Source organism: Phacochoerus africanus, chromosome 5 (genome assembly GCF_016906955.1).
Source record: "Phacochoerus africanus isolate WHEZ1 chromosome 5, ROS_Pafr_v1, whole genome shotgun sequence".
In the NCBI taxonomy this organism is placed as follows: Eukaryota; Metazoa; Chordata; class Mammalia; order Artiodactyla; family Suidae; genus Phacochoerus; species Phacochoerus africanus.
In genome coordinates, this window is record NC_062548.1 from 78,885,213 (window position 1) to 78,957,301 (window position 72,089).

Sequence of the window (72,089 nt, forward strand, 5' to 3'; positions counted from 1 at the left end):
GAGAAAGTAAATTTTTTTAAAAATCTGAAATAAAGTGATAGTATCTTCAAAGATTAGGTGCAAAGGACTGTACACAGCTGGATTATCAAGTAAAGCTATATTTAAAATGAAACACCAACTGGATTTTTAAGTACTACCAATCTCTGAAGTTCTCTTAAAGAACCTTACATCCTGAGCACAATAAGTCAGAATATCCAAGTGAAGGACAAAGGATCAAAGATATACTTTCTTCTTATTGAAGGGTCTTCTTTCATTTTATTGCAGGGCCCTGGGGTAGCCTCTCAGCTTAGCCCACTGTTCACCAATCACTTGCTAATAACTGGAGCTGAAAGAGGGCTCTGCCCTAATGCCATTATGTTCAAGAGCCATGATTGATTGTGTTATAGTATGTTTTTGAAACCTAATTACTGTCTGAGTGAGTATCTGAACTCATTAATCTTTGGTCCTGTAAATAAGTAAAATTGACTAAATAACTGGATTTCTCTAATGATGGCTTAGGTTATCTTTGGACCTACTGCCTTGCCCTACCCTCTTCGGGGCAGCAAATTATTTTGCTTAATGGTAATTGCTCCCCAGTTTTGAAATCAATTTGTAAAAGTCGGCTTATAAAACAATTTTCCCTGTTGCCCTGTGATTGCTTGGTCCCTACTCTGTCTTTGTGGTATAATGAGCACATCCCGTGATGTGTTCACAAGCCATTGTGTTTGCTGATGACCCGCCTTTGTGAGGAGGGTCACATCACTTAATGAGATAAGAGGATGTGTGTGTGTGTGTGTGTGTGGTATGTGGGGGGAGGGATGGGTTGGAAGAATGGCTTTATTTTTACCTTACTACCTCTACCTTGATTTTTTTCCTCCCACCAAAACAGAAAAGAATTTCATAAAACATGGCCTGTTTCATACACTCTAAATAATATACTAAATAAGTAAAAGTGATTTCCTTCTCTTTTCTCTATTATCCAGCTCTAGCATAACCAGGGTGTGGGGCTTCTGTACATTCTTCCTTCTCTGATTTTTTTTTCATATTTTCCCTTTTGTTACCATTTTATTATCCATTAGACCAATTCCCCAGATAGCAGCTCTATGAAGAAGAGGATTAGGCAATGCTCACATGTACCTTGGACTCCTGCTACCAGTCAAGATGGAGTAACATAGACCAGATATGGTTTCCTTCTGAAACAATTAAAGATCGAGTCATGGGGCATCAGGCATCAAAAGACATAGATTCTTGTGAGATGAAAACAATTGACTTGAGCCCTACAATTACTATAGTTTATAGTGTTGGCAATGTTTCTAGGTTGTGGTTCAGGAAGAGGGGATTGTCTGAACAAAGAGATGAAGCTTAGACTCTGGAGAGGCTGAGATAGCTAGAAGTCACAACACAGAGTGCCAGAGAAAGAAATGCTATATAGAAAGAAAACTCTGGATATCTGTAGAGGGTCCTCTTTGAATACTTAGCCAAGTACTAAACAGCACATGTGAATGTAGAAATTACCCTAGAAGAAGAAAGAATCACTCAGAATTATTAGAGAGAATAGGACCTGACATTCGCACAAGACAAGGAATAGTACTTGTTTCCATCAGTCAAACTGGAAAATTTCATAATGCATTGGATTATGCCTAGCATAACCTAGCAAAACTGAAAAGAAAGCTAGTCATGGACAAAATTTTCCAAATAACTTAATATCCCAGAACAAAGTTCAACAATATTTATAGGAATTCATAAATGTCTAGCATCCAACAACATAAAATTCACAATGCTTAACATCCAATTAAAAATTACCAGGTCTGCAAAGAAACAGGAAGATATAACCCATCTGTGTTGAAAAATCAGTCAATTGAAATCAACCTAGAACTGACAATATTAGAATTAGCAGACAGGATATTAAAGATAGTTTTTAAACTATATTTCATATGTTCAAGAAACCAAAGAAAAGACTGAATGAGTTAACTAGAGACATGGAATATGTAAAAAAAAAAAAAAAGACCTAAATCAAACTTTTAAAGTTGACAATTACAGTGCCTGAGATGAAAAACATGTTTGATAGGATTAATAGCAAATCAGACATTGCATAAGAAAATTAATGAAATTGAAGACATAATAGGAGCTATCCTAAAGAAAACACAGAGAAATAAAGCTCAAGAAAAAAATGAGCAGAGAATCAGTGAACTGTGGAACAACTGCAATCAACCAACTATAAATTTTATTGGAGTTCTCAAAAGGGAAGAAGGGTGAGACATAACAATACTTGACGAGATAATGGCTAAAATATTTCCAAATTTGATGAAAACTGTAAATCCACAGATCCAAGAAATTAATGAACTCCAATCATAAAAATGTAAAAAACCCACATCAAACATATTATAATAAAATTGCTCAAAATCAGCAATAGATAAGACGGTTAAAACAGAAAAAAGAATACTCATAGAGGGACAAAGATCAAGATGATGGCATATTTCGCATTAGACACAATGTAAGAAGACAGTGGAGCAATATCTTTAAAGTTCTAAAATAACAAAAGCTAGGAGTTCCTGTCATGGCACAGTAGTTAACGAATCCGACTAGGAACCATGAGGTTGCGGGTTCGATGCCTGGCCTTGCTCAGTGGGTTAAGGATCTAGCGTTCCTGTGACCTGTGGTGTAGGTCGCAGACGTGGCTCAGATCCCGTGTTGCTGTGGCTGTGGTGTAGGCTGGTGGCTACAGCTCCGATTCGACCCCTAGCCTGGGAACGTCCATATGCCACAGGAGCGGCCCTAGAAAAGACAAAGAAACAAACGAAAAAAGCTAGATGTATACCAAGCGAAAATAGCTTTGAAAATGAAGGCAAAATGAAGGCTTTTTTCAGACACGCAAAAGCTGGAAAAAGACATCATTGGGAGAACTGTATTTCAAGAAATGTTAAAGAAAATCAGTTAAGCAGAAAGATGATAGCAGATAGGAATATAGATCTATACAATGTAATTAAAAGCATCAGAAACATTAGCTACATGGGTAAGTATGTAAGATCTTTTTTTTTTCTTATTAGCTAAATCTTTTCAAAAGACAATGAACTAGTTTAAAAAATAATAACACAATATAACATGGTATATAGCATAACATATGTACCAGTAAAACATGTAACAACAATAACACAAAAGTCAGGAGGGGAGAACTTGAAGAATAGGCACTGTGAATCCATTTGTAAATTGACGTTTTCTGTTTAGTAAAGGTTCCCAAACTGTTTATTTAGCATCTACTATGCATTAGACACTGCTCTAGTGGATACAGATTCAGTGGAGGAAAGAACAGATAAGATCCTTGATTTCATGAATTGTACGTTTCACTGAGCTGGCATTTAACAGACAAGCACACAAATAAACAGGATAATTCTAGACTGTAGTAGGGGCCACAGAGGAAATAAACAAGACGCCATAATAGAGAATAACAAGGTGGATAGGAATCACATAGACTGGATCAAGAAGCTTATAAAATGACAAAGAGACATTTGTCCTGAGACCTGAGAGATGAGAGGAAGCCAGCCCAATTGAGAATCAAGGGAGAGGAGTCCAGGTTGAGATAACTTCTCAGTCATGGCTCTGAAGGTAGGTAGGTAAGAACTCAGCCATTTCTAGAAATTATCCAAGGGCCAGTGTGGCTGAAATATAGTGAGAGAGGAGTAGAGAGGTGTAAGATGATACTGAGGCACAGATCAGATTATGCAGGGATTTGAAGCCATGGTCAGGGACTTGGGCTTGATTCGAAGGACAGTGGGAAAACACAAGGGAGTGAGATATATGGTGTACTTGAAACAACCAGAAAATTTGGTTACAACAAGGAGAGTGGAAGGTAAGGAGCAAGAATGGAAAGAAGGACGTTAGTCAGGAGACAGTTTCAGTAGTTGGGGGCAGGAGATGGTGGTATAAATAGACCATAGCAAGAAGAAGTAATTAGATTCAATATCTTTTGGAAGTAGAACTAACAGAGCTTTGAGGATTGAGTATGGAGGCCAGAGAAAGGAAGAAACTAGTAAGCAGTGGAGGTGGGATTTGACCCAGGTCTGTCTGAATCCAAGATTTTCTGTTTTCAATGCTGCCATTAGTATGTTGAATACCCATTGTGAAAGGCATATCTCATCAGTCATGAAAACATCCAAATAGAATAAAACCTAGTCTCTGCCATTAGGGACAAAGATAGCTGACGATAAAGAATTGTGCGATAGGGGAGTTTCCATCATGGCTCAGTGGTTAACAAACCCGACTAGCATCCATGAGGATGTGGGCTTGATCCCTGACCTTGCTCAGTGGGTTAAGGATCTGGTGTTGCTGTGAGCTGTGGTGTAGGTCGCAGACATGGCTCGGATCCAGCATTGCTGTGGCTCTGGCTAGGCTGGAGGCTACAGCTATGATTGGACCCCTAGCCTGGGAACCTCCATATGCTGTGGGTGTGGCCCTAAAAAGAAACAGAGAAAAAAGAAATAAATGCTGGGAAGAAAATGATACCAGCAAGTCCAATGGAAGAAGAAGAGGATGGGACAAAGAATGCAGACTCAGAGGAGCCTGTTTTCACAGAGGAGAGAGCATTGTGTGGTGGAGGGTGAGTGGCATGAGCAAAGACATGGATGTGGGGATTCACATAGAGTATTTAGGGAACAATAGCTAAATTATAATGGTTTAATAGAAAGAAAAAAAAAACCTATAAAGAGAACTGGCTTTAAATAGGTAGCCGTAGGTACACTTGGACAGCTTAGAATGATTGAATGGTAGTGCAAAACCTTTCAATGGCAAGCTTCAAAGAGACCAATTTATCATGGCTGTGGAGCTATTGATTAAGATTGGAGAACTGATATCATACATCACATGCACCATAGCAATCATGTTAAGTAAAATTAAGGATAGCAGAGTTTCATTGCCAAGCATGTAGACACAGCCTGAGACAAATCATGAAAGCAGAAATTGAAATTTGTCTCATTGTTTGAGATTTTTCTACCCCTTTGTATAAATGAAAGGTATTCTCTTTTTCCCTTCTTCTTTTCCTGATTTTCTTCTTTCAGTAAGAGTGTACTACAGGTTTTTCTCACTGGGGTGGTCACTTGTGATTTGTGACAGTTGGAAATTTCTTGAGTGTTATCAGAAGGTACAGATGTTGTAAGTGGCAGTGGCCCTACCCCTTGAGAGTTTTCTGAAATCTATACCAAATTCCAGAGGCACCAAAGATTAACCCAATTGGGTGACTCAGAAAAATGTTGCTATGGAAAGCAGCCTCAACTTTGCCAATCTTATGGAGTCAAGGAGAAAAGCCACAGAGAAATGACCTGCTAGAATTCTTTGCTTTGGTTGTGTACCAAAAGGTGGCCATTACCCCTCTTAGGTCTCAAGTTGAGAAATTCAAGATTTACTAGCTCAATGGCAAATTCTTCCAACTGAGCCTTCTGCAGTGAACTGTCCACCCTTCCCTGTGTTTCCAACTGTGCAGTAGGAAGAAATGAATTATTTCTGAAAAAAATAACAATAGAATTAAGTCTTATTTCTTTTTTCCAGATCACACCCCAAACGCTTTTCAAACGAGGGATAGTTGGTATCAATGAACTTCCTCTTCGTCTCTGCTTGGATCCCACTTCAGGTAGTTTCAACTTATCTAGGTTCTACACACTTTTTTTTAACCTATAAATTATGAAGCAAGTGTGTTACTTATTACACTCTGTGTACCCACCACATGGGCACGAACACACCAATACACACTTTTCAATTTCTGGACAACATACTCAATCTAATCAAATGATTCCTACTCTGTCAAAGTATTTATTTGGAAAGTTTATAGTTTGACAAGTAATAATATTTTTAAAACTTTATGACTGGCTATATAATAGCAGTTTAAGGTAACAAGACACCATTTTAACTCTCAAAAATAAGCAGCCAAAATATTGAGCAAATGAATGAAAGACTGTATCTCCAGAGGTTGGTTGTTTTGTGTACGTGTCGTTTCCCATACATGTTAATGTTAATACATGTTTTAAATTTCTATCTGGCCAGAGACATTAAGGCAAATTTCTGACATTTGACTCCTATCACCTTTCCAGGGGCAGTTTTAAAGGAGGTCAGTATTCATAATACAAACTGCTTCTCTTTGGGAGAAGGTTGGTTCCGTGGTAATTGCCAGTTCCCCTTCTAAGAACTTGATGTGTTCAAAATGAGGAAAAAGCCACTATTTGCACGCTGGTGGGGACCCCAACCTTCAATCCTCCACCGAAGTGACAGTTATCTGTTCCTGGCCTTTGGGGATTCCTTGGTTATTTTCATTTTTGCATATTTACTGACTCAGGTTCATCATTTAAGAGTTTCAGTTCCTCTCCATCCCCTTCCATTTTGCTTCCATCTAGGCTTCCAGGCTCAGTGAAAACCCCACAGCCTTTGCAAGGCCCCCTGACCACACCAGCCTGACCTAATGGCTTTCTCTTTGAGATCTCTCTTTTGGCTCTTGGCTATATTGAATTGTGTATGATCTTCTCAAGTCTATTCAATCTCCCAACTAGATGTAGAGAGAGGACTATCCAAAATGTTAAAGCAGAGGATCAGCTACTGCTAACTTCTCAGTTTCCAAATTTCTGATCTCGTGCTCTTCTGACTGTGTCCTACTGTCCCTTATTAATTTTGTCATGTCTGTTAACTTATTGAATAATTTATGCATCATTAAGTACATATTCATGGAGTGTCTACTGGATACCAGGCTCCATCCTGGGCACTGGAGATACAGCAGTGGCCTTGAGCGCATGACCTTGACCACTTACAAAGAACATGCATTTTCGTGGAGGACAGAGAAAATAAACAAGAAAGTAAACCAACAGTAATTTTAGAGAATAAGTGCTGTGTATGCTCTGAGGAGGATAAGGACAGTGGGTGCGTGAGAGAGGGTGAGAGGAGGATGCTAGGGTGGGCAGCAGAGGAGATGGCATTTGCACCGGGATTGGAATGATGAGTTGAGGGCTGTCTTGGGGGTGGGTTCTGGGAGCAGAGTGTTCCACACAGAGTTCAGAGCAAATACCAAGACCTAGGTCAGAATAAGCCTGGAGGTTTCAAAGAATTATCCCTATGGCTGGAAGGGAGTCAGCAAGAAGAAATGGGGCAGGAGTGGTGAGAGATGTCAAGGTGGGCTGGGCCCAGAACAGGCAGGACTTTGGTAAGCCAAGTGGAGAGTTTGCAGATGGTTGTCAGAGGAAGCAGGAAGCCCAGGAGGGCTGGATGTAGGAATTGACATTATGAGACACATTTGAAGCTGATGACTGAGGGGGAAGGTTTTTTCCCTTTGTCTTTCTTTTCCTTTTCCTTTTTGAGGGGTATCTCATACATGAGGTTCATACGTCTTAACGGTCCAGCTGCAGGAATGTTTGCTTATGTCTATACCTGTGGAACTACAGCCACAGTAAGATACAGAACAATCCCAGCACATCCCAAGGGCTCTCTCATGCCCTGTCCAGGCATTACCTCCCTCACCATTATGATAACATCAATCACCGCAGATTAGTTTTGCCTATTTTTGAACAAAATATAAGATAAGTCACCTAGTGTGCATTTGTGTGTGTGTGTCTGGGAAGTATTGTTATGTAATATTCTATGGAATGACTGTCTCACAATTTATCTTACAAATGATGAGCCTTTAGGATGGAGTTGATATGAATCAAGCTGCTGTGAACATCCTTGTACAAGCCTTTTGGTTGACACATATGCTCATCTAGGTTAGATACACACCCAGGTACAGAACTGCTGGGTCTTAGGATTTATATATTTAATACACACCATCAAACAGTTTTCCAAAGTGGTTGTACCAATTAATGCTCCGACTGAAGATGCATGAGAATTTTAATTTTCTCTCATTCTTGGTTTTATCAGCCGTTTTAATTCTAGCTGTTCTGGTGGGAGTATGGTGGGTGGGGGTCTCTGTGGTTTTTTGTGAAGGAGTGGGAGGGGTTGTTTCTGATGGTGCTTATCCGATTGTGTTGTTGATTATACAGTTTGGTTTTAAAAGTTTGGTGTTCAGGCGTCCTCATTTTCATTCCCTTTTCCAATACCACATTATTATTATTATTTTTTTTCCCCTTGCAATACCCTCAAGAGCAGTATAAAAGCCAAGCAGGCTGATAAGACCTCATCAGTTCACTGTCTTTCAGGAAAGTGAGATTTCATTTCTTATAGGGTGACTCTATTCCAAGACAGAAAGGAAAATAGAAAACAGGGCTTAGAACTTGAAAGAGGAAATTTGGGTCAGGCTCTGGCTTAATGCAGTTTCCATTCTTGGAGCCAAAAGCCCTTCTAGTCAATGCACAAAGGGCGTCGCTGGAGCAGGGACAGTTGGTTTCATTACATGCTCATTGTACCACTGCATCAGGGTGTCTAGGACTTTGCCCCAACGACGAAATTAAGGGTGTTATGCTTCATTTCCTGTTTTGGAAAACAGTCTTTGGCTTAAAAAAAAAAAAGGCTAATTGCATATTGTTTTTTAAAAATGCGTTGATAATTCATCACATCATAATTAAACTAATTCCAATACTATTATTTTCCAGCAGCTTTAATGACGTCTTCCCCTTGGCAGAGAACCCGTGAGACCCCCAAATATTGCCATTTGTTACAAGATGGAGAAACTCTGATGACAAATGACTCTATTCAGCTGCCTTTCGCTTAATAAGATTTATGCATTAATTGAGTTAGACTTTGTTCCCTTGAGTTCGGCAGACTTCTGAAGTTTTCCGATTTTCTACTGTGCCTCTCCTGCTCCCCACCCCCCATCTTCTCCACGGAGAATTCCCGGCGTCTGAGTTAGAATAGGTGGAAACATTCTCCGCTTCCAGCGGAGGCTCCCCAGCTTGGTTGGAATGCTTGTCTGGTTGTAATAGAGCCTGCTTTTCGGCCAGCAACTCTTAAAATAGCTCCCTGGCTTATGAAGCAGAAAATAGAAGTTTGGGCAGACCCGTGTTGCCTTTCAGGATGTTTCTGACTGCTTGCTTTGGGGGGCACTGTTGCTCCAGCTTGAGAACCTCAGCGTGGCCCCCGTGAGTGATGGCTCTCCATTGCACAATTTTGTATCTACAGTCCTTGTCAAGTAATCATTACGAATGTTTCGTGAGGAAGGAGTTGGCTCAGAGCAGAGGTTTGGCCTCTCTCTCGGCAGAAGTGAGGGGCTGAAGGGAGGGCATTGGTCTGCCCCCCTCCCCCCCCCCCCGTGGTAAAATTTTCCCCTTTGACAGTGTAATTAAGTGCTAATTAACCAAATGAGTGTAAATGTTGAAGGCTGAGATAAATATCTACATGTCCTTAATCTATTTTTCCCCTCGAAAATTTGATAAAGGAAATTTGGATTTAATGGGGGATATATGTCAAATTTTTCTTTCTTTCTTTCTTTCTTTCTTTCTTTTTTTTTTTTAAGGTTGCAAATCTGTTTAGAGGGAACTCAGATCTACTGGTTTGGATTTCTCCAGGAAAAGTTCCCAAGGTATCAAGAGAGAAGCGGGACCATAAAATGCGGATACACTATTGCAATAATTATGTTAAGAAGGCTTAGTGGAGCTACCTTTTGGAAACATCTGGTTTGTTTCTTCTCTTTCCACATCCTGCAGATGCTGCGGAGGCCATGAAACATACCAACATTAGCTCACCAAGTCTTTCGGCTGAAGAAAGCAGAGAGTAGCCTCTTAACTTTTGAAAAAATCTAGTTAGGAAAGAATTCTGCTTTCAGAGCAGGCAGAGATTAGGCCAATAATTGAGAGGGGCCCAGGGCCTTCTAAAAGTGTCAATAGTGATCTGTTTTTGCCAAAGGGAGGCTTTGTGGAGGGGCGGCCAGAGTAATAAATGGGAATCTTTGTAATTCAAGTACGTTCTCATTACCTTCCTTGGTTAGTGATTAAAAATCGGGCTGAGGAAGGGCTGGGGAATCCACTCCCTCTGCCAGCCCGCCTTGGAGCTAAAGGTTCTTAAGCCCATGCCACTTGGCTTCTCCTCCTGGCCTCTGGAGTTCCATGTGAAACTCAGTGGCAGGTAGACTGCTCGAGTGGCCAAGGCGGGCGCCCTGGGAAGGGGGATGCATAATTGAGGGACCATCTGTGGCATGGGGCTGATGACAGCTGCGTGATGTCCTGACACTGCTGTGTCAACACCCTGGGCAGGCAGGAAAAGACAGGGGCAGGCACATGTATGCTGAGCCTCTGGGAGAACAGACGCAGGCATCCCTGAGGGGGAGGGCCTGGGGAGTTTTGAGTTTATTAAATAGGAGTTGGTTGCCTATGAGATTAACACCCTGAAATAAATGCAAAGTTAAGAAATATTTTGGCCTCCAGCCCACTTGGCAGGAGGATTAGGAACCTGGAATGGTCAGAAGGACAAAGCCTTAAAGGGCCAATGTCACATTTCGTTTCTGGCCAGCTGTGATCTCTAAATTTCCCTATCGTTTACATCACTCTTTTGGGTTACGGCATCACGTGATGTGTTCAGAAGACCCACCCACCCCATTAAAATGTGTAACAGATGTTTTTCCAGCCACCAGCCTGGCAGACAAGAAGGATGCATTCATCTAAACCCATCTATGAGAACCTAGTATTTCTCAGGTTCGACTCTGAATTGTTGAACTCCAGGTACTGACATCCAGTCCTATTTGCCCTGTTTCCACTGGGGCAAAAAGGAGACATCTCTGGGATGGCTCAGAAAAGAATTTCTTGCATGTTCTTCTAGGGTTTCTGGCTTCCTTCAGGTCACCGAAGGGGGTTTCTACAACTTGAGCCAAAGCCTTCCGTTTATCAGCATTTTCACATATGTTTCCACCAGGCACCTAGCTCCTGGCAGACTATTTACCCGACCGCTAGGTCAGGAGAGGTCTCTGGGTGAAATCATGTAAGAGCTCTGCCTCCTCCTCGTGGAATGATTTGAGATTCTCTCTAACTGCGCCCCCTCCTCCAAAGGGTTATGCCTTCCTTCTTCTGTTCTGCAGCTGGTGAGTTTCTGCTTTTTAAGTCTTCAACTCTATTTCCCTCTGCTCAGTGGACAGATTAAACCCAATATAATCAGTTTTTAAACCTCTTTAGGAACTTTTGACACTAAAGTAAATGCGTTTCTTAAGGAAAGAGGTTTAGCGTCATGGTCATTATCGTCATAATAATTTTTAACATTTATACCACATTTTAGGGTGAATGGCATGCTTTCCTCTCTATTATTTCTGCTGAGCCTTAAAGTAATGCTGATACAAGCAAGGTGTAAATTACGATGCTGAGGTTACAAGTGAAGAAATCAATGCTTACAGAAAGTAGAGCACTTCATTCAAGGTCATGCAGCCATGACCTGGCCTTCAACCCATTTTAAGTTCTAAGCTCAATGACTTAGAGCTTAGAACTCAGAGCATAGTGAGCCCTTATTAATAGTTTAACATGGTAGGAACTTAAAAAGATAGTCCATAGAATGGGAATGTTTTTGTAGGGCAGAGCAAGTGTGCCAAGAATGCGAGAAAGTAGGGGATTCAGACAGAAATAGAGATGTGAAGTGTAGAGCTACTTTTTCCTGAAGTGTGTGTTGCAAGATTTCAATAGCTATATTGTCAGGAAAGGAGTTCCATAGCCAAAGAAGCCTGATAAATATTAAATTAAGCGAAGTCATGAAAATTCCTTGATGACAGCAGTCTTGGAGTCTTTGACACATATCACGAATTGCCAAGGCAGGGATCAGATGTGCTATGAGCATTTGCAGAGATGTTTGACATAGGCCCCCCCCTTTTTTTTTTTTTTTTTTACTGTTATTTCCCCAACATAATTTGTTTTTTCCACTGTACAGCATGGGGACCTGAGTTACCCATACATGTATACATACTTTTTTCTCCCATTATCATGCTCCGTTGTAAGAACCTAGACATCGTTTCAGTGCTACACAGCAGGATCTCATTGTTAATCCATTCCAAAAGCAATAGTTTGCATCCCTTAACTCCAAGCTCCCCTTCTTGACTGAAGCATCTCATGAGAACATCCGCATGAGATGGTCAGAAACAAGCTGGTCAGAAACACCATCATGTACTTACCTAAGAAGAAGGTGAGTCGGCCAAAGGGGGTATGGTTGAGAGCTGTTCATATGTCAGAAAAAGATCTAGACATTATGTGTATTCTGCTATCTAATCACTGAATCAAAGACTTTGATCACCCAATTTGGTAGGTTTTATGTTAAGGCCCTAAAAGGGATAAAACTGGCATGTCAGTATTCCAGATGCAAGATTTTTTTGGAAGAGAAACCAGCAAGACTGAGGGAGGTGACAGTTGAGTGAGGAGACCACATAGGAAGAAGGTGGGAGGGCGGGTTCTCATCTTGAATGTCACTAACTAGTCTTAGGTGTGTGAGTTTGGTCAAGTCGCTATGCCATCTGGATTCTGGTTCCCTCAACTGTAAGACAAGCAGAATAGACTAAGTGGTTTCTTTTCAAAATTTAATAATTCTATAAGTAAAAGTTGTATGTTTAAGAGGGAGATACTGGCTATGTAAGGTGGAGATGGACTGGGGGGTCATTTTCTTTCAGAATGCTATGAGATGCTTGTTTAGCATTGCCAGAGGGGAAAGGTGAGAAGCCAAGCAAAATCAGAAGCAATTTGCCTTGAGGAACCCGCAACAAGGGTCACACCACGTTATTCCCACTATTCAAGTCGAATGACCTCAGGATTCCAATCTGAAAGCCAGAGAAGAATCACTAGTTAGCACCATTGTTGGACTTGAATGGAATACAGAAATTACCTTACCAGTGAGAGAGCAGGCTTTGGAGAAAATAGGAGGAATGAAGGTTAATCAGAAAAACTTTGAGAAGGAAGACAAAATAATCAAAAAGGCTCTGTATCAGGCTTGGCAGAGGAGTCAAAGAAATGGAGAATCATCATGAAACTAAGTTCTGGGGGAGCTCTTAGGAATGTGGAGGGAGAGAGACTGGAAGGAGAACAGAAGAAGCATAAAAATATCTGAATACATGTTTTTCCTGTGAATAGATTTTGACACCCATGAAAGAGGAGCTGATATTATGTACTTCTCCACTTGAGCCCCCAAAGCTAAGAAAATCAAATTCCACACTATTTCTTTCAAAGAGGCACTGGCAGGGGCATGAGATATACTGGATTAAGAGTTCATAGTCTGACGGATGAATGTACACATGACAGAGGACTGTAAAATTCCATTGTGTGTGTGTGTGTGTGTGTGTGTGTGTGTGTGTGTAATACTACACAGCCATAAAAAATAATGAAATAATGTCATTTGTAGCAACCTGGATGGACCCCGAGATTGTCATGATAAGTGAAGTCAGCCAGACAAAGATAAATACCATATGATATCACTTATGTGTGGAATCTAAAATAAAAAGATACAAATTAACTCATTAACAAAACAGAGACTCACAGACATAGAAAATAAACTTATGGTTAGCAAAGGGGAAGCAGGAAGGAGGGATAAATTAGAAGTTTGGTATTATATATAAAATGTATATCCAACAAGGATTTATTGCATAGCACAGGAAACTATATTCAATATTTTGTAATGACCTATATGGGAAAAGAACCTGAAAAAGGATATATAAATAAATAGTTATAGATAACTGAATTGCTGTGCTGTACATCTTGAACTAACATGACATTGTAAGTCAACTATATTTCAATTAAAAATTTTTAAAAAAGAGTTCACAGTCTGAGAGCAACTCAACAGCTCTTGAGTCTCAGAGTGTGACGCTGGATGTGAATTTGCCGTCTATGCACCACTGAGTCCCTGGGTGATCTGAAAGTCATTTCTCCCTTCTGAGAAGTTTATATTCATTGGGAAGCAGAGAGCAGAGGAATAGAAAAATTGGATGTGAAGGCCAGTACTTTCAGGAGAATAAAGTTAAAGCCACTGATTCCTTGAAATCAGTGCTGAGCATCCTGGAAATTTTGACTGCTAAATTTCTCTGTTCTACAGATGGCCATCATCCCATGCTGATGAGATATAGCAAGCAAGGTGACACAAGTCTGCCTGAATGATGAGTCTTTGTGGTGACTGGATATAGGGAGAGAAGGAAATAAGACATGACATTTATGGCAACCTTCCAGTGTTGGGCCAGACTCTGCCTGGGCAGCTCTGCTTATGGAGGCAGGGATGGGGTCTCCGCCATGACCCAGCAGGTCAGTCCAATGCAGAGCAGGTCTTTGTTGTGCTCTTCTCTAATCTCACTAAACTCTGCAACATCTAAATCAAGCAAGCATTAGGTAGACACATGTTAGAAGGCTCCTGAAACTCATTCCTTGGTTGTAGAAGTTCTAGGATCCTTCAGCAAATTTGATGCTTGGGAATTCTCTGCAGCAGCACTGTCAACACTGGGCAGCAAAATACACACCATGGTATTTAGTTCCCTAATAGAGGGATCACAAGCAAAGAAAAAGCCCATGTGTTCTCTGCCATACTCACTCATTGCAACCTGAGAGATCTTTCCCTAAACCTAGCACTGGCCTGGACCATAATGAGAAAACAAATGACACAGACATGGTCATGTCTATCTTTGAAGTGTTCACAAGGGGGATACTTTTATTTACCTAAGAGACAGCATCTTGTTAGGAAATATCTTGGCTGATAACACACCCGTTTTGACTTGTGCAAAAATCATCTTATCTCAGGTTGTTTCTAAAAGTTTTAGCCAAAAGTTAGCCGAAAAGTGAAAAAGTCAGCTGGTCAACTGGACATTTCTAAATATCTGGATCCTTAGCAACATGCCTAACAAATATCTGTTTAATTGATTAGCACATCTGTCTTGGAGGAAATAACGGTTTCTTGTCTCTGTAGATGTTTGCGTCCCAGTGAGTAAAATGAATGGGAACAACCCGTCCCAACTCATCTCACACGAGCTGGCTGGAAGGTCAGGTCTGACTTGCTCTGGAATTGCAAAGTCATCCTCAGGCAAAGATGGGCTTTTCCTTCCTTGCTCTGGTGTTTAGTGGCTCAGGAAATATATGTCGATGCCAAAGTGGGCAAGGCCGGGCAATTCAGATCTACTTTCCTGGTCAAGGAGCAATGCAACATTGACTTTCTCATAGCGCCTCACTCCTCACCAGGTGCAAATAATTTTTTTTTCCCTTCCCCCACGACAGTCGCTTCTTCTTGCCCTCTATCAGACTCGCTCCTCCAGGACAGAATTCATATCCTGTTGCCTTCTTCTCTGGTACCAGTCTGGGCACTGCCCACAGTAGGAGGTGCTTTACGGATATTGACTGAGTGAACAATGTTCTCTCAGGAAAACACAGGTACATTTCTGTCTTAAGTCAGACCAACCTGCTCCAGGTCCTTTGCTTTGTTTTTGAGATCCCTTAGTTTCCTCTTTTTATCTCTGACCACCTTTTCTGCCCCATGAGGTTCTTCTTCATGCAAGGTGGACTGAAGAGACACAGTGTGCCAGCTTCTCTCTTCCTCTCTGCCTCTGCTACAGACTGAAGTGTTGTGTCCCCTCAGAATTCATGTATTGAAACCTAATCCCCAATGCTGTGGAGTTTGGAGGCGGCACTTTGGGAGGTGATTAGGTTTGAGAGCAGAGCCCTCATGAGTAAGATTAGTGCCCTTATAACACAAGATGGAACATGAGCCGTAAAAAAGAGTGAAATCTTACCATTTGCAGCAACATGGATAGACCTAGAGATTATTATACTAAGTGAAGTCAGTCAAAGACAAATATCATATGATATCATACGTGGAAACTAAAAAAATGATGCAAATGTACGAAACAGAGAGACTCACAGACACAGAAACTTATGGTGAGCAAAAAGGAAAGGTGGGGGAGACATCAATTAGAAATTTGGGATGAGCAGATACACACCACTGTATATAAACTAGATAACCAATAAAGACCTATTGCAGAGCACAGGGAACTATCTTCAACATCTTGCAACAACCTGTAAGGGAAAAGAATCTGAAAAAAATCCATGTGAAAAAGGAAAATATATACATATAACTGAATCACTTTGCTGTACATCTGAAACATTGCACATCAACTATCATTCCCTTAAAAAATTAAAGGTGTGCATATTAATAAAAAGAGACCCTAGAGACCTCCTGTATCTCCTTCCTCATGTGAGGAACAGAAAAAAGAAGGCTGCTCTCACCAGACATCACATCTGCTGGCGCCTTGATCTTGGATTTCCCAGACTCCAGAACTGTGAGAAGTAAATGTCTATTGATTTTTGTGTGTTTTGTTTTTGGCTGTACCTGGAAATTCCTGGGCCGGGGGTCCCATCCAAGCCACAGCAGTGGCCCTAGCCACTGCAGTGAGAGTGCCGGATCCTTAACCCACTGCACCACAAGGAAACTCCAAATTTCTATTCTTTAGAAGCCCCTGGGTCTATGATATTCTGTTATAGCAGGCCGAATGGATAAGACAACCTCTGAAAATAAGCCTTCTCTCCTCACGAAGCTTTGCCCTCTGATTACTATAAGAAATCACATACAAAAGAAGAAAAAAAAACCTAAAATCACAGTGTTTTGATAGTTTCTGTTCTGTACTTCCAATGCCTCTAAGTGGCCAGCGAAAGACCTTGCTGTGTTTATTGCTATAACTTGAATATAACTAACATACCACATGGCCCTGTCTAGGTATAATAGAGAGTCAAAGAGAGCAGCACATCAGGGGAAAAAAAGTAGAAAGACGTTTAAATCTTCTTAATCTCAAAGCACAGGGGTTGGCAAAGTATGGCTCCCAGGCCAAATCAGTTTTGCACGTATATTTTTTTTCTGTTTTAAACATAAAATTTTATTGAAACGGCCACATTTGTTTGCGTTTTATCCATGTCTGCTTTCAAGTGACAGTGGCAAAGCTGCGTAGTTGTGACAGACATTGTGTGGCTTTAAAAGTTGGAAATATATACCATCTGGTCCTTTCCAGGAAGTTTGCTGACCCTCAACTTTAAAGAGACCAGATTGGGGGAAAGCATTCTTAATGTCCAGGAAAACACTTTTTTCCCCCTATTTCTGCTGTACTTTTTGATCTTCACAGAGACAGCAGCTGGCCTCTCCAAGGAGACAATGACCCTTTCTGTTCTCTCAACTTCTGATTAAAAATCCTGCCTTGAAATACAGCCTGAGTAACTCCCAACGCTTCCATTCTCACCTACCTTCTTTTATTTATTTTTCATTTATTTATTTTTAAATATTTTAAAACCTTTTTTTTTTTTTGTCTTTTCTGAGACCGCACCTGCGACATATGGAAGTTCCTGGGTTAGGGGTCTAATTGGAGCTGCAGCAGCCGGCCTACACCAGAGCCACAGCAACACCAGATCCGAGCCGGGTCTGCGACCTACACCACAGCTCATGGCAACGCCAGATCCTTAACCCACTGAGCGAGGCCAGGGATCAAACCTGCAACCTCATGGTTCCTAGTTGGATTCATTTACCACTGAGCCACAACGGGAACACCTCACTTACCTTCTTTTTAAATTACATCTTTCTCTTCAGCTAGTAATTCTAATTTGTCCCCCTAAATAAAAACTCTGCTTTGATTCTGCACATTCCACTTTTCAGCACTTTCTACTGTTTATCCCAAACAACCGAAGAGATGGTTCAGGGGTCATGCTACAGGAGGGTGTGTAAAGTGAAGGCTGATAGGCTGATCAAAATCTTACGATTTGTTCCTGTTACCTAACAAATCATTTTGGTGATAGCCATGGCCCTGACTGAACCTCACCAACAAGTCACTTTTCTGCAATCCTGGCCTTTTCCTTTGAATTTTTCTTTCCTTTCTTTTTAGGGCAGCACCCGTGGCATATGAAAGTTCCCAGGGTAGGGACTGAATCAGAGCTGCAGCTGCCGGCCACAGCCACAGCAACACCAGATCCAAGCCGAATCTGCAAACTACCCTGCAATTTGCAGCAACACTAGATCCTTAATCCACTGAGCAAGGTCAGGGATTGAACCCGTATCTTCATGGATACCAGTCGGGTCCTTAACCCGCTGAGCCACAGCAAGAACTCCTCTGAGTCTTGAACTCTGCATGGTGTCCTCTCTCCCTGAGTGTAGCCTTACAGAGTTGACTGCCCACCTCCCTCCCATGGATCTCAGCTCGAAAATCAGCCCCTCTTGGGCTTCCTGTGAGGGTCCATCCATCTCCCAGGGCCTCTGTCCCTTCCATTTAGAATTCTCTAGGACAGTTCTTTATTTTTCTCACAGCACTCACATTTGCCGTATGTGATATATACGTGTGTTTGTGCGTGTTTATGTGTGTGAGGTTTTTTTGTTTTTGTCTTTGGTAATTGTCCTGGTTTTAAAAATGAACTTTATTCTTGGCAAGGAAAGTTAAAATACAAAATTGTGTAAATAAAAAAAAATCACCTATAATCCCATAGGCAGGGATAACCAGCATTAATATTGGGGTATGTACTTTTATAATTACTGTTCTATTAATGCGTAGGTGACTCTTATACATACATGCACGTATACATATGCACACATGCATAGTTAAATCAAATTCATTTCGAATGTATTCTTCCTTTTATGTTTCTTTTCATTTAGTTTTATATTCTGTGTCCTGGCTTTTGGGTTTGTACTACTGTGCCCTGTCTTGTAATTGAATCATTATTTTCATGAGGGGACACCAGGCTTTTCTCCTCAGTTCACAAATTCCTTGAGTGCAGGGATAGCTTCTCTTCTATCTTCCTCCCCTCTCCTCACCTCCATTCTCTCTCCTACCACCACCAGCGCCATGGAGCAGCACAGAAGGCGTGTTTGATAAACATTTTCCGAGTAGGATTGACTATATTGATGTGCGACGCACCCACAGGAGGAAACCTGAGTGCCTGATCTTCTCTTTTTCTTGCCACACAGAGAAAGTCACAGCTTGAAACAAGCCGTGAATTGTTCTTTGGCGGGCGCGCAGCAATACACCTGCTGAGTTACGAGCCCGATGAATCATTTGCCTGGTTATCTTGCTAGTCATGCTGAACTGAATGCCACTTTTCAAACCAAACAGGTCCAAATCAAGGCTCTTCCCTTGCTTTGGTCATGGGTTGGTGGCTTTTCTGCAAATGGTCTCCTTCTCTCTTTCAAAAAAATCTGTGCTAATAGACTTACAAAAACAGTATTCAAAGAATCCTTTGCCACCACACTTGCTTTTCCAACAGAATTTATTCTATAGGGCCAGTGGGATTAGATTTGGTCCCTTGTTTCATTTATACATAAAACCAAGTAAAGATATCAGCTGTGGGACAAATTAATAACAAGGCATAACCCTGCCAGGTATTTCCCTTGGGGAACAACACCAACAACAAAACCAGCCCCCTCTGCCCCCCAACTCCTTCTTATCTATTTCATTACATGCTTTGGCAATTCTCAATGACCTGCTTGTCAAACCAACCTAATGGTTTTGTCTGTGTTCTTCAAGTTTATTCCTTTGCAAAAATTAATGTCCCTTTGCCTTAACATCCAAATTTCCCTCATCTATCCCAGGCTTCCCTACAGCTCCATGCACCTGCCCCCGCCTTAGATGAGGAATTGCAAGGATCACTGAAATTAATGAAAAACACCATCATAACAACATGCATCTAGAGGCCCAATCTGGCTCAAAGGCACTCTGTTTGGATGTATCACGTTGCATTAGGTGATGTAAGGGATTCATGTGGGTTAATCAAAATGTAACCTCAGCCTTACTCAAATCACCTGTTGGACTGCTGTTTGCCAGAGGTTGAGGCTTCCTGATGCGCCTGGGTCTGTAATGCATTTGGCTAATCATAATCCCTTCCATTTGGGAGAGTGCGTTGGACTTTTCAAAGCTCTTTCACCTCTATTATCTCATTTGATCCTTCCTCAGCCCTGGAAACTTTTCCTTTTTTATGGATAAGGAAACCCAGAAGAACTTGACTTGCTCATGTTCACACAACCAGTTTCTCCAGTATCTTTCTCTATTCTCTTCCCTCTTTGTCCTTCTCTCAGCTATTATAAATAACATACTCCTAAAGTTTAAGCATTTTTTAATGTTTCTACTTAACACCACTCGATGTATTTTCTTATAGTTCTCATGGTTGGGATTAATATATACATACTACTATTTATAAAATAGATAACAAGGACTGACTCTATAGCACAGGGAATGGTACTCAATATTTTGCAATAACTTCTAAGGGAAAAGATTCTTAAAAAGAAAAAATAGTGTATGTATGTATAACTGAATCACTGGACCATACACCTGAAATTAACACGTTGTAAATTAACTACAGTAAATTTTTTTTAAAAAAGAAAATACAACCATATTTATTGCTCATGATTTTATATTAAAAGTTGAGTTCTCATTGCAACTGCCATATTCTACTATCCATGGTTTAAAGACACCCAATGCTGAACATGAATCTAACTGTCACATAGTCTGTACCCTGGGCTCTTGGTCCCTACTTTCAGACGGTCATAAACTGGGACTCTCTGGGAGTGACTGACCTCAATTCTATTGGAATATTTTTCTTATATCTAGACTTTCTATAGCCTTCCTCAGACCCAACTATCCTTTTAGTAAGAAGTCTCTTAAAACCAACCCAAGTCCTTTCTTCTGCAACTTTCACCTTATTCTGCTATCAACATAGTCAGCAATCAGCTCTTATATTTTTTTATCCAGTATCATATTTTGATTCCCTGCCCTTTACTTCTCTACAAAATTTGAGGTTTTGTATCAGATCAAGATGATTTATGACCTAAAGAAGGTGGACAGCCTGGACTTTTTCTTTTTATTTTTTGATAAAGTATAGATTCTCTAACAAAAGACCTGAAAGTCTTTACAACAGCTTGTAGCCAGAGTAAAAGCAAACTATTGTCTCTTTGGGGTCATATTTCCTGAGTCTCAACTTTGGAGAATCCAGGGACACTTGCATGAACTCCCAGGACCAGGTTGTGAAATGGCATCAGCCACACGCAGACTTCTTCATGGTTGAACTAAGCTGCAGAGCTCTAAACTACATTTAACTCATACAGTCCCATTTGCTGGTCCGTTTTAATGCATCTTTCCCTTTTGTGATCCTCTAGTCTCCAATAAACTCTTGTTTAAATGCTTCTGCCTCATTTCAAGTGTGTTATGGGGAATTCAGGAAAAGGTTGTGTCCATACTTGGGACAGAATGTGAAAAAGAGGCAGAAGTGCCTTCTCTCCCCCATGGCTGATGTGTTGAGCTAATAGCCAAGGGAGAGTTGAATTTCCAATGTGAGAACCTGACATTGTCTCTGTGAGGATGCAGGTTTAATCCCTGACTTTGCTCGGTGGGTTAAGAATTCAGTGTTCTGTGGCTGTGATGTAGGCTGGCAGCTGCAGCTCCAATTTGACCCCTGGCCCTGGAACTTCCACGTGCCACAGGTGCAGCCCTAAAAAGAAAAAAAGTAATGAAGATTCCAAATGTAGTGGCAGATTCTGTGTTGTGGGCAATAGAGTAGAAAGTGGGTGAACCCTGCAGTCAGGCAGACCGAGAATCCAGTGCCTGCTGCTTGCTGCTGTGTGACTTTGGCCAAGTCATACAACTCTTCTGGGCCTCCACTTACAACACTGTAAAATGGAGGGGGGTGGTTAAAAAAAAAAAAGCCTTCATATGATCATTGTGAGGATTAAATGAGGCAATACATGAAAAGTGTAAGCATGTAAAAATGTTTGAATCCATTCTCATCTCTATTCTGGGAATTGGCAGAATATTAGGCAGAGAGCCCCTGTAAGCTTGCCCATAGACACCCACAGGCCTGGAAATGAGTAGTCTGTTCCTTATCCATTACCTTACCTGCAGCATAGCTTGGTGTCTACCTAATAGCCCAGAGGTGCATTCTTGCATATTCTAGAGTGGTGATGGATAAAGTACAGCCCCACAGCCCAAACCCAGCCAGTTGTCTGTTCTCAAATGGCCTGGGAACTAAGAAAGGTTTTTAATGATTGAGAAAATAAATCAGAAGAAGAACATTTTGGGACATGGAAAAGTTACATGAAATTCAAATTTCAGTGTCCATAAATGAAGTTTCATCACAGCACAGCTACACTCATTCATTCACATATTGTCTGTACTATTTTCTGCTCAGAAGGGCAGAGTTGAATAGCTGCAACGAGGATCCCAGGGCCTTCAAAGCCTAAAATATTGGCTCTCTGACTCTTTACAGAAATGTGTGCCAGACCCTGGTCTAGGTCACACTCTTCCTAATTCCGTGCTCCAAGAATGGTGATGCATCTGTATGGTATGAGCACTTAATTTTCCATTTTAGATCTTGTACGTTTTCCTGAGGAGGTTTTGGGTGGAGTAATGTCTGCTTATTTCCCAGAATGAGTTTCCATTGTCCCCAAGCTCATGTGGCTTATTTCCCTCTCTCCACGGGGGCATCACAGACACAAATAATGTTATTTTAATCAGCAAAACTGGACCTTAAGTTTCACTAACAGAGGAAAATTCCTTGTGAAGTTCAAACAAGCAGTTTATTTTAAACTTTTAAAACATCGAAAGTTTAACAACAGTGAAGGAAGGAGGAAAATTAAATAGTCCTGTTGCCTTCCAAGTTGAATTCAAGCCCTAAGGCTTAGGGATAGTACTTAGGATGTTCTCTGTAAGAATGAACCTTCTCTTCTAAACAATGCTAAGAAGGAACATCTTCAGGTCACCTGTTGGTGTGGGTGATGGAGAACCTGGCTCCATGGAAGTCTGTCTATCTTCTCTTACCCTCTGATGAGCTTCAGTTTAGTAACAGGTAAAGAATGAAGTTGTGCTACCCAAATCTGAGAAGTCAGACCTTCCCTCTGTCAGTCCTACAGCTACGTTTGTTCCAAAGTAGCCCATGCTGAATATTCTTTACCCACAGCCAAAGTGGAGCCTTCAGGGTACTAAAGTTACTTAAAGGATGTCTGAGCAGACAGGGCTTGGAATATAATCTGTGAATTTTGTAAATACTCCTTTGAGCCCCTCAGAGCTACTAATGGCATCTGACTAACTCATTCATGTATTAAGTATTTATCAATTAAATAATTATCAACACAAGATAGGTTGGAATCTATGGAAGATATAGGTTAAATAATCATTTTATTTATACAAAATTTTCATTTACTGTTTAATAATAACCTATGAAATAGGTATATTCTCTTCCTCCCATCTTTCCTTCCCCTCCCTTCCTTCCTTTTCCCCTTCCTCCCTTCTTCCGTCTCTCACTCATCCCTCTCTTTTTCTCTCTCTTAGATAGGATGATCACAAAACCTAAGTGACATGGATGATAGCAGCTACAGGCTTTCAATAACTTACAAGCTATAATTAAGGTGAACACAAGTTGCTCTTGAACCAAGCAGAGAAATATCAGGCCCAGACTGAGACACCCAGAATGACTTCCTGAAAAGATACATGGGCTGAGATCTGAAGCTTCATATGTTCTTCAAAGTGTGCAAATGACAGTCACCCTCAGTGAAGAGAGCCATGAGGCTGAAGGCCAGAGGTGAGTGAGCCCTGAGTGTCTGGACATCCACAAGGAGGTCCAAGTAGCTGGAGGACAAGGTGAGATGTAGGGCTGGTCCTGAGGGAAGGGGCTAGAGCACCATAGGGGCTCATAAAGGACTGTATATCATGCCAAGGAGCATGCACTTTTACTTGAAGGCAAGGGAATAACATAGTCAGGTTAGTATTTTAAAAAGATAGTTATGAACAAGTGTGAAAGATGAATTTGAATGGAACAGAATTTAACTGGTTATAAGAAGACCAGTTGCAGTAATCCAAGCAAGAGAAGCAAAGAAGCAAATCGGGATGGAGCTCCTTGTGGAGACTGGGCTTTTCTCTTCTGATCACAGAACTTTCTCTTTGCACTTTTCTGCTCTCCTGCATTCTTAGTTGCTGTCTATTTCTCTGACTGGCTTATGAGAAGAAAGATTATGCTCAGCTTTCTCTTAACAGTCTTGCAGAGAGTTGTACGCAGGGAAGAAGACATTCCATAGACTTGCCTAACAAATAAATGATTGAATTAATCATTCTAACTCAGACCCTGTACATTAATTCATAAACGATGAATAGGTATCGTCCTAGTGAGAGCAGTGCTCATTTAAATGAACTTGGAGCAATAGGTCACATGCCATCACATGCTGTTTAAGTCTCCTGCTCTGTAGAAATCCAACATTTGGGTCAGTAAAATAAAATAAAAACATTAGGTTTCTGCTGTTTTGTTTCCTTCAAACTTTCTGGAAATGTCTTTCCTTTCAGAGATTTGCTTATCTTGCACAAATTAAACTGGATAAGATATTCTTTCTTTTATAATGTTTCTTATTTTTTCCATTATAGCTAGTTTACAGTGTTATGTCAATTTTCTACTATACAGATAAAATATTCTTATACTAAAATAGGAGATTAATATCTAGGACTAGACTCAACTTTTATTGAAGTGATGGTTTTAATAACTCCCCCCTGAAGCATTAAATCAATCGGTAAATAAATTTTAGTGTTTTATAAGAAAAAACTTCCAAAGTTCAATGTTATTCATAAATAGAATGACTGATTCACTTTGCTGTACCCCTGAACGAAAATTGTAAGTCAGTTGTACTCTAATAAAATAAAAAAAAAGTAAATGAAGATCCCGCAAATCAAAATAAATAAATAAATGAATAAATAGATAAAGAGAATGACCCATCTAGAAAAGAGAATGTCTCTGGCTCCAGAGCTGTGGAGACAGATCTATTGGAATTTTCTTGTGTGGTACATAGGACGACTCTGCTTTGGAGAAGGCTGGATGAATTGAGCTTTAAGATTGCTTTCAACTTGTAGAATCTGGAGTTCTATTTATTGAAAATGTATTATTCAATGTATAAATTACTATATTTATTTGATAAATAGAAATTCCCACTGGATTTCAATGTTGCCCATATAATGTAAATCTTTTAAAAGAAAATATATTTACAAACACTAATGCGAAGATGAAGAGAAGCAAAGAGGTAGTGGATGTAATCTGGCCTTCGACCTAAATCTGTAGTGGATGCTCATAGGAGAGTCTGTATATCTTTTTTGTACCTTTGAGCCACAGTGAATTCATACTCTGGTCATTTGTGAAATGCATGAAAGATACCCTTTTCTATCTCTAGTAGTCCTTTTACAGGATTCCTGTGAAGTAGGAAGTATTCCCATGGAAGTAGGAAGTGGACTAAAGAAATAAATACCATTTCAATAGTTTAGCCTTCGAACTTCTTTAGTATGGACGGATTTGTTTGGTTCTGGGGTGGATGTAACTGACCTTGGGTTTAATATGTTAACTCTCACCTCAAAGCTACTTCAAAAGTTATAATCAGGATGCACCTGAAGTGACACAAGGATTTAGGCTGAAAGATGAGGAACTTGGGGTCTGGTCCTAGTCTATCATGAGTCACCTCCTTCAGTGACTCCCTTCATAATCCAGGATTTGCTCTCCTCATCGATCTCATGGAGTAGTTGACAAGACAATGTGAGAGGTCTGCCAGATCTCTCCACTAGTAATGTGAAAATAAATTATTCGGGGGAAAAGTTTTGACAAGCATGGAAAGTCTATGTGGGCTTCCCCAGGGGTGGGCTTACCCAGGGATGGACTTCTAGGATAAGCACTCATAGCTTTGCATTAATTCTGTTGGATACTCAGTGCATCATCTTTTTGCTTGCTTTTAAAATGTATATCCAGTGAAAGACACATAAGGTAATTAGCTCTCTTGGGAAATACAATGGCTCGGTGTACTAGTGTTATTTTGATGGGATGGGTTAGTGAGACCAAGATATTGGGTTTTAAAGTCATGGAAACATTGCATTTTTGTTGAATTCCTATGTTGAAAGGATAAACATTTCTTTCTTTTCAAGTGGTGTTTATGTTATTCTCCAGAAACATGATTGATAACACACAAGCGGGAAGCGATAGTATATTTGTGTGAGACCCACACAAAGCAATCCCACATGGAGAAATATCCTGTAACACAACCATTAAGGGTGGCTTGACCAACGTGCTGCTTTTCCTCCAAGGAAAAATATATCTTTTAATAACTGAATAATTCATCTATTTTGATTCTTCAGACTAGATTATGACCTGAAGTTACTGCACTACTACAGGAAATCTAGTTTGATTTTGTAATACAGTCAAATGAGTACTTTAGAGTGCCATGTCTGAGATCAATAAGGAAGCAGTAACTACATTTACTGTCATATGATGATATTGATGTAAAAACATAATGGTCAGAATTATAAAATCAATTTCATAATTTAATCAGAAATGTTTATTGATACTGTTAAAGTTGAATTCAATAGCTTCTGGTATGTAGTTAATTTCCTACCTGTCAGAAAAATGTATTGAAATGTTCTCTCTTGAAAATGATTGGAGTTAATTCAGTAGAAAAAAACAGCAAAGTTTCATGCTAATAGAGATTTCTTCTCTCTTCAGCCCTTCAGCCTCTTCTCTCTTCACCATTCCAGGTGGTGAATGCTGGAAGTTTTGTTTGTTTGTTTGTTTTTCATTATTATTATTATTAAAATATAGTTGATTTACAACATCAAGTTCTGTTGTACAACAAAGTTTGGTTATTGTAAATATGACAGAACAAGGAAATATCCACCAGCCACCCAAATCATTGGCATGGGCATTCCTTCAAATGTAATTGATTGGCTTCCTGGGATGAAGGCAGAGTTTTAACTTCACTGTAAGACTGCAGAAATAAATAAGCAACACCTGTATAAGGATATGAGCAGAGAGTAAAGGTTCAATATCCCCTCATGAAATAGTATCTACTTAAAAAATTAATGAAAAGAAAGAAAGTTCTAGAGACTGGAAATATTTGATGGTTTACTTGCCACTAGCTACTAGTTTTGATCTTTATTTACCTATTTATTTTATTTTTTATGTTTATTTTTTTTGCAGCACCTATCTCATGTTCCAATGTAGGGATTGAAGCCATACCATGGCAGTGATCCCAATCCAGCAGTAACAATGCTGGACCCTTAACCCGCTGAGCTACAGGGGAACTCTGATCTTTATTCACTTTAAGTCAAAAGTATCTTAATTGAAGCAAAAGCCACTGAAAGGAAGGTCTGTAAGTGTGACTTGTATGTTTGAAATAAAGCTCCTATGGAATATGAGAACCTGTCCAAATTATTTGATTTCAGTGAGACAAAGGCCAAATTCTGAAGGTTTAATTATCCATCTGTATGTCACGACAAATAACAAATTTTGAAAGCCCACAATATTCTTTAAAAGTTATCATTTTATTGTTCAAAAACCTAATAATAATTCCCTACTATGTAGTGAACAAAGGCAAGTTTCTTGATATGGGCACTCAAAGACTTTCACTATCTGGTCGAACTTTTTTCCGCTCATCTTCTTGCTCTTCTATTGCACTCTCCGCTCTGGTCAAACTTGCCTTTAAAGTCTCCTCAAATGGCCCATGCTGTCTTTGTCTGTAATTGTTCCGGATCATCTCTCAGCACTTAAAAAAAATTAATCCATGTCCTATTTCACCTTTTACTTGCATCTTCTTTTTGGTGTATGCATCTTGGCTTCACCAGGCAGACTATAAGCTCTCTGGGGATTGGTACCAGGTCCCGCATCCTCTAGAACGGTGGCTCAAAGAGTGTTTGGTCAACTGAAAAGTCATGAAATTGTTAAGATTAGAGTCCCCAGCAGCAGAATTTTGAAATACATCCAAATTCATGCTTTGGGTGTGATTTAATTCATTGCAATGAGTCAGAATGAAAAGTCATTCTTAATTAGGATCATAAAATTTCCACACAGGATGGAACTGTGGGTCTCATTGTACCAAGGAGAGAATGTAAACTCAGAAAATTCATAACGTTACTTAGCGTCAGTGTCACCGTCAGACCCCAGGTCTCTCATTCACTCCTCTTGTTACTATAACATGAGACTCCTGAGGAACTAGTTCTAATTATCCACTGATGGTAGGAGAAGGGAGAAAGATTGCGTAAAAAATAAACAGAATCCTTCGAGTATGAGATGGTGCTCCAGAAGTTTTAAGAACTGATAACAGAAGATACCAACAGGCTTTTTGTGGGGGGTTGCTAGTCACTAATTTTTGACTTTGGGGTATAAAATATTCTCATCAAAATAAGTAAAGCCAGCCATGTCAGCAGAGAACAAAGCTAAAGTACCTGAAAATAAATACACTGATTATATTTTGAAACAAAATTCACTAGATCTGTTTCTGACTCTAGGCTTGCATGGGATCTTCCTTTAGGGGTCCCCCCCTTTTCTCTCTAACTGGGCTGCTCCTGACATCACTGGGCCATCTTCTCCTTCCTGGAAGCTGGCTATTCTACTTATCTTGACTGTTGTTCTAATGTCAAATACATTAAAGGTTCAAGTCTAATTAAGTTTCTAAGTAGGCATAGTCTATATTTAGATATAAACAAATTAATACCTAAGGAAATATAAGGGCATTTTAATGCTAGTATGAGCCTGTCTATAAAACATATATGTTCCAGCAAAATTAACAATAAGACAAAACCAATTTTCCTATTAACTCTTATATAAGTTTCTATGGGGGATAAACACCCAATCATTTGGGTTAAGATGACCAAAGCAGGATATACCGGGCTACTGATGTACACATGTAATATAAGATATAAAGCCCTTTTATGACATAATATCCATCATTCATTGCATGCTTATCATATGTTGGCCTGCTACACTGTTTTCACATCTCATTTAATAATTGTAGTAACCTCACAATATCTGTCTTGTGATCTGCACTTAAATAATCTTAAGAACATCGTCCTTGAGGTCAGAGATACTTGGGTTCAACCCCCACTTCTCTTTACCAGCAGTGAGACTTTAAGCAAATTCCTTTACTCTGTTAAACCTCAAAATTTTCCAGCTATTAAAGTGAAAAAAGCATAACACACACACCTCATGGGATTGTCATTAAGTTTTAAAATAGAGACTGGATCCAGAGCATTAACAGAACTCCAAATACACTGTAGGTTCGCAATAACTGTTAGTAATTTGTGTGTACCCTTATTACAGATGAGGAAACCAAATCTTAAAGAAGTGAAATAACTTGTCCAAGACCTCACACCAACTAAGTGGAAGAACTGAAAATTTAAACTTGGGTCTCTTCAAGTTTCAGTGTCTGGGAGAATATTGCAGGGGCCCATGAAACAAGCAGGGAGTGAGGAGTGGACCAGGGCAGGGTAAATGAGGATCAAAAAGAAAGAATATATGTATGTGAGGCATATTAGGAAGCAAAAGATGATTTGACAAGCTATAACAGATAGGGAGAATGGTCATGCATGATTTCAAGCCTGGATTCATGGAAAAAGGAGAAAGCTTTTGGTGCTCTTAGACTGGAGCCCAGGAACCTAGACCTACTGCTGCTGAAAATGCCAATGGGGCGCTGTCTTAGTACAACCAGAACCACAGATGAGAGTCTGCCCACTTGGAGGCTCTAGAAGCTATAGTTCCCCAGCACCTGTTGCCACCATACTATCAGAAACTCTTAGCAACCGCTATGCTGTTGGAATCAGAAAGAGGAAATAAACAAAACAAAACAAAAATGAAAAACAGTGCTTCTGTCTTTCCTCTTACATTCTAACCTTCAAATAGTTCCTCCAACTGGCAGAACAGTAATAAGAAGCCAGCTGGCAAGGGTGTCTGGGAAATGTGGTATGTAGTCTTCCAGCCCCAGCCGTGCAGAGCAGAATATAGAAGGCGAGGCTGTGGGACTGAGAAACAAGATAAACAACCAGCTTGGCAGGAAACATTACAAGAATTAGGAGCTTTAGGAGGAAGAAATGATTTTAGAGAAAATACATTGTTTAGTTATAGATAACATCACAGTGAAAGGTAAATTCTTCTGCTCTTAGAAATGCATTAAAAATAGGTTACATTATTTTCTGGAACAGACCTGTAAAAGCTAATTGAATTCCATTACCTATGATCATGTTTTAGCATTAAGAGGAAAGCTACTTGAGGTAAAATAATAATAACACCCGAGTAATGCGTATATATCAGCCTCTCCCTGTTTTTCCTATTATCAGGTGTTGCATAACAGAATTACATTTTCACTCACCCAAAGGCCTTAAAAAATTGAGAAGGATTCACTCAAATGAGGAAGATCCATAGGTGCATGAACTGTAATTTTGTTCTATTTTCTTTTTATAATATACATATAGTATCCTTAGAAATTAGAAAACCTGTTTTATCATGAAAATTTCTCAAGCTACAAGATTTTATCTAAGGTTGGTGGTAAAGCCCTTGACCTTTTTACCTTGTACCCTAGAAGAAAATAAAGAAGATTTACTGATTACTATCTGAGTATTTCTTTTCCTCTAAGTCCATTACTTGTGATAATTCTTTCTCTTTTTTTTTTTTTCCCCAGTTAAAACAGAAGTCACTTGTGTCCTGAGACTCTTAGAAGCTTCTGTAAGCAGACTGGGGATGCCTGTTGACAGCTTTCTACATCACAACTCTCCCTTTATCTGCAGCATAAAGCCTGTACCATCAAGTTCAGAACTTATGGCTGAAGGGGCTGACTTTTAAAAAAATACCATTAAATTTTTTAGTTTAAAAACCACTTTATTGAGATGATTTACATACAAAAAGCTGTGCATATATGATATATACCACCTGATGAGTTTTGAGATAAGTGTACATTTGTTAAACCATCACCATAATCAATGCCATAAACATATTTATCATCTCGAAAAGTTTCTTCCCATTTATTTGTCTGGTTTTTTTTTATAAGGACTCAACATAAAGTTTACCCTCTTTGCCATTTTTTTCTTTTTTTAAACAAAACTTAAATTTTTATTTTTTAATGATTTTTTTATATATATACACACATTCATTCTTTTTTAGATTCTTTTCCCTTATAGATTATCACAGAATATTGGGTAGAGTTCCCTGTGCTATATAGCAGGTCCCGATTGGCCAATAATTCTCTATATCACTGTTTTGAATAGAAAGAAGTAATCTTTTTTGTTTTCATCAATACAATTTTCACCTTATGGTCAAAAATTTTAGTGACCCTCCCTTCTTTAATTTTCATTGTCTTCCTTGGTAATTAGGGGGCAAAATAGGTAACAGTACATGAACTTTTATCCTTCTATCAAGTGTCTAGTTCTTTGCGTATTTAGAAACATAGATCAAGTTCTTAACTTTCTTTAAAGCCTTTCCTGATTAGACCAATCTCTGAGCTCTGCAGCTTTTGAAAAAGTGGTTTTACAAAGTGAAGCTTCACTCATTTTAGCTAGGATTGGCCTAAGAAGGGGTTCCCACTCTTATTTATCCAGGAAAGAAGAGGGGTGATGAAGAGAAGACCCATTACAATGGTTATATGCATCCCTTGTCTGCGCCTCACCTATAAGGAAGTTTCCTCCTAATCCCCTCTATAGCCTTTGGTTCTTCGATTCATATCCTAGTTTTGAGTGTTCCAGATCTTCCCTGCTAAATTCCATGAATGACTGCCAATAGCTAGGTAACCTGCCTCCACACTGGCTAGGGCAGATTGTCACAGTGCTCACCACCGTCTGCATTTCCTCTCCTCTCCTTGAGCACAGTCCCCAGCTCCACCGAATCTATGTAAAGCTATGGGATTTGTTCTGATCAATGGGGTGTAAATACATTCCTTCCCTCTAAAATCTCTGAGATTCTCTGCTTTGCTGCTTTCCACTTTTCTTGGGCAGATACAAAGGATTGAATGGGTCCCTAATCAGAACCACTCACTAGGTACAGCCTGAATTCCCAAGCCTTGCCTGGCATAGAGCTGGCTGATCTACACCAGTTGAAAATAAACTGTTGTTGGGTCAGCTAGATGATAGGTATCATCATCGTCACCACCACCACCATCACCACAATCTTCTCACCACCATCATCATCAACAGTTGTATGTGCCTGCCTAATGAATACACACGTCTTGAAGAATACCCACTTGACAAATGAAAAACCTTAGTATTAAAGAGATTAAGTAGTTTTCTCAAAGCCCTACAATTAATATGTGGCAAAACCAGGTTGGCATTATCAGGTTTAAGTTAGTTTAACCTCACAGCTAACCATAACCTGTAATCAGATTACCAAGATTACTCTGGCAGTGGGATGTTTTAGGCCGGTGAGAAAGGTCTACCAACTGCCTTCCGGCACACGGAGGAGCAATATGAGATGAACGCACCTGACAGGTACCAGGCAAAGGAGGAGGAAGCTGTGTGGAAACTTTGGCTGCTTATTCAGCCTGTGTGCATCATTTTGCACCTTTAATAATACCCACCAAAGGGTATCAAACACATCTTTAGCACTTCTACGTACACCTAGTCTAATAAGACCTAGCCCTCCCTTTCATGTGGCCACAAAACCCAAAATGGGAAACTCAAGGTTACAGTTAAAGAAGGTCAAGGCTAGTTCCTAAACTTGATGCATTGGATATCGTCAAGAAGAGAGGTCAAGGGATTCAGCCTCCTAATTCAATAATGCTTAAATTGGGTCTGAATTTTCCACTAGATAAGTTTAGAAAGCCCTTTCATTTTTCCTATGAGATGAAAGAAATATCAAGAAGAGGCAATGGGCATTTTCTCTTTGTTCTTATGTTCTTTATTTAAGCATCTGGTTTAACCAGTGAATGAGAGCAAGCAAGTAAAATGGCCATTTTTTTGACTATATCTCTTTGGCATTAGATGGATCACTTTCGATCCACCAGGGTTTCAGCTTCTAGCTCTGGATTTCTATTTTCCATTGCTGCTCCTGTCCTTGTTTTTAGCCTCTGCTTCAAGTACTGCTTTGGGTTCTTTAGACTTCTTTAGCTTTACATCTAATTCTTAACTTTGCTCCACCGCTGATTTTTGGAAGGAAATTCCTTCCACTATAGTGGATTAGTGGTGTTACCCACAGCCCCCATCCCTCATTCACCCCCAGCCCGCCCCAGGAATTGCAGAGCCTTTTTTTGTTAGGGAATGAGGATTAAGACAATAGAGCATTACTAAACATAAGACTCTGTGGCCTTAAAACAGGTTAAACTCTAAGTTCTTTCTTATCTTCCAGAACCTCTACATTTGTCACAGACTTAGAGCAAATTACTACTGTCTTCAGATTCCATCTGCAGTATGGATCCAGGCTCAGCCAGAAGCTAGTGCCTTTATCTCACACGCCAAGTCAAGCTCACTCTTTACTGATGGTGATATTTGGAACTTGATGGGACACCAGCTGTTCCAGCAGCCTTTCCTTAATGTGAAGCTTCTATGATCAGAAAGCTGAGTGGCTATATTTGCATATGAAACTGTTTTCTATGGCAGTGCTGGGAATATTAAGTGGTGATATTCCATGGAGCTCTGGAGACTTGAGTCCTTAGCAATGATTTAGGAAGACCTGTTGCAAATGACTACAGTGAAACTGGCAAGCTGTGCAGCTGATGGCCTTGATATGGTCCTGAGGAGTGTCTCTCAAGTCAGCATGAACTGATAGTCCTGAATTATTCTCAGTGCTCCCAAGATGAAAAAAGATAAAGACCCTCCCCTAAAAAAAGCTTAGAGTCTAGTGGTACAAGTAAGATGTACACACAGGAACATTACAAGGTGACATAAGAACCATGTGAGAGTGTAGGACAGATGGTTTATGTAAATACTGAAGGGATTGAAGGTGAAGCCAGGCTCATTCTGCTTCTCTTCTCTTCCACAGGCTTTAAAATCTCCCAGTAGATAAATTAGGACTTTGGGATTAACAGTTGATACCCTCTACTGTCTATAAAATCAACAACAAGGACCTACTGTTTAGCAAAGGGAACTATATTCAATGTCTTATAATAACCTTCAATGGAAAAGAATCTGAAAGAATATATAAATTATATGCATATATAATATATATAGGAATCACTTTACTCTACACCTGAAACTAACACACTGTAAACCAACAATACTTCAATAAAAATAAAAAAAGAAAGCAAAATATCTCCCAATAAAGGTAAAAAAAGAGGCATTAGTATCTGACTACTTTTCATTGTCAATTTCCTATTTCCAGATGCCTTACTTATGATTTTCAAAGCTGACAATAAACCAAATGTGATTGCTTCAAATATACAGAGATGAGAAAAGAACTCTGCCTTCTTTGTTAGGGAATGGGAATGGTACTTTTATAATATAAACCCCACAGGATGTCCTATGCCTATTCCACCTGAGCATTTTGGACAGTCCCTAAATCCTTAGTGCTTGAAGGCATCAACTGTCACAATTTATCGTTTTTAACTTGTACTCAACTTGAAGGATGAAGAGAGAACACATGCAGTCGCATTTATTTAGCATTTGCATTCTCATTAGAGGTCTTCATTTTTATGGAAGAAGCCAAAGTGATCCAAAGGTTTATTCAGGATAAATTTTTTTCTGGTCAATGTGATTGGCCTGACAAGTATCAGGCAACCTGAAAGTATCAGGTCTAACGAAGGTGCTTTGGGCTGATGTATTTCTACCATCACCTTGAAATTTGCTATTGAGACCCCAGACGTGAAGAGTATAGAAAAACACAAGGAATATATGGATCATAAGTGAAATACAGACACAGACGTGAGGTACAGTGCAAAAACACTGCTCAGGTTCTGAAACAATGAGGAATTCTTTTGAGGGATTTTGGGCAATGTGGAGAAATGGTTACCAAAGCCGCAGGAATGCCAGACCTTAAGCCCAGGCTACAGAATCTAAGTTTAAAGAGATGATGATGGATTACCCAGTTCTTCCCTAAGATCCTTCTCAGAATCCCATGGTGAATGAAGCCCTGGTCAACACGTTTTTCACAAGATTGTAGCAGCGACGAAGTGAGCAAAGAGAGGGAATAAAGTTAAAACTAGAACTAAAGAGAATGACCTCTGAAGATGGCTCAGTTTCTTAATCTTTTAAAGATATTTTCCAGGTGGATCGACTGAGCTGCGTAACATTTCCAAGCATGTAGAGAAATCTCCTCATCTATCATGATGTCACCAATGACCCTGAAAATCTGCGGTCCGTGGTTCATCATGAAAACATTTCATGGAGGCTTTATTATTTTTTGCAAAGAAGAGTAAACTCAGGTTTTTGGAATTTGGGATTTGCCCGTTATAGGCTCAGGCTGAAGTGCAAGTGTGTTTGAATTCAACCTTCAGCATGAGGATGTTTGAGGGTAAAACTACAAGGTCCTTTATTAAATTTAAAATCGTGGATTACGTGTTGAACGGCCTGCATTCCATTCCATTGTTTGAATTCATCAAATAGTCACTCTGGAATTATTTCCAACAATTGGGATGACTTCATTTGTGTTTGTTTTCCCTTTCTATTAATCCATGACAAACTGTGAAATTTGCCATTTTTACCATAACCGGGCCATGAAATTTGTCATCTCTCTCTGTAATTTACATGGAGCCTTGGTTATAGATACATTTCAGGCAGGATGATTGCTTTCCATCTGATGCAGAGGACAGAACAAAGGAGGGAAACACACAGCATAGAACACAAACAAATTCAGAACAGACAGCAGAAAGGGCTTTTCCCCCTTTTTATTTCTTTAATGCTGTAAAGTCCAGTAAAGCGTCCTGACTGCCTTTAAGAGAAAAAAAATGTGAAAGACTAAGACACTCTCGTCAAATCAAAAAAAAAAAAAAAATGCAGTGGTACTCCAAGGAGATGGGAGAACTTAAAAGATGAGGGGTCTTGACAAACTGGAACGAGTTAGAAGGATGTGGTGGAAAATCATATGAGCACTGTGGTCGGGAGGCATTTGGAAGTGGCGTTTCAGAGGTAAGCCACCATAACAGTAAGGGGGCTTTAAAGCTTGTTCATAAGCCATTGTTCATGGAATGGTGAATTTCCCTTTCTCTTCCTACTTCCTCTTCTCCAGAATTGAACACAAATTAGTTTCTTCCATGTTGGTTGAATGAAAAGTCCTCTGAACAGTTTGAGCTGAACGTTAGATCGGACGTTTTGCAAGGACGTTCTTATATCAGTTTCTAATAATCTTCTTGGTTGGGAGAAGAAAGGATAGAAAAGAGTTTTCACTGTCCTTTTTTTCTGATTTGCAAAATCCAGAGTCTTCCTTGAACTGTGGACTCCAGCAAGCTACGTTATTAGAACTGTGGCAGTGGCTAGCCGACCACTGAAAGAAAGGTCGCTCAGCCAAGTAGATGTGCTACTTCGATGCTGTGAGTTTCCTCTGAAGGAGAAGAAATGTAGCTGTTTGCAAGGGGCCTGGGAATTTGGGGTTGGTAGAAGCAAACTATTACATTTAGAATGGATAAGAATGAGGTCCTACTGTACAGCACAGGGAACCATAGCCAATCTTCTGGGATAGACCACGATGGAAGATGACATGAGAAAAAGAATGTAAATTTATATGTGACTGTGCCCTTGGCTGTACAGCAGAAATCGACACAACACTGTAGTTAACTACACTTTAATTAAAAAAAAAAAGAAATGGATATGAGGCTAGAAATGAAGGAGATGGGAAGGAGGAGACCTCTAAGTGATAGTTCATTTCCTCCTATTCCCATATCTTCCTGACTAGAAGGGAGTGGGAGAGCAGGTGGGTGTCACGTAATTGCAGGAGCCCCCAGAGACGGAAGGAAACAATGCCTTGGGGTGCATCATAGTGCATTTAGGCATTTTCCCTAGTTAGAGGGCACTTTCATTTTCTAGAATGCAGAGTGATTTATCGAAGGTGCATTGGCACATCTTTTTGGTTTAGATGTAAAGCGGGAGGTAGGTATAGAAGATAGAGTTGATCCAGGTGCTGTAGCTACCTTGTGGTCCTTTTCGCCCCTGGCATATAAGGATTTCATGGGGAGTAGGAAATCCCAAAGGCACATTTAATTGTCTGTTTAATTTCCTCTTTCACTCCTACATCACTGAGAAAATAGGAGGCCCTAAATCCCTCCCCCCGGCCCCGTGCTGTCGCCATCACATAAACCTCCTGCCACTGGCTCATTCTTGCCTCTTTCTCACCTGTGGAAGAGCTTCCATTTTAATATAAATAAATGACTGATTATAATGTTCGTTTTGGAAAATATAGAGAAGAAAGAAGAAGAAAACTACAATCATGCAAAATCTTCCTATGCGTCGGGAACAATCACTGTTCAAATGTTGACATGCTTCCTCCTAGTTATTATTTCTATGCCCATATTTTTTTTGTTGTTGAGTTCAAATTACATACAGAAATATGAATTATCTTTAACAGCATTTTATCATAAATGTTTTCTGTACTATTATAATCTTTTCAAAGGTATAATTTTGGATAATTCTATCTTATCCCATTAAATCAATGCTTCAACATTTCCTCTATATTCCCTTGTGATTAAGACTTTCTTTTTGGTTGCATTTATTTTTTTATGACTATAAAGACTGCAACAATCACTTTGTGCATATATTGTTGTAGGCATTTCTATTATCTAAGATAGTCTCCTAAATAAAGGATGACTAGGTAAAATTATGTGATTACTTAAAAAAGACACATATCCTCCCAAATTGTATTCCAGAGTGGTTTTTTAAATCAATTTACATTAATAAAATGGTGCAACCACTGCAGAATACAGTATGAAGTTTCCTCAAAAAAACTAAAAATAGAACGTCCATATGATTCAGCTATCCCACTTCTGGGTATCTAGACAGAGAAAACCACAATTTGAAAAGATACATGCATCTCAATGTTAACTGCAGCACTACATTACCAAGACATGTAAGCAACTTAAATGTCCATCAGCAGAAGATTGGATAAAGATGTGGTACATATATACAATGGAATACTACTCAGTCATAAAAAAGAATGAAAATTTTGTCATTTGCAGCAACATGGATGGACCTACTGATTATTATACTAAGTGAAGTTTGTCAGACAGTGAAAGACACACATCATATGATATCACGTGTGTGGGATATAAAAAGAAGTACACAAATGAAATGTTGTGTTCTTATTTGCAGAACAGAAATAGGTTCACAGGCTTTGAAAACAAACTTATGGTTACCAAAGGGGACAGTGGTAAAGGGAGAGATGGGCTGGGGATTTGGGAGTGGCATATGCACACTGGTATATGGAATGATTGGCAAATGGGGACCTGCTGTACAGCACAGGGACCTTTACCCAGTATTCTGTGATGGTCTATATGGGAAAAGAAGCTGAAAAAAGATTCGATATATGTACATGTATAACTGAATCACTTTGTTATACAGCAGAAATTATCACAATATATAGTAAATCAGCTATACTTCAATAAAGCTTTAGAAAAAAAAAATAACAGTGTATCCACCTCACTCTCACTAGCATTGGAAAGCCTCATTTTAAAAAAAGAACTCTTGGAGTTCCCATCGTGGCGCAGTGGTTAACAAATCCGACTAGGAACCATGAGGTTGCGGGTTCGGTCCCTGCCTTTGCTCAGTGGGTTAAGGGTCCGGCGTTGCCGTGAGCTGTGGTGTAGGTTGCAGATGCGGCTCGGATCCCGCGTTGCTGTGGCTCTGGCGTAGGCCGGTGGCTACAGCTCCGATTAGACCCCTAGCCTGGGAACCTCCATTGCTGCGGGAGCGGCCCAAGAAATAGCAAAAAGACCAAAAAAAAAAAAAAAACCTCTTAATTTGGTAATTTTAGAAGCAAAATTGGTATGCTATCGTAAATTTCACTTTTGTGACTACCAGGGAAGTTGAATGCTTTATATTTCCTTTACTGTAAATTACTCCCTATCCCTTTATCTTTTATGGTTATCATGGCAGCCATGAGAAGGTGACTTCCAGACCCCCCACTACTGGCACATCATGGACCGAGGCCCCCGCTGTAGCACTTTAAAATCTACTGTCTTGGAGTTCCCTTCGTGGCGCAGTGGTTAACGAATCTGACTAGGAACCATGAGGTTGCGGGTTCGGTCCCTGCCCTTGCTCAGTGGGTTAAGGGTCCGGTGTTGCCGTGAGCTGTGGTGTAGGTTGCAGATGCGGCTCGGATCCCGAGTTGCTGTGGCTCTGGCGTAGGCCGGTGGCTACAGCTCTGATTCAACCCCTAGCCTGCGAACCTCCATAAGCCGGGGGAGCGGCCCAAGAAATAGCAACAACAACAACAACAAAAAAGAAAAAAAAAAATCTACTGTCTTGTTTATGCTGAGACCACACCACCTTTGGGGCACAACCTTTGGGCTGCTCTCTACCAGTGACCAAGTGTGGAGTGTGGTGGGGTTACTGAGGCAGATTCCTTTTTAGGAGACACAGAACTCCTTTGTTAGTGGACTTCGACTCCTACGGTTTCCTGACCCTTCCTTAAACTAGAAGGCTGTGTACAACTTCCCTCCCCATCTCTGATGACCCTTCCAGCTTGCTGGGTTCCCTCTGATTTCCTTTCACAAGGCAGTTCCCTTATTTTATGGGTTGAATTGCATTCCATCCATCACAAATATGATGCAAATACACTTATCTATGAAACAGAAATAGATTCACAGACATAGAGAACAGACTTGTGGTTGCCAAGGGGGATGGATGGATTGGGAGTTTGACATGAGTGGATGCCATATAGAGAATGGATAAACAACAAGGTCCTACTGTATAGCACGGGGAAATATAGTCACTATCCTGTGATAAACCCCAATGAGAAAAAAAGGGGAAGAGAGCAGAAGTAATGGGAATCAATTAATGTAACACCACAAGCTATAAAATAAAACTGGTTCCATGAAAAAAAAAATTCCTTCCATCCAAATTCCTATGTTGAGGTCTTACCCCCAGTACCTCAGAACATGATTTTATTCAGAAATGGCGTTGTTGCAGATGTAACTGGTTAAGAGGAGGTCATACTGGGATAAGGTGGGTCTCTAATGCAAAATGACTTGTCCTCCTCTGTAAAGAGTCCCATGTGAAAAGACAGATGCTTACAGAAGGAAGATGAGGTAAAGGCATTGGGAGAATACCATCTCCAAGCCAAGGAACCCCCTGTGAGCGCCAGAAGTTAGCGGAGGGGCTCCCTCACAGCCCTCAGAAGGAGCCTACCCTATAGAGCCCTGGATTTCCACTTCGAGTCTCTAGATCTGTGAGACAATAAATTCCTGTTGTTTAAGCACTCAGTTTGAAGTACTTTGTTACAGCAGCCCCAGGTAACTAACACATCTAAGAAAATCCTTCCATTTTTAAATCCTTTCTTGTTACTTGTTTCTTGGACATCTGAACAAAGATAAGCTTTATACGAGCTTTTTATGTGTTGAATATTAAATCTCTGCCATATCTTGGAAAAGTCTTCCAGTTTATGTGCATTTTGATTTCATTTATATTTTCAGTGACAAATAATGTAAATGTTTATATGTTTAAATAATCCAAATCCCCATGGGGTTTTTCTTTCCCTTCCTTCCTTCCCTCTCTCCCTCTTTTTTCTCCTTGTCTTTCCCCCCTTCCCTCTCCCCCTCTCTCCCTCCTTCCCCCCTTTCCTTCCCTTTCCTTCTCTCTTGTTTTCAAGTCTTTTCCTGCCAGAGAGATGATAGTCACCCGTTTGGTTTTTTCCTAATTGTTCAGGTTTGACCTTTACCTTTAACTCTGTGTATTAAGAACTTTGGGCATGTGTGTAATGAAATATAAACTCTGTGATGTTGTACCCAGACTTTTCTCTTTTCTCTACTCTTTCAAAATATATTCAGCTATTCTTACATATATATTCTTCCATATGGACTTTTGGAACATTTTTCAAGCGTACTAAAAGAGAGAAACATGCTGTTGATGTTTTTATTGGACCTGCTTTAAACAAACAATTCAATTTGTCAACAATTAATAAGATTACAGCCTTTAGTTTTGCCATCTGAGAGCATTATGTCTCCAATTATTTGATAATTAGTTTATATTTTTCAGGAACTCTCTGACATTTTCTTTACATAGTTCTCTTGCCTGTCTTGCTAACTTTACTTTTAAGTATTTTACGGAGTTTGCTTTTCTAAATGTCATATTTTTCATGATATTTTCTAACTAGCATGAAGCAAAGTTATTATTTCTACATCATCAAATGTTCAACCACTTTTACTAAAATTTCTCATTAATTTCAATTTTGGAGACTTACATTTTTTAGACTATCCTCCGTGGTGGTAAATCTCATAGAAACGGGTTGAGAGAGCTGGAAGAGTCCAAAGGTCATCTCATTTTGTGGATGATCCATTAGGGAATCTCAGCATCATGCTCTAAACATTATGAATCAGCGGCCTTGGAAAGGCCCCACCCCGTCTTCCTGGAGATTCTTAAACTACAAATCAGACAATTCAACATGTAGAAGTGATTTAACATTTGTGAATAATTACAGTGATAAAATAACATCAACCATTTTTTTAAGGTCCAAGAACTGTACTAGATTTATTCTTATTTTATTCTTATAACAATCACTTGAAATACAATTGTTTGAGATTACTGGTAGATGTGTTTAGCTGGAATGTCTGTCCCTTTCTCACTCTGACTCTCCCTCTTTCCGGCCCTTCTTAGGAGCAGAAGAATAGTAGCAGGTGACTTATTAAGGTTCTCTGTTAGCCTTGGTTACTGTGAGTCTTAGTCTATCATAAGAATTCAAGAGTTTCCCAGCCTCTTTGTTGCTGAGAACAGATTTCTCATCAGCACCTCCACCTGAAAAACAAAATACAGTAATAGAAATTAACTATTTAAAAGTTTTCATTGGCTAGATAAACATGCCAAGTTAAAAAAAAAAAAGGAATTTTTAAGTATATATTGAGCCCACACTGTGTATACTACTAGAGAGTTTTGAAAAATTTCATGCTTGTTTCTAACAAGAAAGAGTTTACCTCCAGCGTGATGGAAACCACGTGATGGAAAGGACTTGGATGTCATCTGGTCCAACCTGCTATCTGATGCTCCCCTGATGAATGCTAGGCTAGTCTCTTCTGGGACAGCTCTCTGATAGACTCCTGAAGTTTGTCTCCTGGTAGCTTCCACCCACTTCTATTCAAGTGCCTTTTGTAGTCCCAGAGGATAAGTCAAATTAAAAATATATATATTTTCAGACAACCACCACCTGCTGCATTCATCTTTCTCAGTGAAATCTCTTTTCTTCTCTGCTCCCCACTTTCCCCAATGATTTGTCATGTGACCCCCTTGTCCTTCCTGGATCCCACTCTCTAAATGTGAGTCTCTTTGTCAATATCCCCCTTAACATGTAGGGTCTGATACTGAATAGTATAGTTATGATGTGGTACACACAGTTCCCAGTACAGGGGATATAGCGTGTGGTTTGAACTATATACTACATTTCTATCAATATAGTCAAAGGTCCCATTAGGGTTTTTTGTTTTGTTTTGTTTTTTAGCAATTCCATTACATAGTAACCTCGATTCCCATGTAACTTTTGATTCTCTGCCCGACTCCCAATTCTGTTCTTCCACGAATCTTTTTCGGCATAGTAAATTGCCCCACTATTTGCTCTATTGCTCCAGTCATCATCTGGTTATCATCCTTGATGCCGCAAGCAACCTGCTGATATGTCCCTTCTGTAATTCCTTCCAATGATATTGTCACCTACACCGCCACCTCCCTAGTCACCTTCATCTGTCTTCTGGGCTGATGGGTGGTCTTAGGACTCCCTTTCTGGGATCAGGTTTAATATATTCTCCATAAAGCAGACAGAGCAATCTTCTTAAACTGTAAATCACCTCATGATACTTCTCTATTCCAACCTTTTCAGGAATCTCCAATTCACATTCAAGCAAAATCAAGTCTTCTTACCCATCCTACTTCACTTTTCACTTTCCTCTGCTCCAGCCACTGAAGAGTTCTTTCTGTTTCTCGAACATGACAAAATTTATCCTTACCCAAGACTCGTGTACAGGCTGTCTCCTATCCCTGGAATATTGGTCTCCCTAGATCCTTTCTTCATTTGTTCCTTTAATGCATTGCTGCTCAAATGTCACCTACTCAGAAAGTCCATATTTGGATAGTCTATCAAAAATAGAACACTTACTGAAGTAAGACAGAGAAAGAAAAATATCCTCTGATATCACTTATATGTGGATTCTTAAAAAAAAAAAAGAATACAAATGAACTTATTTGCAGAACATAAACAGACTCATAGACTTTGAAAACGAACTTATAGTAACCAGAGGGGGCAGGTAGAGGGAGGGATGGATTTGGGGTTTCAGATTGGCACAGGCACACTGTGGTATAAGGAATGATTGGCCAATGGGCACCGGCTGTATAGCATAGAGAAATCTACCTCATATTCTATGATAATCTATATGGGAAAAGAATCTGAAAAGAATGGATGTGTGTATATGTATAACTGAAACACTTTGTTGTGTAGCAGAAATTACAACATCACAATTCAACTTCAATAAAACATAGAACACTTACAACTCCTCACTTACATTCTATTTTTCTTATCCTGCTTCCTTTTTTTTTTTCTTGAAACTTATCACCAGTGGCTGTTATAAGTTTATTTGTTCATTTGTTTAATTTCTGACTCTGCCTCTAGACTAGCAGCTCCATCAGAGTGGAAACTTTATCTTGTGTTTTGCATAAAGGTGCCCTAAATATTCAGACACATATTAGGTAATCCCCGAAACCGGAAGTTTCTTGATACATATTTATCAATGAAAAAATTATTGAATGAATGAGCTGTATTAAGTTGGTAGTCAGATAAACCCTTTAGTCCTCTTTTTTTCTCAGATCACCTCTATGCATTGTGGTTTTCTAAAGGATTTGGTAATTTTATCTTGAGTTCATAATTTCCTCTAAGCCACAGGGTTTAAATTCATTCTCTCCAGCTTGCTAGTCTTATATTAGTCTCTAGACTTAGGCCCTATTTTTCTCTCACTCCAGTTTGCCTATACTCTTCATTCTAGTCTCAACCTCCTTCTCTTTGACAGATAATTAATTAATTAATTAATTAATTAATTCTGATGTACGTTAATGAATTTACCAGCTATTGAACTCAGCAGGTTCTGTATTCCTTTCTACTCTTGTTTTAAAATAGCAAAAAAACAAAAATGAACAAAAATAACCCTTCTTTCCCAAGCATTTCTCTGAAGTTTTCCTCTTTCTGGTCCCCTTTCATTTGGAAAAGTAGGCCTAATAAAAATGAAACCATGACAGAATTGTATAAGATGGTTTACAATTAGGTGATATGGCACATAGATTCTAAGTCTTGCAAAAAATGAAAAGACCACAGAGGGAGTTCCCCTTTTGGCTCAGCAGGTTACAAACTTGACTAGGATCCACGAAGATGTGGGCTCGATCCCTGGCCTCATTCAGTGGGTTAAGAGTCCCGCTTTGCTGTGAGCTGTGGTGTAGGTGGCAGATGCAGCTCCGATTCAACCCCTAGACTGGGAACTTCCATATGCTGCAGGTGTAGCCTTAAAAAGAAGGAAAGAAAGAAAGAGAGAAAGAGAGAAAGAGAGAAAGGAAGGAAGGAAGGAAGGAAGGAAAAAGAAATGACTACTGAGAGGTTGAAAATTTAGGGAACAATTTTGTGTAGATGCTCCCAAGGTTTTAAAGATGCTGGAATATATTAAAGAGTAGAATCATGGATATTTAGAAACTGTAGCGTTACAGGGTTTTTTTTTTTGTTTGTTTGTTTGTTTTTAAATAGCAGGGCTGGTAATTCTGTCAGACCACATGTCTTAGCTGTGCATGACTTTCATCATCAGCCAAGAAGACATCAAGTTCCACGAGAAGTCAAGGGCAGAGTGGCAGAGAGGGTTCAAACAAAGTTTTCAGGTCAGCAGACAGTCTTGGACATACTCTGGAAGGGTGAGGTCAGTAACATCACAGCAGAGAGCATAAGCTAATCATCTTGAGAGATTAACGATTCACTGCTCTCCTAGCCCGAACGCCCAGCAACAATTTTCTCAAAATAACTCCCCCTATTAAGGGCAGAACCACTGCATATGTTTGTGCTTGTGGATAGTTATGCGTGAGCTTGTGAGTGTAGGTATACTGTGTGTAGGTATACTGTGTGTACCATAAGAAAAGTGGCTTGCTCTTAAATTATCTTAAATTATCAATAAATCCTTATTCTTTCCTTTCTTGCTTTGTGTATCAGTGAGACCCCCCAGTCTTCAGAGGTCTTGCCAAACTCATTGTAATGGCTCTAAACAGTAGGGAAAAATAGTGTTTTGCCATTGAAGCATTTGAATGCGATGACCCTTTAGATCTAGTGTATGTCGATGGGGAGGGCAGGAAGGAACTTAAGAAGGCCAGTGGGGAAGGGGTTTGAAAGACACCCTTGAGGGCTTTTTTTTCCTCCCTTAGGGACAGGCTAATCTATAGGTGAAGTTGGCTGATTGGTGGCAAACATCACAAAGCATGAAAATTATACCACATGGCTAAGTTTTACTTTTTCAACAATTGTGCAGTTGGGCTGACCTAACTCTCATTTCCTGTTTCCATTATGGTTGTTAGTCCCAATTCCTTTCACATCTGCACCCAGACATATCTTATTCTGCAGTCCGCCTGCCCATCTGGGTTCTGGGTGACCTCATTCTTGAGGAGGCCTGCAAGCTGTGCTTAGGATGGGCCCTGAGGATGGGTGCGCGGGCCCTGAGCTCGCAGCTGCAGGGGCATTGGCCTCCCGTTGCTCATGGTGCTGTGGTGGACTTTGCCAAGCGTCCTCAGCATATGTTTGTCTGGATCTTTTCAAGGATCCTGCAGTTCTGTTTTAAATATTTAACCTTAGATTAGGATGTCTGAGGCTTCCTGAAGTTATTCCTGTGATTTTTAAAAGAGAAGAAATCTAATCATAGAGCTCTGAAGAGCATGAGCCAAAGACCAAATGGCAATTCACTCACTGGTGAACTTTTTTGTTTGTTTGTTTGGGGACTTTATGGGTAGAGAGCTGAGCTCTCAGCTTTGCCCTCTTTGCCAAACGCTCTGTCTGTATTATTTACTGAGTATTATAAGTACTAAGCACAAAGGTTAAAGTCTTAGAAAGCCTCCCTTTAGGTATGTGATCCTGTTGAGAAGCACTATTGACTAGTGGGGAGGAGCATTAAATTATGCTAACAGTAGATAGTTTTTTGAGTGCTTATTGTATGCCAAGGCTTAGTGTTATTTTCTTTTTTTTAAAGATTTTTATTTTTTCTATTATAGTCGATTTGCAGTGTTCTGTTGATTTCTACTGTAAAGTGACCCAGTCATACATATATACATATACATTCTTTTTCTCACATTATTCTCTATCATGTTGCATCACAAGTGACTAAATATAGTTCCCAGTGCTATACAGCAGGATCTCATTGCTTATCCATTCCAAATACAATAGTTTGCCTCTGTTAACCTCAAACTCAAAAAAAAAAAAAAAAAAAGAACTTTGGAACTGACATGGCACAGCAGAAATGAATTCAACTAGTTGCCATGAGATTTGCAGGTTCCATCCCTGGCCTCGATCAGTGGGTTAAGGATCTGACATTGCTGTGGCTGTGGTGTAGGCCAGCAGCTACAGCTGCAATTTGACCCCTAGCCTGGGAAACTCCATATGCCTCAGGTTGGGCCCTAAAAAGCAAAAAAAAAAAAAAAAGAAAGAAAACCCTAAACTCCCAGTCCATCCCCCTCCCTCCCCCTCCCCCTTGGCAACTACAAGTCTCTTCTCTGAGTCCATGAGTTTCTTTTCTGTGGAAAGATTCATTTGCGCCGTATATTAGATTCCAGATATAAGTGAAATCATATGGTATTTGTCTTTCTCTTTCTGACTTACTTCACTTAGTATGAGAGTCTCTAGCTCCATCCATGTTGCTGTGAATGGCATTATTTTGTTCTTTTTTATGGCTGAGTAGTATTCCTTTATGTATATATAGCACATCTTATTAATCTCTTCATCTGTTGATGGACATTTGGGTTGTTTCCATGTCTTGGCTATTGTGAATAGTGGTGCAATGAACATAAGGGTGCATGTATCTTTTTCAATGAAAGTTTCGTCAGGATATATGCTCAAGAGTGGGATTGCTGGGTCATATGGTAGTTCTATATTTAGTTTTCTGAGGTACTTCCATACTGTTTTCCATAGTGGTTGTACCAATTTACTTTCCCACCAATAGTGTAGGAGGATACCCTTTTATCCATACCCTCTCCAGCATTTGTTATTTGCTGACTTGTTAGTGATGGCCATTCTAATAGTGTGAGGTGGTACCTCAAAGTAGTTTTGATTTGCATTTCTCTAGTAATCAGGGATGTTGAGCCTTTCTTCATGTGCTTGTTGGCTATCTGTACATCTTCTTTGGAGAAATGTCTATTCAAGTCTTTTGTCCATTTTTCAATTGGGTTGTTGGGATTTTTTTGCTGTTGAGTTGTATAAATTGTTTCTATATTTTAGAGATTAAGCCTTTGTGAGTTGCATCATTTGAAAGTATTTTCTCCCATTCCTTGGGTTATTTTCAAATGTATCACCTCATTTAACATTCTTAACAATCCTGTTAGGTAGGTGTTATTTTTTTCCCCATTACTCAGATATAGAACCTGAAGTTGGCTTGGTTGGGGAACTTGGCAGAACCACTCTTCCAGGAGAGCCAAGATTTGCACTGAGTTCTTTCTGAGTTCACAGCTCACTGGAGCTCCAGAGCTCCATGCCTTCATCTCCAAGCTATGGCATCTCTCCAGTGCCAACCTCTTTAGTGCAGAGTCAGTTCCATTGGAGTTTGGAGGAAGAGATGGGGAAGGTTGGAGTCATCGGCGGACTTTTCCCACTTACACATCATAGGTTTTATCTTTTATGGGGAGTGGGACTTCCTATACCGGAAGTACTTTTCATTAGCTCCCAGTTAAATTCCTCAATCTGCTCTCTGGGTGTTCCTTCTAAATCAACATAATAAAATTGGGACAAGTGAATATATAAAGAGATGGGGACTTGGGTTGTTGTCATTGTTGTTTCTTTGTTTTTTTGCTTTTTAGGGCCACACCTGAGGCACATGGAGGTTTCCAGGCTAGGGTTCCAGTCGGAGCTATGGCTGCCAGCCTATGCCTCAGCCACAGCAACTCTGGATCCTTAACCCACTGAGCAGAGCCTGGGATAGAATCTGCAATCCCATGGTTCCTAGTTTGATTCGCTTCCTCTGTGCCCCAATGGGAACTCCCTCATTGTTTCTGATCCTGATTCCTGCCGCCAAATCTGCTTTAGATTAGGTGGATAAATTCTTTCAGTTTACAAGTTAAATCCTCATAGGAAATGCAGACTCTGTGAGTAACTAAGTCACACTCTTTGTTTTCTTTTGTAATGTTTTTGTAATTCTTTTTTTTTTTTTTGTCTATTTGTCTTTTTGCCTTTTTGCCTTTTCTAGGGCCACTCCCGAGGCATATGGAGGTCCCCAGACTAGGGGGCAAATCGGAGCTGTAGCCGCTGGCCTACACCACAGCCCAGCAATGCGGGATCCAAGCCACCTCTGTGACCTACACCATAGCTCATGGCAATGCCAGATCCTTAACCCACTGAGCAAGGCCAGGGATTGAACCCGAAACCTCATGGTTCCTAGTTGGATTCGTCAACCACTGAGCCAAGACGGGAACTCCTGTAATTCTTTAATTATAGCATAGTGATTAAGAGGGAGGCCATTGGGGTCATGCTGCCTGTATTTGAACCTTCACTTACTGGTTGTGGGCCTACTCTCTCTGTGTTTCAGTTTCCTTATTTGTACCTACCTAATCCTACATTAAAGGATTGTTGATAGGATTTAATTAAGATGTGTAAATCTTAGAGGAATGGCTGGTATGTAGTAAGTATTTAATGTATGCCGACATTCCTGTTAAATAATGGTTGTTAGTTATTATTGGTGGAGGTGACTGGGCATATCTAGTCCCTTTTCAGTGACTACTAGCATCATAGGTGTTCTCTAAATATTTGCTAAAAAAAAAACCATGAGGATTTTATTTACAGTATTACTCTGTCATTTGATGCCAAAGGCTATAATCACAGAATAAGCCTGAGTTCTAAGGACTCTGTGCCTTAAAATGTATAGAATGTCAGAATTATTAGAATCCATACAGGTCTCAGGTTTTAGCTTTGATGGGCTTGTAGATGAGTGAACAACAACAATTCCTCCCACTGCAGTGAGGCAGCCTGGGCAGGATTTTTATCCCCACTTGGGAGAAGCCAATAACAAAAGTTCTCAGACTTACAATACTCCAAGGCACCCCCAATTAGTAAATTGGATGGTGTGTAAAATAATCAAAATACATTTAAAGCACCATTCATCTTGATTCTTGATTAGAAGTAAACACTGGCCAGAGAGCATTCCTCAGGCGATGATGATAATCAGTAAAACCGACCAAGCTGCCACACTAACTCCAGGGACCACACTTCTCATCATTATCATCTATAAACTTGACACCCTTTGGAGTACACCCAACATACCTCTGTCCCTGATTAAGAATTGTCAGCAAGGGTTGATTCCCAGATTTGTTGTAGTGGTTATAATATGATGGCAGGTATAGCCACCTTGTGATATAGTTGCTGTTCATTTAAAGCAAACAAATAAATGGACATTCATTCAGCAAGTATTTACTGAGAGCCATTATCCAGAAATTATCCAGGAAACTACGGATGCCTTCATGGAGCCTACATTATCATGGAGATACATAAACAGTTCAGAAACAACGTGTTGGTTTGATAAAAAATTTAATTTGAATCATACAATGCAAATAACTAGCTGGGTAGCCAGTTAATTTTGTTAACAGTGTTTCTGTGTGTGTCGTCAGGGAGGGCATGGTATAAATATAACTTACACCTGAGAATATGCCATGCCAAGACTTTTTTTTTTTTTTTACTTTGCATCATTTTTTGTTCTGAAGATGAACGTCAGTATTTTTTCTTAAGGTAATGAGGTAGTCAATAGAATAATTTGAAGTCTTAAATGAAGTAAGCTACTAGCTAGATAAAATTGCCAAAGTTTCAGCAGTTTTTAAATATATGCTCAAAATTCTTAATCTTGCACAGTATTAACTTTGAATGATTAGGCAAGATTAAATCATTTGAAAGACTAACATTTATATAATTTTTATAACTCAGGGCCACTCCCCTCCAATTTGCCTAATGCAGCCAGCAAATTTGTAGCCTTTGATCCATAAATGTATTTTTCTTAATTACTATTTTCTTTTCCCCTGATATGAGTTACTAATCTCCTTATTTTTCAGAAGGGTATTTCAAAAGAAAAGTTTGCAATTTTGGTAACCAGTGTATGCTTCAGTGGGTGAATAGATAAACCATGATACATTCAGACAATGGAATATTATTTAGAGCTAACAAGGAAAAAGCTAACAAGCTCTGAGAAAACTTGGAGGAAACTTACGTGTGTATTACTAAGTGAAAGAAGCCAATCTCAAAAGGCTATGTAAAGCATGCTTCCCATTATATGACCTTCTGGAAAAATCAGAATGATGGAGGCAGTACGTGATGAGTGTGTTCCAGAGGTTAGAGGGGAGGGAGAGATGAAGATTTTTAGGCCAGTGAAAATACGCTGCATAATATTATAACGGTGGATATGTTGGTTCAAATCCATAGATAGGATGTACAACACCAAGAGTGAACCCTAATATAAAGAATGCGCTCTGAGTGGTAATGATGTGTCAATGTAGGTTCCACAGTTATAAGAAGTGCACCGCTCTGAAGGATGACATTTATTGACACTAACAATGGGGAAGGGTATGCATGTGCAGGGGGCAGGAGTATATGAGAATTCCGTCTCTTCTACTTAGTTGTGCTGTGAACCTAAAACTGCTCTTAAAAAAAGTCCATTTTTTTTTTTTTTAAAGAGTTTTTGTTTGGCACAGTACGTTAAGGATCCATTGTGGCTGAAGCTGTGGCTCAGATTTGACTCCTGGCCTGGGAAATTCCATATGCCATGGGGGTGACAGAAGGAGAAGGAGAGAAGAAGAGGGGTGGGGAGGACAAAGAAGAGCAGGAGAAAGAGGAAGAGGAAAGGAGAGAAATTAGGACTATACTTGTGTGCCATTTTCATCATTCCATTGGCCAGAACTTAAAAAAAAAAAAAAGAATATTTGAATCCATGTGAACATTTTGATTGTTAAATCTCAAATATGTCTTCGTAGATTAAGATTTCAGGAAAAAAGACATGCCCAAGGTGACAACAAGTAGACAGAGCTTCAGCTCAGAATAATCTGAGCTGTCAGGAACATTAAAGCTCATTAGTGGGATTCCTATACAGAGACACTCACAACCCTTTTCCTGCCTTTCACAGGTCTTAGAAAAATCTTCACATTGATGCTGGGGGGGTTGCATTCAAACAGAGAGCCTGAAGTCTTTAACTGAAAGGCAAACATATTGGTTTTATATCCTGTGCTTTCTGGAGGGTGAAGCTTTTTTTATTTCTAAAGTGACAATAGTGAGAAAATGAAAGGGGGAAAGCCACTCACCTGTGACTGTATTAAACCACCCACCAGCTGTTTATAACTCAACACCTCATTCTATCCTCAAAGAAGTCTTTAACATATGAAAACGACATCCTGGCTGGGGGATTAACAACTGGAACTGGGTGAAATGCTACACTTGCTTTTCGTGGGGTGGGAGTTATCTTTTGTAGTCTATTGATATTATTTTCCCACTGTTTTCTTAAAGATTAGCCTTAGGGAATATATATAATTAGGCATAAAATCAATGGCAGGTTATTTAATCAATCATATCTTGGTTTTCATCCCATGCGAGGCCTGTGGTCAGCTGAGGCAAAGGCGGAGGCAGCCTAGGGGACAGCCAAGCTGCCCTTCTCACCAGCTGTGTGGGTTTGTTCAAAGAATGACCCAGACTGTCCCAGAACAAGCCACAACCTCAAGCAATCTGGTTGTACTGCCGTTGTGTCTGATCATCTTGCAGCCTAAAGTTCTTCTTTGCAGGTAAACTGAAAAGGTGCGAGAGCAGACAGATGAGACTTGGATGGTCCACCCCTCTGGCAAAAATTGAGGGGTTTTCTAATTCTTATGGTCCCAAGAAAGATGAGGAAAAATAATATAATTTGTGTAGGTTGGTGAAAATACCCAGAATGTTTTTTGACTTTTCAGTTCATGAGTGTTTTTGTCACGATTCCCCAGAGAAAGAGAACAAATAGGATGTGCATGTGTGTATATTTCGAAATTTTATCTATCTATCTATCTATCTGTCTGTCTATGTATCTATGAATTTATTTTAAGGAATCAGACAATTATGGAGGCTAGAAAGACCAATATCTTTAGCATGGGTCATTAGGCTGGGAACCCAGGGAGGCTGATGTTGCAGTCCAAGGATGAAGGCCATCTGCAGGTAGAATTCTTTCTTTCTGGGGGAGGTCAGTTTTTGTTCTATGAAGGCCTTCAACTGATTGAACAAGACCCACCCACAAGGAGGGCAACCTCTTTTGATCAAAATCTACCAACTTAAATGTTAAGTTCATCCAAAAAACATACTCACAGAGTTATCCAGAATAATGTTTGACCAAATGTCTGGTACCATGGCCAAGCCAAGTGGACACATAAAATTAACCAACACAGAAGGTTACGTGTCAACTTGTAAGACTAAATATTATACATTTGCATCATGTCAATTTCACAGTATTTGGGGAAGATAGGCTAAGGAAAAAGTGTAATAAACATATGTCTGAATCTTTAAAATAGCATATGAAAAATTAATTAATTTAGGCCAAGGAAAGAGTGTAACAAATATGTAAGTCAGAATCTTTAAAATACTGTATAAAAAACTGGTTAATTCAAAAAAACAAATGACAACAATAGGCTGAGTCTAACTAATGAAAAATGATAGCTAACATTTCTTTGGTACCATGTGTCAGGAATTTTGAATCCTCACAAAACTCTGTGAAGTAGCAGATACTCAGGAATCCATAAACTGAGTTCAAATCCCAGCTCTACCACTCAGTGTCCTTGGGAAATCTTTTAGCTTCTTTTGTACTTTAGTTTCCTTAGGAAAAATAATAATAATAATAATAAGGATTACCTGGAAGATTAAATGAGTGATCCCACAGTAAGTATGTAGATGGTGCCTGGCATATTGGAAGCAGTCATGGACAGTCATCCTTTGAGGTTACGGAGGATGATAGGACAAAGTAATGGTGGGGCAGGAGAATTGGTATGACATCTACCTGAAACCTAGAAATGATGTATTTGCAGGGGCCCCTGCATGCTAATATCCGGCATATTGATAAGTAGATAAATGAATACCTCCTTCTACCGAAGTCTTATAAACCTCAAGTTCAACTGGAAACATCCCATTCCTGTCTTTCTTGGCAAATCCACAACAAATTTTGCTAAAGATAACTATGAGGGGAGGCCTGACACTTGTCATGTGCCCTTCGATACTTACTTTTGATAATCTTTAATGAGAGTGGATTAAATTCCAACCTTTTATGCGTGAAGTTTTCTTTAGTAATGGTGGCAGATTAAAGGGAACGGAAGCATAAACTAAAAATAAGCAACCCAAGATAATTCAGCTTGGGCTAGTGAGAGGGATTCACTCACCTAAACTTGCCTGGGTTTATTTTATTGTGTCTCAGGCTCTAGAAATTATCTTACAGAAATGTTTCTCAACTTATAGTAGTATTGGAATTTCTGTACTGAAAATCAATGTGTATTTTGTTTCATTCTAGAGTGTTTCAACAACAGTAGCCTAAAACACTTTAGGCTACTCACTGTGCCATTAGAAGTCAGCCACCACCAAGCCCTTGGATTTCCTATAACTCGGTCAAGGGCATTTTGGAGCCATGATGGCCCAAGTCACAGGGGAACCATGAGTAAGATCTTTAGATTTAAATGACCTCCCAATTTAATATCTTATGGCTGATTTTCCCAACTTTTCTTACCCTTATTTGTGAAACTGAACTAATATCTGAGTGTCATTTGCTCGCCATATTTAACTATTTGTTTTCTTTTCCTGCTCTGATTTTGCTTATTATGGCTTTTGAGAGTGATGCCCTTGATGGTTTTTGCCTGGGGCTTTGGTTAAATGAGAACTTTCAAAATGCTCACATAGTTGATCTCTGACCATGATAGAAGCTTGACTAAGAGCACTTCCCGAGCCTGGAAATCCATGTCAGAGGCCCCACCTACTTGATTTGTACTGGTGGGCTCAGTCTTTCAACTCAAAGGATGGAAAACCAATAAGCAACAAATGATTTTATGCTAACTAGACTGAAAGAGATTCTCCAGTCTGCTATTAGAAATTAAAAAGTCAGTCAGACCATCACATAGAGGCCAGTGCATTGTGAGATAATCAGGGTTATTTGCTAATGTTTTGACAGCTTCACTTAGCATAAAGGTCAACTGGAGACACTGACCACGCAGGCCCCCACACAATGTTTTATTGACTTAGCTGATTTATAAATCCTATATCCATGAGATAATTGGCAACTCACTCCTTCACAGATATGGTTTATGCAGTCAGGGTGGGAAAAGATTCACTGAAGCTGACCTGCTGGAGATCTTTACTTTCAATCTATAAAATATAATAAAGTCAAGAATAAAAAAAAAAAGATTGCCAAATACTAGCATTTTGTAAAACAGTACAAATGTAAGGTAATGTTGTCAGAATTATCAAGGTCAATTGATTCTATCTATCTGTCTATCTCTCTGTTTATCTATATCTATCTATCTATCTATCTATCTATTCATCCATAAATTATCCTCCAGACCTTCATGGTGGAGTCCAACTTTGGTTTCAAAGACTATTTTAGGGTGTTTTTTTTCCTTCAATGAGTAAAGTCTTATGTTTACCCATCCTTCATTTTGAAATGGGGTCTTATAGATCAATTACTACTATTAATAAACTGGAAGAATAAATAATATTAATATGCTAGACACAAGATGAGTCTTGCCAGCTCACATGAACTGTGAAAGGTGGAGTGTGTGTTTGTGCCATAAATTGTTCTGCATGATGATATAGCTATTGTTATTTGCAGAAAATTCTATATTTTTGTTAGGTCAAGAAGCCTGTAATTCTCCAAGTGATCTCTGAACCTTATTTAATGCAGCAAACCACAGAAGGAGCTGAGTTGAACTTTGGTGTCTGCAAGTTGGAAAGTAATAACTTTCCCCATCTCTTCTGTAAGTGACTTGTGCCTTGTGATGAATGCAGACCCTTCCTTCATGAGGGTTTCCCAATATTATACACTTGTAGCAAATAAGGTTAGAACCTTTAAAATATAGCATTTAGTAATGTGCTGGAAATAGCTTCTTCTCGATTCCTTTAAAGGTCACTGCATTTGCTTTCCAGGCGTCATTTTAGCTCAAGCCTCTACCGAGTGGAACTGAGAACATGCTTGCCTTTGCTCCTTCGATTTTCCCAAGCTTAAGAGTATAATGGCAGGATAAAGCAGAGGGTGTGTGTGTGTGTGTGTGTGTGTGTGTGCTCTTGTGAGTTTAGATGTACAAATGCATTGCCAAGATAATCTCAATTTTGGTTGTATATATATGCACACTACTTTTTTTTAATTGGAGGTAAGGTTAGGCTTGTATTATCATCAATCTGGAAGTCAAGCTTCTAGGAGTGAAAGTAGGACAACATTTGTAAAGGAAAGTAAACTCTGCAGAAAGTACTCAGGTTATTTGCGCTTTGCCTGAGCACTCCATGGAGCATGCATCACCAATCTAAGTGCATTAATAAGAGTTTAGCCAGATAAATTAGCAATAACCCACAAGCTTTGCTGCTGTTCTAATGGAAAATATAAAGCCATTGATTTACAGCAAAAAAATAAAATAAAATAAATAGTCAAACCACAGCCTTTCTATCAAAATTAGCATTGGAATGGTAGATTGAAGCAAGAGACAATTTCGCACTAACTGACACAAATCAAGGCCAAGCTGGCCAAAAGAGAATGGCCTCTTTTTTCAGTTCCTGGAAGCATCACTGTTATTTGTCAGCACTGCCAAAATCCTCATCTTTCTCATATTAGCATCATCAGCACCACTGTTAACATCTTCATCATATTTTTAGGGAATAGTCGTATTTCTTTTTAGAAGAACACTGAAGATGAAAAGTGGTCCACATGTGCTAATAATCCTCACTATATGTTCACATCTTAACTAATCCTGATACTCTCTCTGCTCATTAAAATCGCTACCTGGAACTCCAAGCCCAAGGTCTAATTTTTCTTCCACTTTCTAGGACTTCATTCTTCCGAATTCCTCATTGTAGCCATTGTTTGGCTGTTAATAATTTTTCATTTGTAATTATCTTTTGTGGTCATCAGCTACCTTTTCAAATGTGCATATTTTTTTGGTTCATCTGGATGAGACTATGTTAGTACACTAGCATAATCCCATATTATTTAGATTAGTGCTTTATTATATGTAGCTTTTGCTAAATATTCAACAAATATTTATCAATAATTTTAGTTTTATAGGAAGGATGGAGAATTTGTTCATGACCAAAATGTCCCTATAAGTGGTGTTTATTTAAGCAGGTAAGTTTTTGGAGACAGCGACATATGCGCTTATGACAGGGAATACCATAAGTATCAAGGAAGGAAGGTACAAAGAAGTTGAGAGATTCTGAATTTATATTAAGTGGAGATGATTTCTTAGATGGAAGAGGACTTGGCCTGGGTTATAACATGTTCTCTGCATGTGACACGTAAGTTTCACAAGGTCAATTGAGAGGGTTAGACAAAATGCAATGAGGAGGATATAAACATAAAATCGGAAGGTTAAACCAGAGCACAAGGAGGGAGTGAGATTAGCATGGGAGAGCTGACTGAAGAACAGCATTGAAAATCAGGTCAAGTGTTTGCATTTGGTGACATGGATGGCCCTAGAGGTTATCATACTAAATGAAGTAATCAGACAGAGAAATATGACATCACTTATATGTGGAATGCAAAAAATGATACAAAGGAACTTATTTACAAAACTGAAACAGTCTCACAGACATGGAAAACAAAGTAATGGTTACCAAATGGGAAAGGGTAGGGAGAAGTTAAGAGTTTGGGATTAGCAAGTACACACTACTGTATACAAAAGAGATAAACAACAAGGACCTATTGTATAGCACAGGAAACTATGTTTAATATGTCATAGTAACCTAAGATGAAAAAGAATCTGAAAAAAATATACATATATATAACTTAATCACTTTGCTGTACACCTGAAACATTGTACGTTAACTATATTTCATTTAAAAACTAATTTAAAAAAAAGAGTTTGCACTTGGACTGGACAGATGATAGTTGTCCTTAGAAAATTTTGAGTTACTAAGATATCCATCCATTCAGTACACACAAGAAATGGTATTAGTGGCAAGAAGAAGTTAACGGGAGAAGAGCTTGCCATGACTTATGGACAGAATAACTTGGTTCTGAAGAGACATTTGAGAGAAGAAAGAAGAGAAATGAATGAGATGCATAGAGAGGTGCATTGACTTGCAAAGGATTGAGAGGATGACACTGTCCATGTTACTGGAGCCTCAGGGGAAAGAAAGGATTAGCCTTTCTCCCACCTCCAGGTAGGAAGGGTAAGCAGTGAAATAGTATAATCCCAGTGGATAATGAGAGTAGGTAGCTGGGAGATCACTCTCTCCCTAGTTCCAGATAGATCTCTCTTTAGGCTCCAGTGCATGGACAATGATGGGAAGACTTAAGGTTGCATGGATTTAGGGGTGGATAAGTTGAGGGTGGAAAAAGCCATCAACGGGATTCAGGTTTGTTCTCCACTTGCCAAGTCTTTTAACTGCAGGTCACTAAATTCTTTGAACTTTGGAAAAATAGGAGGAACAGACTACATGGTTTCTAAGCAAGCTCTCGCATTCTTGTTCTGTACTGGGTTTCATCACACCATTGCTTCAGGAGGTTGATCAGTCGAATATGGAGCAAGGTATTTGCGTCCATCCAAATTAAAGTATAGTGTGTGGGCTTTCAGACCCACACTCATGCAGTTTATTTTCCTCCAACTTGGAAACATTAGCTGAATGAGTTTCAGAATAATAAATTGCCATGTGAACTCTCTCCATTTGGATTATTTATTTGCTGTAAATAAAATGGCACCTTGCTGAAGCTTGGAATTTCCCAGGCGCTTTTAAATATATCCACCTAAGATACTAGAAGATATAGGAATACATTTCCTTGACTGATGGTTCAAAATGCTGTCCACACCTGAGTCTGATGAAGCTTCCAGTTCCAGCTCCCAATTTTGGGAGAAAAGAGAGGAAAGTGCTAAACTGTTCCATGGGGATGCAATCAGCTGCATCCAGACTGTGGAAAAATCTTCAGAGGATATTACCTGATTTCTTAACAAACATATTATAAGAGAGACAGAAGAGAAATAAGATGGAACCTAGAGATACGTTAAAGTACTTATAAATGAATTGTAACACATAAACTTTCTTTGCCTGCTAATTCAAACACACAAATTTATTATTATTATTATTATTACTGCTTTTTAGGGCTGCACCTGCAGCACATAGAGGTTCCCAGGCTAGGGGTTGAATCGGAGCTAGAACTGCCGGCCTACACCACAGCTCACAGCAATGCCAGATCATTAACCCACTGAGCAAGGCCAGGGATCCAACCTGCGTCTTTTGGATTTTAGTCAGATTCATTAACCACTGAGCCATGACGGGAACCCCAAACCCAGAAATTTTTTAATTACAGCATTTATGAGACAAATGTAAATGTGAACACTGCTAGATATTTGATAATTATTTACAAAATATTGCTAATTTTCAAGGTTGTGATAACAGTACTGTGGTTTCTTGAAGATTCATTATCTTTTAGAGAGGCATGGCTAAGCCAAAGAAATTTCAGCAGAAATCTGAAAGACATAAAGGAGAGCCATGTGGACGTCTGGAGGAAGAGCATTCCAAGAAGAAATGGCAGGCGGTGCAAAGGGCCTGTGGTAGGAGCAACCTTAGCATCTTTGAGGAATATTAAGAGGGATCAGAGTAGTTAGAAGAAAGTGAATAAAGGGGAAATTCACAGGAGATGAAGACTCAGAGGCAGTAAGAGGCCAGAACATGTAGGGCCTTAGAGACCAATCTAGGCACTTTGTCTGAATTACCAATTGTTTGAAATGCTGTCACAATTAAACTTTGGGAACTAACTATGTTTTACTCACCTATTAGTTTGAAGAGGGAATTCAGTGCAAATTATAATTGCTTATAAAACAAGCCAAAAAAAAAATAGAAGTGGGCAAAGAAAAAGGAAAAATCTCCTCCCTTTACCTCCTTCCCACTCGCCCCATCACCCACCCACTTCTACCACCCGGGAAACAGAAATTGAAAATTCCTTAAATATTCAACTTCACTTTTTCCCTAAGCTCATATGAATATATATCTCCCTCCAGCAATGCATACAGACTATGTATGTATATATGTATGTTTATAATTATTTCTCTTTCTTTATTTTCCTTTTTTACAACCTTAACTGTAGCATATGTAAGTTCATGGGCTAGGGGTCAGATCAGAGCTATAGCTGCCAGCCTACTTCATAGCCACAGCAATGTGGGGTCTGAGCCTTGTCGGCGACCTACACCACAGCTCATGACAATGCTGGATCCTTAACCCAGTGAGCAAGACCAGGGATAGAACCTGCTTCCTCACAGACACTATATCAGCTTCTTAACCCACTGAGCCACAGTGGGAACTTCTGGCCTCGGTTTTAAAATTTAGTTCCTGTTGAAGGACATTTTCTTTTTCTTTTTTTCTTTTCTTTTTTGGCTTCCCCACCCTTGTGGCATGTGGAGTTCCCAGGCTAGGGATCAGATCCCAGGTGCAGTTGTGGCTTATGCCACAGCTGTGGCAACTCAGGATCCTTAACCCGCTGTGCTGAGCTGGAGGTGGAACCTGTGTCCCAGTGCTCCAGCAGAGAGTCCTAGTGGGAACTCCTTTTTCTTATTCTTATTAGAAAAGGATTATGTTGTAGACTATTCTCTGTGTCTTGCTTTATTTGTGAAACAATATTTCATGCACTGGATCAGTAGACATCTGATAGTCTTCTCTGTCCTGCTGTTTTGTTCCTCATTTTCTTACACCTCTCATGAGGATGATGGCAAAGAGTAAGACCTGTGATATAAATGGGTCCTCCTAAAATTTTCTCCTATAATATTCCAGACTATGGACGTCAATGGAAATAAGAAATGATTTTGTATAAGTTCAACTCACTTTTGGTGCTGAATTCGACTTTTCTATCCATCCCTCTGTCTGTTGTCTATTATTGGTTTGCACAGGTCTCAAAAGTCATTTTGCCCAGAAATGTGGGACACAAAGTCACAAAAAGGGAAATACTAGAGAGAATTATGGAAGTTTGGAATTAAAATTTACTGCAGATCCTATCACCTAATCTAATCTTCTTGTTTTATTAATTCGATAAATATATACTGAGTGCCTCAGTAAGCACCAAGTAAGATGTTAGAGGCAAAAAGTTGTCTAGGACACAATCTCAGTCTTTATCCTAGCATCCAGGTGAATGAAGGCTTGAAGAGACAGGGAAGTTTTCCCAAGACTTTAGGGAAATGACAGGTGCAATTTGAATAGAGACCAGTTGGCTCTTTCCATTTTATCACAGTTTACAGAAGTTTCTAACAGTAAATAACTAAAGGCAATCCTGAGTGCAGTCATTTGCAAAAATTTAGTTATTAGAGGTCCATGGAATGAATGAAAGACTAGCTCCCATCTCTCAGGAGCTGAGAAATTTACTCTGAAAAATCTTAGTGTTAAAATCTAATTTCAACCCATTTTCTCAGAGGGTACATTTTATTCCATATCCTTTTCTCAGGCTCTGTCATTAGCATATTAAAGTAATGAATGAATCAATTATTTAAAACTGGCAATATTTTTTTATTATGTCGAATTAAGTGTTTAATAAGGACATTCTGGTTTTGATCCTCTGAAAGCAGCATTCACCACAGGATGAACATAATGGCTGGGTGGAAGTTTACTGACAACTCTGGTGCTTGGAGGACTCAGGAGGAGGCTGGCGCCTTAAATGTGAAAATCAGTGGGAACAAGTCACAGAAGAGAAGAAAGTGGCAAGAGCCTGAGCAGCAGCTATTAGGACAATGCAGAAGGATAGCTACCACCTCAACTTGAGGATGTAATTCCTGGAAACTCCATTGCATAATAAAACTGGGGTTTAGGGCAGCTAAAGCACTCTGCTGTTCTCTAGTTTCCTCTAAGTATTTGACCATAGCATTTAAGTGTTAACCAAGTATTTCAATATTCATACAAAACCTCAAAAACCAGATGAAAATTAGGTCACCAATAATGATAATGCCTTTCAGAGGCCATCGTTGATTTCAAATGCACATAGTATTTGCCAAGGTCATTGTATTTCCTGGTGTGCTAACATATTACCTAAAGGCCAAATCATCCTAACACCAACTGTGAATTATAACAAAAAGATCTCAGAAAATGTCCCAAAGCAGATAGAGCAAATGAAAGAAAGAGGGTCAGGTACATCTTCATTTATTCAATGAATATTTATTCAGTGCTTCCTCTATCCCTGAAATCACTCTGATCTTCACTAGAGGTATAATGGATAATAAGAGAGTCCGCATTCCTATTCTTTCAAAACTTGCAGTTTACCAAGAGTATGAACAAACTAGAAATTACAGTGCCAGGCAGTAAATACTAAGATAAGGATGTGTACTGAATGCTGTAAGAACACTCAGGAAAAGGAAATCAGGGAAGTTTAGGAGAGGAAAAACTGTATATAATAGCACCAGACCAGGTAGAAATGACCTTTCTTTTTTTAGCAGGAGAAATGAAATATTCTGACTGAGTCATTCACTAAAAATAACCAAAAATGTTGAATAGGTTTTAAAAAATATCTTGTATTTTTAAAAAATTTTTTATGATTATGTATATATATATATATACATCCTCTTTCTTACATTATCCTCCATCATGTTTCATCACAAGTGATTAGACATAATAGTTCCCTGTGCTATACAGCAGGATCTCATTGCCCTTCCACTCCAAATGCAAGAATTTTTATCTACTAACCACAGATTTCCAATCCATCCCACTCCCTCCTCCTGCCCCCGGCAAACATGAGTCTGTCCTACACGTCCATGATTTTACATTTTAGACTCCACATGTAAGTGACATCATATGGTGTATGTATTTCTTTTGGGGATTTGCTTCACTTAGTATGAGTCTCTAGTTCCATCTATGTTGCTGCAGATGGCATTATTATGTCCTTTTTAATATTGAGGAGTATTCCATTGTATATATGTACCACATCTTCCTAATCCATTCATCCATTGATGGGCATTTAGATTGCTTCCATGTCTTGGCTATTGTGAATAGTGCTGTGATGAACATATGGGTGCAAGTATGTTTATGTTTTTCAATGAAATTTTTGTCTGGATATATGCTCAGGAGTGGGATTGCTGGGTCATATGATAGTTCTATACATAGTTTTCTAAGGTACCTCCATACTGTTTTCCATAGCGCTTGTACCAATTTACATTCCCACCAACAGTGCAGTAGGGTTTCCTTTTCTCCACATCCTTTCCAGCATTTGTTATTTGTTTACTTGTTAATGATGGCCATTCTAACTTGTGTGAGGTGGTACCTATTTTTTTTTAATATGTGTCAGTGAGCAGGTAAGAAATTAAGTCTAAAAACTAGATAAAAACAAAAATTCAGAGAGGTCAGCAGAGTAGGAACCTAGCTTTTGCTCTAAGTGCATTCTCCAAACAGGATGAACTTGAGCTTCATTTTTTTCACAGACGTATAGTGTACAGGGAATGGAAGAACTCACAGTGTGGTCCCCACAATGCAGAGTCCAACTGGTCAACCATGAGGATTAAGCTGAAGTACCACAGGTCTGCATCCTCAGTGTAGAGTGAACTAGAAATATAACTCAACTTTCTTTTTGCTCCAGGGAACTGCAAATAAAGCTGTTATTTTTACTCTTAGCTCTGGATAGAAAAGGATAAAGTCCCTCATGAGAAATAGTAACTTCAAACCAGTGCCCCAAATCTTAGAACTGTGAATGTTTGCAACATAAGTGATTTCTCCCTGTGCTCAAAAAACAAACAAACAAACAAACAAACAAACAAAAAACAACTTAGCCTAAATCAATTTCAGGATGCTAGTACTCTCAGATTTCTGGTGGTAGCAACACAAATATCTCTGGGGGAATTTATCTTTAACACACATTCTACCACACACAAAGAAATAAGACACCATAAGTGAAAACCAGCAGAAACAAAAGAGAGAATAATCAGACTCTTTAATGCTTCATATATGAGAATTATTTAAAAACAAGTATGATTAGCAAGTCGAAAAATAGAACAAGATTAAAAATGTGTTTTGGATGCAGAAAAAGTGACCCTGCAATCTGAAAATAGACTGAATAAAGTTTTTAGAAATTAAAAATAGAAATATTGAAATTAAAATCTCAATGGTTGGATTTAGCAACAGAGTAGATTCAGCTGAACTAACAGAATTAATTAAATAGAAGATATATTCTAGTTACTATATCTTTAGTAATCAGACTGTAACAGAGAAAGAGGTAAGATCATGGAAAAATGAGAGAAATTAAGAGAATTGAAAGACAGAGAAGTGATCCAGCATCATCTAGAAGGAGAGGAGAAAGAGTATGTCAGAAACTACTAGCCACTCAAAGAAAGCCAAACTCTCTATTTCTAGGATACATAGATTGTATTTCCTAGCTTCACTTGCATTCCAGTCAATGACACAAAAATTATGTGTGCCTATTCTAGAGTGGTTCATAAAACACCTTTCATGTGTGTTCCTCTGTATTCATTTCTCCTTCTGATTGTCTTGCAGGGAGATGCTTTTGTAAAGCCATATGTTGAGGAAGCAGTGTTTCAGTCAGCTAGGTCCCTGAATGAGCACATAGAGGAGATTAACCCTACCTAATTATGCACCTGGTCATGAATGTTTAAAGAGGAAAAAACAAAGCCCTATTGTGTTGAGCCATTGCATATTTGGGTCCATTTGTTACCACAGTATAACTCACTGGACATGTACTAGAGGCAATATGTTAAAGACAATGGCAGTTAATTTTCTAGGATGAATGAGAGATCCAATCTTCTTTAAGAATCCAAACAAATAACAATAGGAAAAACAAGCAAACAAACAAATCCTGTACTAGGGTGACTTATGGAGAAACCGAAGAACATTAAAGATAAGATATTAAAAGTAATTAAAAAAATGTCAGGTTACTTTTAAATAAATAATCTGTCAACTGAGAACTAACTTCTCAACAGTAACAAGTAAATTACAAGAAAGTAAATTGATATATTGCAGGGATATTCAGAGAGACAATGTCATCTTATAATTTCATGCCTACAAAAATATCTTTCAAGGGTAAGAGCAATATAAAAACATTTTTAGACAAATAAATACTAAGAGCTTATCGCCAAAGGAAGCATACTAAAGAACTACTAACATATACACCTCAAGCAGAGGGAGAGTGATCCCCAATTTAAGATCTGAAGATGAATTATGAGGACAAAAATACAAGTAGGTAAACTTATGTTTTGACAATGTGAAATGATGATTACAGTGCCTTAAGTGGTTTAAAATAATAAAACTACAATACATTAAAATAAAAGAATTAAGCCTAGAACTGGAAGTTGGGATTAAAACATTGAGTCCCTTGTATTTGGGAGAAAAAGAGCAAAGATATTGAATAAATTTAAACTTTGATGAGATAAATAGGCCCATTACAATTTCTAGAATCAAAGTAGAATATTTTAATCTAAATTAATAAGGGGGATAAAGTCATGGTAAAAAAATTGTCAAATGACACAAAAGACAGCGAGAAAGGAGAGAAAAAAGAAATATTTTTAAAATGTAGAATAAGTGGCCCATAATTAGATGTTTAAAAATAAATGTAAATATATTGGAAACTACAATAAATGTAAATAAACTAAAATCTGCAGTTTTAAAAAAGATTGCTAATCCATATATATATATCTAGAATATAGCATATGCTGTTTCTAAGACATGCAGTTAAACTGTAAGGTCACAGAATAGCTGAAAATCATCAAATGGGAAAAGAAACATCAAGGTAAATTCTAACTAAAAGATTGTATATATATATATAAATATAAATGTGTAGTATCTATATATAGTATTTATATATGATAAAAGATTATATAAGAGATTTTAAAGCAATATATTTTAGTAGGGATAAGAATGTTTATTGTATAATAATGAAAAGTTCAGTCAATCAGGAATATCTGACATTTCCACCCTTAAAACAACTAAAAACTCAGCCTTAGAATATATAAAAGTGAAAACAATTAATACCATTCAGGAAGAAATTTAAAAATCCTTAAACATAGTCAAAGATATTAATATACTCATTTAAAAAACTGATAGAGAGGGAGTTCCTGTTGTGGCACAACAGAAACAAATCCGACTAGGAACCATGAGGATGTGGGTTTGATCCCTGGCCTCGCTCAGTGGGTTAAGGATCTGGCATTGCTGTGGCTGTGGTGTAGGCCAGCGGTTATAGCTCCAATTAGACCCCTGGCCTAGGAACCTCCATATGCTGCAGGTGTGGCCCTAAAAAGACAAAAGATTTAAAAAAAATTGATAGAGAAAGCCAAAAATAATCAGCATGGATACAGAACATTTGAACAACATAATTATCAGTTTATCAATAGGGCTCATAGAGAACAACATGATCAACAAATGCAGAATGATTTTTTTTTTTCAGGCACAAACCAAATATTTACTAAAATGAAACACATATAGTGGGTCATAAAGCTGATAAACAATACTTTAAAATGTATAGTTTTGGAGTTCCTGTCATGGCTCGGTGGTTCACAAACCCAACTACTATCTATGAGGATGAGAGTTTGATCCCTGGCTTTGTTCATTGGGTTAAGGATCCGGCATTGCCATGAGCTGTGGTGTAGGTCGCAGATGAGGCTCTGATCTGGTGTTGCTGTGGCTCTGGTGGCTACAGCTCTGATTTGACCCCTAGCCTGGGAACCTCCATATGCCAAGGGTGCGGCCCTAAAAAGACAAAATACAAAAAAAAAAAAAAATGTATAGCTCTGCTGACCACAATGAAATTCTTACAGATAAGTAACAGACAGTTGACTGGGAGGAAAAAAAATCCATGTATTTGGAAATCAAGAAGCACACTTTTCCATTAATTGTAGGTGAAAAAACAAGTTACAATTGAAATTAGACTGTATTAAATTTAACAACTGAATTGCCAACATCCAACAATTTTTGACCTACAAAAGTGATGATTTTATGAGAATTAACCTAACATTTAGAAATGAACTATAACCAAAATACTCTATTGTTAAATCTTGGGGATATAGCTAATGCAGTACTGTAGGAAAAATGTATAGCATTCAAAACATGTTTTAAAAGGTCTGAAACTAAATATGTTAATCATTTAACTTGAGAAGATAAAACTCAAAGAAAACAAAATGAAGAAAGTAGTGAATATAAAAGTGTTAATGAAATAAAAAATAAATGCACAATAAAGATGATCAATAGTCAAATGTTGGTTCTATAAAAGATTAATTTATTTGACAAGGCCCTGGAAAAATAAGGGGGAAAAAAATCACATGGACATAAGAGTATTAGCAATAAAAAAGAGATAAAATTTCAAGTAATTGTCCAGAGAAGTGAATTCAATTTAAAACTTTGGAATACAAAGTATTTATGTGGAATAAAAAAATCAGGGCCTACTGATAACATCTCCACCACCTTCTCCTGCCACCACCTGGACCTCTTTGCTGTTGACAAGTCAAGCGTGCTACTCTCCCAGGTCTTTTTGCAACTGGCTGCTCCCTCGGTCTGGAATGTTCTTTCCACAGACATTCACTCAGCTCACTTTCTCAACCCCTTCAGTGTTTTGCTCAAATGCTCCTGCTAAGTTTGGCCTTTCCCATCCACTCCTCCAGTTCCCCTACCTTCCCTGCTTGTGTAACAGAATATTTACCACCACATGACACGCTATGTAATTTACACATACATGTATTCTGTCTTCCCCAAATAGAAAGTAAGTTCTGAGAAGTCAGGCGGGGTTGTTTTCTTGATTCACTGCTGTAACCCCTTACTTAGAACTATTCCTAACACATGATCCATACACATTTAATGACTAAAGAGAAAAAAGAAAAAAGGGCTTTGAGGGAATTTAAAACAAACAAACCCGTTTGCTTGAACACAATACAGAACGGGTGAGAGGCCATACTGGAGAGTTATGCTGTGACAAATCATGCTGCATATTTTTGTCATGTTGTATGAATTATGAATTACATAAGATATATTTGTTAATTTAACAAACTTCATGCTCCTAATAAAAGAAAGTCAGTTCTACCTGCATCCACAGGGGGTATTAGCTGCTATGCACAGCCATTAGAAGTCTAAATTTTCTCTCATTCTCTTTTTTTTTTTTTAGGGCCACACCTGCAGCATATGGAAGTTCCCAGGCTAGGGGTCCAATCAGAGCTGCAGCTGCTGCTCTATGCCACAGCCACAGCAACTCGGACCTACACTACAGCTCATGGCAATGCTAGATCCTTGACCCACTGAGCGCATCCTCATGGATACTAGTCAGGTTCGCTACTGCTGAGCCACAATGGGAATTCCCTAAACGTTCTCTCTTTTGAAAATTCATTTTATTGAAGTATAGTCAATTTACAATGTTGGGCTTAATTTCTGCTGTACAACATAGTGTCTGTTATACATATATATATTCTTTTTCATATTATTTTCCATAATGGTTTATCACAGAGTATTGAACATAGTTCCCTATGCTATGTTTATCCATTCTGTATATAATAGTTTGCATCTACTAATCCCAAACGCCCAATCCGTCCATTCCTCTTGCCAACTGCAAGCCTGTTCTCTATGTCTGTGCATCTGTTTACATTTTGTAGATAAGTTCATTTGTGTCATATTTAGGTTCCATGTCTAGGTGACATCATATCGTATTTGTCTTTCTCTTTCTGTTAGGTCTGAGTTTTCAAGATGGTCTGCTGTGTGTGTGTGTTTGAATCTTGCATATAGACATACATACTTTCACATAAATAGATACTACACATCACACATACATGCATACATGCACATATACACAGATACAAATATATTTACACACACACCCACACATTTATATGAGTTTTTGAAATAAGAAGAGACAGACGGGATGCAATCAATAGCTAGAACTCTCTTGTAGAAGCAGAAAGTTATACAAATGGATTGCTTGTGATCTTTTGAATTTAGGAACAAATGGATTTATGTACAGCTTCCCTAAACTAACCTATTTGTAAGTAGAAAATTGAGTTTACATGGATCTTTAGTTGTAGTCCATAACCTGGCTGTGGAAAACAGTATCTAATAAGCTAAGCATCAGCAGGTTAGAATTGCTAGTTAATACTTATAAGTCATCTATCTTCAATGGATTGGTTCTTCTATCATGCACAGCTAGTTTGGCCGGCCCCTTCTAAGCAAGAGGACAATTTAAACGCTCACTGTGATAATCCTTTTACAATACTCAGATGGACCATTTGTTAGAACTAAGGTGTCCTAAACCACAATGACCTCTGCCCAGTAAGTTCACGTGTGTGGGCTGCTTGGTAATTTCAGACTTACTTTTATCATCGTGGACTGTTGTATGTTGTTAATAATGTAACAACCAGCTTATTATCCATTGTCAGAAGATCTCTTTGACTATCATTAATGTTTTCAGAATTAAAAATTCCCTTCCAATGAAGACACTCTTTATATGCTTTTGCTACAATTCTTCAGGTCTTTTAGAACTGAGGCTCTATAGAAAACACGAGATTTACATGCATGTGCAAGTTGGCAGGCTAGCTCGAGATGTAATTGAAGACACATTTCTCCATGGACTGAAGTGTTTTGTTTGGAAATACATTTCCCATTATACTTTTTTGCACATTTAATTTTTTTTTCAGAAATGGTTCCTTTCATGGTTTCCTTTTTTTAAAAATTTATTTAATAGTGTGAGAAGAGGTCTGTTGTATTTTGGGTGCGGCTAACCGATTGTGGCCCAGCAAATATTCATGCATTGGAATAATCATATCCTTTTTTATGGGAAACCATTCTATTTTTCTAACAAAAACTCATGAGAGTTTGCCTCTTCCATTTTTCCTAAATCTGGGTTGATCAGGAGTATAACTCTTAGGTTCTTGGTTTATACAACTCTGAGAACAAAACAGCTATATATTTTTTCAGGGCCTTTTTTTCCCATGAGTCCAGTGCTTTTGTGATTGGATGCTCATCTCTTCTCATCGTCCTGTTCTGGGACAGCCACTCATACGGGCAAGAATGGAGTCTCCTGGAGAAAAGAGGCAACCAGCAAGTGGAAGTTTCCTTCATTGTTCAGCTCTATTCTGGTGAACAGTGCTTTGCGTTGCTGGTGGAAATTCAAGCGTGAAGCCAATTTTTATGCTCTAGATGGCAAAAAAATGCAGCTAATTCCGAAGGGTTTCTCCTTCTTTCCCTGGCAGCTGGTATGTTTACATAGTGGGGATGAAAGGCCTGACATCTGTGTTTACATTTCTACGTAGCAGGGTCCCCCAAACCCACAGTTAGGAATCATTTATATCCAAGCACCTCTGCCCCAGAATTACAACAGCAAAGTCTTTCAACTTCTCTTCGGCAAGGGTCTTTGATCTCCCTGTGCAAAATGCTCTCTGATGAGTTGTGATTGGAAAAGGAGGGCTGGGAAGGTTTTATTCTTTGACAGTTTCCTCCTCTCTTTCTACCCCCCATCATATAGGAATATGACCCAGGCCTTTAAGTACCCAAACTTTCTATAAATTCCATTGAGTCATTGGAATAAAGTTAAAACAGACTGGTGAAACCAAAGCAGTGGGTTCTCAAAAAGAATTTGCTTTTTTTTTTTTTTTTGGCTTTTTAGGGCTGACCTGTGGCATATGGAAGTTTGCAGGCTAGAGGTCAAATCAGAGCGGTAGCTGCTGGCCTAAGCCACAGCCACAGCAATGTGGGATCCAAGCTGTGTCTGCAACTTACACCACAGCTCACAGCAACACTGGATCCTTAACCCACTGAGCCAGGCCAGGGATGGAACCTGCATCCTTAGGGATACTAGTTGGATTTGTAACCCACTGAGCCACAATGGGAACTTTCTGGGTTGCTTATTAGATGTGAAAATTTCAGAACCCTATTTAATGTGAATTTCCAGGTGTGGGTCAGGAAATCTGTATCTTTCACATCTTGATATGGATCTTATGGCAATCACTGTTTATATACAATTTTATGTATAGCAACACTGGGGAGCAGGAGTTTTAATTTGAGGGCTAGGGTATACTAGCGCTTGTCCAAGATACCCTCTCTCAACCTCTCTGACCCTTTCAATAAAATGGCAGTGGTCTCCCCAAATTGGAAGCAGTGTAAGTTAATAAAATTAAATCATTTTCTTTGAAAGTTTGAATGTCTTACTAAATTTTTTTCTGGCCACATTATTCTACTTTATATTCATAAAATTTTACTTTGTAAATTGAGGCAAACTATTTTGAAAGGTTAAGAAATATTTATAAACTAAGTTTATAAAAATTTGATCTTGGACCTAATCTAAAATTTTATTGCTTGGTCTATGCTGTGCCCTGCAATCTGAAATGATATCCTGCTTTTTTAAAAAATTGATTTTTAAAATGATGTAATTATGCATTCATATGCATTTGTAAGGCATAGCACAGAGAGGTCCTTTTTACCCTTTATCTAGTTTTTCCAATGGTAACATTTTGCAAATCTGTGGTACAGGATCACAACCTGAATACTGACATTGATCCAATCTACAGATCTTATGAAAATTTCCTGAGTTTCATTTGTACTCATTTGTGTGTGTGTATGTGTGTGTGTGTGTGTGTGTATTTGGTTCTATTCAATTATATCACATGTGTAGGTTTGAGTATCTACCATTACAGGCAAGTTACTGAACCGTTCCATCCCCACAAAGACTTTTGTGTTTCCTTTTTATAACTATACCCATCTCTCTCCTGCCCTCTCCCTGAACCTTTGACAGCCACAAATCTGTTTTCTACTTCTAAGTTTTTGTCATTTCACAAATGTCATATAAATGGAATCATACAGTATGTAATCTTTTGGGATTGCTGTTGAGATTGTCACTCAGCATAATTCCCAGGAGATTCTCTAAGGTTGCTGCATGTATCAGTTGTTCTTTTATTTCTGTTGCTGAGTTGTGTTCCAGGGTGTGAATACACCACAATTTGTTTAATCATTCATTGAAGGACACTTGAGTTGTTTCCAGTTTGGGGCTCTTATGAGTAAAACTTGTATGAACATTCATGTATGGGTTCTTACGTAAGTACAACTATACTGATGTTTTATCAGCCTCTTCAAGTTTTATAATTTTAAGGCCAATCACGAACTCTATCACATCCATAAAATCTTACCAACCCTTGCCACTCCCTCTTCTCATTTCCCTTCCACATACCATCTGAAAAATTTTGCTGTGAGAAGGCTGTGAAATAGCCGATCACAAGAGCCAAAAGAGCTTTCCTGATAGGTAGAGTTGAATAAGCTGCCTAGAGGTCAGAGGCCCAAGGGAAGGTAGTATCTTCATATACTGTAGCCATCTGTGGTCCATCGGTGGTCCACAGAGCCAAAGGTCACTAGAACAGTGGGCATTAGAACAGAGTTATAATTATTGCCACTATGCCACCACCAAGATCCCTAAAAAATCACTTGGAAGGGAGACCCTGCATGGGGTTCAGAAGTTTAAGATATGTGTTATTGTCATAAAAGCCATAGAGTTATACTCACTTAACAATAAGGCCTGGGAAAGGATGGGCTCTACATCTCCTGGTATTTTGGTGAAGACTGAATAGTGAATGTCACTTCCAGTCACACCTTAGATACTGGCCATACCAATTAGCAGCCAGCTGCAAAAGATATATAATATACCCACAACCAAGAGAAGTTAATATCCACAAAGTTTTATTGATGGTTCGGTCCCTTACACTTTTGTGTTTAATTACCATTTTCACTTGTAAAGGCGAGGCATTTATTAACAAATGCCTAAAGAATTCTGTTTGTAGTTTTAGATGTCTGCAAAGGAAAATGTTCATTGCCTAAGGGTCTGCAGTAAAAAGCAAAATGTGTGTAATTCCTAAATACTTATGGAATTTCAAGCACAGATTCACTTAGAGTATTAATGACTTTAATGACGACAGACTCTGTCTTAAAATCAACAAATCATTAGACTTGCAGTAAAAGTGTAAGCAATGTCTAATTAATATACTTTTTGATTATTTTTCTTGATAAAGACATTGGTCGTTAAGTCTAATGGTGCCTCAAAGATCAAATGACTAGTGAGGA